This window comes from Mobula birostris, chromosome 5, assembly GCF_030028105.1.
Source record: "Mobula birostris isolate sMobBir1 chromosome 5, sMobBir1.hap1, whole genome shotgun sequence".
Lineage (NCBI taxonomy): Eukaryota > Metazoa > Chordata > Chondrichthyes > Myliobatiformes > Myliobatidae > Mobula > Mobula birostris.
In genome coordinates, this window is record NC_092374.1 from 73,740,079 (window position 1) to 73,812,167 (window position 72,089).

Here is a 72,089-nt window from a genome sequence, read left to right on the forward strand (position 1 = left end):
TCAGTGGTGAACTGGTTCTCCAAGGCAGCTCATTTCGTTGCTCTCCACAAACTTCTGTAAGCCACTGAGATGGCAGACCTGGTTCTCCAACATGAAATTCACTTTCATGGCTTCCCCCAGGACATTGTGTTGGAGCAGGGACCACAATTCATCTCTTGTTTCTGGTGAGCCTTCTGCTCCCTCCTCCACACTGTCATAGCAAATGCTGGATGCTAACGTTGGACCTATGATTGGTAGGTTTGCAGATAATATGAAAATTGGTGGTGTTGTGAATATTGAGAAGGATTATCTAAGGATATAGTAGGATCCATATTAGATTTTTAAAAAGTTGGGCAGATAGAATTTAAATCTGATAAAGATAAGGTGATGCAATTTGGGAAGTCAGAGTTAGGATAGGAACAGTAATTGGTAAATGTCGATGAATAGAGAGATCTAGGGATCCAAGTCTATAGTTCCCTATAAGTGGCTACACAGGTCAATTTGTAGTGAAGGAGGCATGTGGCATAGCTGCCTTCATAGATTAAGGCACATAGTATTAAGTTACAACAATATATCCCAACTCTTGAAAAACACTGGCTGCATGTGAAATATTGTGTGAAATTTTGGTTGCCACAGCATAGGAAGAATGTGATTGTGCTGGAGAAAGTGCAGAGGAGATTCACCAGGATGCTGCCTGGATTGGAGCAATTCAGTTCTGGGGAGTGATTGAATCAGCTGGGCTTGTACTTCATGGAGAGAATGAGCTTAAGGGATTCAATATTACAGGATTAATGGTTCTACAAACCATCTGCCTCAAGGCGGCAGAGAAAAAAACAAAGATACTTTCTGAGGTTCTGGGTAACTGTACTACTATACAAGAAAAGATTGTGTTTCCTACCACATCATGGTACTTTAGATCTCTGTGCCCCTTTCTAAACTCGCTAGTTATCATCAGCTGAGTGAATAAATTAGCATCAAAAATAGTACCTTTTACCATACTATGTATTTATTCATTTTCCAAGACCAGGGGTATGAGTACACAAGTCAACATAGCAGAGAAGGTTAAGAAAGCAGTTAATAAGGCAACACAATTCTGCACTTTATGGACGGAGACTTCTCAGCCTCTCAGGGAGTATGGTGATCTCATTGTGGAAAGAATGGGAGTCTCTACAGGAAATTCGTGAGAACTGTTTGTGGGATGTGGGTTTCTACAATTACAAGGGTACGTTTGGGGGCTGGGGCAGTATCCTTGGTAGAAGAGAAAGCAGAGGGAAGATCAGATGGGAATGTTCAGTTCAGACAGAGTGAACAGTGGAAGACTATTCCCACTGGTGGAATAGAGGTCATAGCTATAAACTAAAGGGTATCAGGAAATGTAGAGGAGAATTGATCCAAGAGCAGAGCAGTGGAGACGATTTAGCAGTAAATGGTATTTTAGTAATTATCTGCTAAATACAGAACAATAAAGGGCCACAAAACCAGAGAGAACAGATACTCAACACAAGACAACAAGGTAACTGATGGCTGGAAACAACTGGTCCAAGAGCTGGGTTTTAATGGGTGCAGATGATTCGGAAACTAGTGCCAGGTCACTCCTGTCAGCTGAGGGGATACGGAAAGGTGCCTGCCTATGCAGGCCTGTCAGGACCCCCCTCTCCTACAACCAGCACCGAATTACCCAGGGTGATCCTGATGGGTCCGGTGGAATTCCTTGATGAGTGATGAATCCAAGATGAAACTGAACGGCATCCAAGATCTCTACTCTGGGCTGTATCCAGTTGACGACATGAATCTATCAACCGGCAAACCATGTAGACTGGACCACCTTCCATTTTCCTTGGGTCTAGAGGTGGAGGTTCAGGAGGGCTGAGTGGTCCATGGATATTAAGCTTGAGGCAAGTCACGTGGAAGGTAGGTGTGATCCTGAGTGATCGTGGCAGTTGGAGATGGTAAGAGATGGGGTTATTATGATGGGTAATCTTAAAGGGACCAATGAACTGGAGCAAAAGCTCGTAGGAGTCAGTGGTGAGGGGTAGAACACAGGTAGACCGCTAGACACAGGTCTAAAGTTGAAGTAGTCTGGCTGGGCACACGTAATGGTTAGCCTGGTGGTAGTCGGCAAGGTTGGCAGCTAAGATGGCCCTCCGTGCCTTCAAAAAAAAAGGACAATGCTATATGTACCTTTCTGCTTGCTCGCTTCTTGAGTGTCGTCATCTCATGGACTTGGACAATCATAGAGTGAATTATTAATTTGTATAAATTTTCAATGGTTCACGTACAAGAATACCACTCACCCTTTAATTCAATACCTTGAAATCTCTCAGTATTTAAAGTATTATCACTTTTTAAAAATTCTCTAGCAATGTGGATAATCTCACATATTTCCACATTATATTCTAGTCAAATTCATCCATTCCCTGAGCCTGTCTGTATCTCTTGGTACTTCTCTACATTCTCTTGAAAACATACACTGCTATCAAAATTCAAGATTGTTTATTTTCATTCATCAGTACATGATTGTAAAGGAGAAGGAAATGATTGTTACTCCAGATCCAATGCAACATAAATAAAAACAGATCAAACATAAAAAATATATACAGCTATAAAAACAATCCTATAAAACACATTATACAAGTGTCTATTTGAGTGCGGCCATATGAGATTAGCTTAAATACTGTACATAGACTGATTGTATGTACATAAAGTAGCACTGGTGCAGGAGTATCAGCACATAAGGTGACTCTAACAGAAACCTGTCGTGGTCTGGTCCATGAAGTCTGTGTTCTGGTTCACAGTCCGGTCCATGGTTCTTTGTTCCAGGGTTTCTGGTTTTCCCCAGTTTCTGTTGTGGGTACATGATTCTCGTTTTGGGGCTGAGACATAAATGCCTCTGCAAACCAGGGATTCCCTGTTGGACTGTCCTGTTCCCCTCCCTGTCTTATCCCCCCTCGCCTGACTCTTTGCCTGGATACCTCACCTGACTCTGTGCCTGGATACCTCGCCTGCACCACTGTCGAGTTCAATCGCCAATGCAGCAATGGAACTGTCTGTCATTCTTCGGTGTTTGTCTCTTCTTGTCCTCGCCTCCGTGGGGTAAGTCAGGACGTTCTGCCATTGCCCTGTGGGGGGATCTATCTTGTCTTGTCCTCGCCTCCGTGGGGTAAGTCAGGCCGTTCTGCCATTGCCCTGCGGGGGGGATCTGTCTTGTCTTGTCCTCGCCTTCATGGGGTAAGTCAGGCCATTCTGCCATTGCTCTGCAGGGGACCTGTCTTGTCTTGTCTTGTCTTTGCCTCTGTTGGGTAAGTCCGGCGTTCTGCCATTACCCAATGGATGGTCCTGTCCCGCCTTGGTGTAGAGATGAAGTTGAGTCCCGGCTTGTCTAAGTATAAGTCCCGGCTCTATGTCTATGTACTGTCCTGTCTCATGTTGGTGTCGTGTTGAAGATGAGTCCTGGCTTTTTGAAGGATAAGTCCCAGCTCCAAGTTGATATACAGTTCTCAGTCTGTCTCCGAGCTCCAGCCTCCAAGTTATCAGCCTCTGCATTCCAAACCTCAAAACACCAGGCCTGTCTCCAAGCCTCAAGCCTCAAGACCCCAAGCCTGTCTCCAAGCCTCAAGCCTCAAGCCTCAAGACCCCAACCTCGAGTCCTGCAGTCATGTCATGTCCATGCCTGGTTCTGGGGCCCGAGGCAAGACCCAGGTTCTGGGTCCTTGTCCAGTCTCTGGCTCGGGGTCCAAGCCCAAGTCTGCGTTCTTGTCCCTGCTCCTTGTCTGTATCCTGTCACGTCCCTACTCAAGTCAAGTCCTGTTCCTTGTACTTCAGTGTCTGTGTCTTGGAATTCAGGTCCGCTGCCAGCGCCATTGTGACAAAATCTCAATCATCATGTTCTCTTCTGGGGACGGCGTGACCTATAGACAAAGAGCAGGTTACACCAGAATCCAAGAGGGACTAATATGCTTGCAGGCAGGATTGCTAAAGCTGCTGGGGAGGCTTTAATCTAAGTTGGCAGGGGGGTTGAGAACCAAAGTGATAGGGCTGAGAATGGGGCGTCCGGTATGCAAATCGATGCAGTATGTTGAGAGACTGTGAGGAAGGACTTGCAAATGATAGGGCAAAATTGCAGTCAGTGGGATGAATAGAAGTGTAATATGGGGGGAAAAGTTGAAAAAGGATTGAAGATGTTATATTTGAATGCACACAGTATACGGAATAAGGTAGATGATATTTTAGTGCAGTTAGAGAATGGCACATAATACATTGTGGGCATTACTGAGATGTGGCTGAAAGGAGATCATAGTTAGGGTCTTAACATCCAAGGATATACCTTGTATCAAAAGGACAGGCAGGTAGGCAGAGTAGGTGGGGTGGCTCTGTTGGTAAAAAATGAAACCAAGTCCTTAGGAAAAGGTCTAGATCTAGAATCCTTGTGGGTAGAGTTGAGAAACTTCAAGGGTAAAAAGAACCAAATAGGAGTTGATCACAGGCCTTCAAACAGTAGCTAAGATGTGGGATACAAATTTACAATGGGAGATAGAAAAGGCATTTAAAAAGGGCAATGTTACAATAGTTGTGGGGGATTTCAATATGCAGGTAGATTGGAAAAGTCACGTTGGTGCTGGGTCCCCAAGAGAGAATTTGTATGAGATGGCTTTTAAGAGCTGCTTGCTTTGAGCCCACTAGGGGAAAGGCAATACTGGATTGGCTGCAGTGTAATGAAATAGGTTTGATTAGGGAAGATTAAGGTAAGGAATCCTTGGAAGCAGTGATATGATAGAATTCACCCTGCAGATTGAGAAGGAGAAGACAAAGTCAAATGTATCAGCATTACAATAGAGTTAAGGGAATTGCAGAGGCATGAGAGAGGGGTTGGCCAAAGATGACTGGAAATTGACACTAGCGGGAATGATGGCAGAGCAACAATGGCTGGAGTTTCTGGGGCAATTTGGAAGGTGCAGGACAGATATATCCAAGGTGTATTCTTAGGGAAAGATGAGGCAACTGTGGCCAACAAAGGAAGTCAAAGACGGTATAAAAACCAAAGGGATGACAAAAAATAGAGAAAAAAAACTCAGTGGGAAGTTAGAGGATTGGGATGCTTTTTAAAAACAACTGAAGGCAACTAAAACAACATAAGGAGAGAAAAGATGGAAGATAAAGATAAGCTTGCCAAAAATATCAAAGAGCTTAGGAAAAGTTCTTTTTTCAGATATATAAAGAGTAAAAGATGTAAGAGTAGAAATTGTAAATTGATGCTGCAGAGGTAGTAATGGGGGATAAAGAATTGACAAACAAACTTAATAAGTATTATGCATCAATCTTCACTGTAGAAGACACCAGCAGTATGCCAGAAATTAAAGAGTGTCGGGCAAAAATGTGTGTAGCTGCTATTAGTTCTGAATGAGGTTACTGAAGAGATTGTGAAGGTATTAATAATGATCTTTCAAGAATACTAGATTCTGTAATAGTTCTGGAGGGCTGAAAAATTGCAAATGTCACTCCACTCTTTATAAATAAATGGAGGCAGAAGGAAGAAAATTATAGGCAGGTTAGCCTGACTTCAGTGGTTGGGAAGATGTTGGAGAACATTACTAAGGATGCGGTTTGAGGATACTTGGAGGCACATGATAAAGTAAGCCAAAGTCAACAGTTTCCTTAAGGGAAAATCTTGCCTGACAAATCTGTTGGAATTCTTCACAGAAGTAACAGGCAGGATAGACAAAGAAGAGTCAGTGAATGTAATTTACTTAGATTTTCAGAAAGTCTTTGACAAGGAGCTACACATAAGGCTGCTTAACATAATAGGAGCCCATGGTATACAGGAAAGATACTAACCCAGATAGAAGATTGGGTGTCTGGCAGGAATGACAAGTGGGAATAAAGGGAGCCTTTTTTGGTTGACTACTGCTGACTAGTGGTGTTCAGCATGGGTAGGGATTATGACCGCCTCTTTTCACATTTAATGTCAAGAATTTGGATGATGGAGTTGATTACTTTGTATCTACTTTTGCAGACAATACAATGATGGGTAGAAGAATAGATAATGTTGAGGAAGCAGAGATAAACTTGGATAGACTGGGAGAATGGGCAAATAAATGGTAGATAGAATACAATACTGGGAAGTGTGTGGTCATATATATATTGGTAGATGGAATAAAGGTGCAGACTATTTTTTAAAAAATGGGAATAAAATTCAAAAATCAGAGGTGCAAAGGGACTTGGAAGTCCTTATGCATGATTTACTAAAGGTTAACTTGCAGGTTGAATTGGTTGTAAGGAAGGCAAATACAATGTTAGCATTCATTTCAAGAGGACTGGAATATAACAGCAAGGATGTAATGCTGAGGCTTTATAAGGCATTGGTCACACTGCACTTAGAATATGTGAGCAGTTTGGGGCCCCTTCCTTATCTGAGAAATGATGTGCTGGAGTTGGAAATGGTCCAGAGGAGGTTCATGAGAATGATTCAGGGAATGAAAAGGTTAACGTGTGAGGAGTGTTTAATGGCTCTGGGCCTATACTCACTGGAATTTGGAAGAATGGGAAGGAATCTCAATAAAGCTATCCAATATTGAAAAGCCTAGGTAGAGTCAAAGTGGAGAGGATGTTTCCTATGGTGGGTGAGTTATGACCGGAGGGCACAGCCTCAGAAAGGAGGCATGTTCATTTCAAACAGAGATGAAAGGGAATTTTTTTTAGCCAGGGGCGGTAATTCAGTGGAATTCATTGCCACGGATGGCTGTGGAAGTCAAGTCATTTAAAGCAGATATTGATAGATTTTTGGCTAGTCAGGGCGTCAAAGATTATGAGGAGAAGGCAGGAGACTGGGTTGAAGGGAATAATAAATCAGTCATGATGGAATGGCAGAGCATGCTTGATGGGCCTAATGGTCTAATTATGTTCATGTATGTCTTACGGTCTAAATGAGAAAGTGATAAAGTGTCTCTTAGCAAGAGGAATTCTTCTAGGTAGCCACAGGGTATATGAAACACAATAGGACCGTGACCCTGTCAGTGTAAATTAGAGGCATGGAGTTCAAGTGTAAAGTGGTAGTGCTTGGAAGGTGGGGGTATGAAGGGTGCTGAGGGCTGTGGAGAGGAGTGGCTGGTTAAAAATTAGCTAATGCTAATTCATAGCTTAACTTGAAAAAGTTGTAAAGTTTGTCTCTTTAAGACATGCTTTGGAAGACATACAGTTGTTTCCCCTCAATTCAAGAGTACATTTGTATTTCACATCCTCATACAATAAAGGTCAATGAAGTTTTCTTTCCGAATTGCTTCTCCTACCTGCACATCAACTTAAAAATATTCTGCGTTTTTAGATTTTCGGCCAACATAAACGACTTCACAACCTTTCACTTTTTTTTTAGTTTGCAATGTCCTTCTGGCCTCTTTGAAGTCATTCTCAGAATCAGAATCAGGTTTATTATCTCTAACATGCGTCATAAAGTTTGTCGTTTTGTGGTAGCTCTACAGTGCAAGACATAAAATTAATTACAATAAAAAATAAACATAAATAAATGTGTAAAGGTGGAATAGTGGGGTAATATTCATGGACCGTTCAGAAATCTGACAGTGGAGTGGAAGAAGCTGTTCCTAAATCATCAAGGGTAAATCAGGCTCCTCAATGTTAGTAATGGGGCGAGGAGGTGTCCTGAATGGCGAGGGTTCTGAATAACAATTCACACTGTCATTCTGCTTTGTCTTATCAGCAAACTTCCCCTCCCCTCACCATCCAAATCATTGATTCACCGGGGCTGATCCTGGGGACAATGGGACTATCAGATGTCTGAGAGAATGTATCTATGGGAATCATGAGGAATTCACTCATGCTGTTGCTGAAGGCTTAAACTCGCTTCACAGTGGGATGGCATCCAGTGTGTAGAATCAGAAGAGCTGTAGGCAGGGAATATGGGTCTGCCTTCATATTTTCTCACAATGTGGAAGGTTCAGATAAAGGAGAATTTTCGGCAGACAAAAAGGAGAAGGCAATTGTACAAGGTTAGCAATAATAAGTGTGTGCTTGGGAGGATTGGACTGTAAAAGTAAGACATTGTTCAGAGTCCGAGGAAGGGAAGTGACAAGAAAAAATTCAATATTTTTTTCATTGAATGCACACTGTATTCATAGCAGGATAGATGAGTTAATGCCACAAATAGAAATAAGTGAGTATGATCAAACAGCTATTTCAGGGACCATGGCTGGGCAGTGTACATGCAGGGATATTACGCTTTTTGAAAGGACAGTCAGAAAGGACATGGAGGTGGAATAGTTCCATTAATTAAGGATGAGATCATTGCAGTGGTGAGTAACAACAGTGGCTCAGAATCACGAAATGCAGAATCAACTTGAGATGACAAACAGTAAGGCCAAGAAAGCTCAGAAGTCAATCAAGCAGAGCCGTATTTGACAAATTTGCAGGGTAATTCTGAAGGCATTTCAATACATGTCACATGAAAGAATACTGCACAAGATAAGCCTGCCTGAGGTTGGGGGTAATATATTGCTGTAGTGTAAACAGACACCAGATGAATGGGTCATTTTTGGCTTAGCATTCAGTAACTGGCACAATGCCACAGGGATGAGTACCAAGACCTCAACTAATACACCAATGGCTTGAATGAAGTGGTCATGTATACTGTGAATTGATTTGCTATTGATATAAACAGGGAAACTAACAAGTTGTGAAGACACAAGGAGTCTGCAAGACTTGCAGATAGGTTTACAGAGTGAATGGATGAGTATACATTAAAATTTGATAATATGGCATCCAATTGTTCAGAAATCCTAATGGTCAGTCATCTGGTCCACTAATTAGCCTGGAATCTGATTCAGGGGTCCAGATAAGAAACAGTGTGTATGGCCAGAATCAGGAAGCAATGGCTGTGGCTGGGATCTGGATTGTGAGACACGTCCATTCACTGGACACTTATTAGGTATCTCCTGTACCTAATAAAGTGGCCACTGTGTGTTTGTGGCCATCCGCTTCAAAGTTCGACGAGCTGTGCGTTCAGAGATGCTTCACTGCACAGCGCTGCTCTAATGTGTTGTCTTCATCGGTTTTAAGCAGTGATAGTTTGTTTATGCGCATTAAGACATCTTTGTTGACTGTACTGACCTTGGAAGCGGTTGTGCTTTTTAGCTGTAAGAGGCTGAAATGGGAATATTTAATCGTATCTATTGCGAGTACTGCTGCTACTCAAGTCGCGCCTAGGTGCCCCGGAAGTAGTAGGTAGTAGGAAGTTGTAGGCGCCCCGGCCTCTGTACCTCCCTCTGCAATTGGATCCTTGATTTCCTAACCAGAAGACCACAGTCTGTGTGGATTGGTTTTAGCATATCCTCCTCGTTGACAATCAGCACTGGCGTACCTCAGGGGTGTGTGCTTAGCCCACTGCTCTACCCTCTGTATACACATGACTGTGTGGCTAGGCATAGCTCAAATACCATCTACAAATTTGATGATGATACAACCATTGTTGGTAGAATCTCAGGTGGTGACGAGAGGGCGTACAGGAGTGAGATATGCCAACTAGTGGAATGGTACCAAAGCAACAACCTGGCACTCAACTTCAATAAGACGAAAGAGCTGATTGTGGACTTCAGGAAGGGTAAGACGAGACGAAGGAACACATACCAATCCTCATAGAGGGATCAGAAATGGAGAGAGTGAGCAGCTTCAAGTTCCTGGGTGTCAAGATCTCTGAGAATCTAACCTGGTTCCAACATATTGATGTAGTCATGAAGAAGGCAAGACAGCGACTATACTTTATTAGGAGTTTGAAGAGATTTGGCATGTCAACAAATACACTCAAAAACTTATATAGTTGTACCATGGAGAGCATTCTGACAGGCTGCATCACTGTCTGGTATGGAGGGGCTACTGCACAGGACCAAAAGAAGCTGCAGAAGGTTTCTAAATCTAGTCAGCTCCATGTTGGGTACTAGTCTACAAAGTACCCAGGATCTCTTTAGGGAGTGGTGTCTCAGAAAGGCAGCGTCCAATATTAAGGACCCCCAGCACCCAGAGCATGCCCTTTTCTCATTGTTACCATCAGGGTGAAGATACAGAAGCCTGAAGGCACACACTCAGCGATTCAGGAACAGCTTCTTCCCCTCTGCCATCCGATTCCTAAATGGACATTGAAGCTTTGGACACTACCTCACTTTTTTTAATATACAGTATTTCTGTTTTTGCACATTTAAAAAAATCTATTCAATATATGTAATTGATTTATTTGTCTATTTATTATTATGTTTTATTTTAGTTATTATTTTTTCTCTCTCTCAGCTAGATTATGTATTGCATTGAACTGCAAATTTCAACATCACATGCTGGTGATAATAAACCTGATTCTGATGTGCAGTTATTTGCGTTACTGTCAACTTGAACCACTCTTGTCATTCTCCGACCTCTCATTTAGCAAGGTGTTTTCCCCAACACAACTGCTGCTCACTGGATTTTTTTTTGTTTCTTGCACCATTCTTTGTAAAATCTAGAGACTGCTGTGTGTGAAAACCCCAGGAGAGCCTCAGGTGAACTGATGAAGCTGCATCAGGGGAGTTGGTCAGCGACCGACTACACTATTGAGTACTGAACTTTGGTGCAAGAGTGTGGCTGGAACGGAGAAGCCGTGGCCACTCTGTACCACCATGGACCCCAGGTCAAACTAAAGTATGCCCTCGCCTTGGGAGAGCAAACAGGGGGCTTAAAGGTCCTCAGCGACCAGTCCAGCTGCCTTGACAATCATCTGGCAGAGCATAAGAGAGACTACATCACGAGGCCAAAGTTCCATCCCCTGAACTTAGACCATGACCAGCCTGTCTCCTGCTTGGGACTCTATTGAGCCCATGCAAATTGGTTACATGAGGTTCTCCACCGATGAGAGGTCCTGGCATTGGAATCAAGATTGCTGCTATTACTGCAGGGATGTAGGTCACCTGAAGGAGGCCTGCCCGAAGCTGCAGCCACCTACAAAGCTGCTAAGATTATCCAGTATCGGGAGGACTTTGATGGTAGCAATGACTATTCCCAATTCCATGGATTCTGGTTTGGTACTGAAGGCAGAGTTCATCTGGGGTAAGAACTTGAGACAGGTGAAGGATACTGTGGACTCTGGGGCAGCGGGTAATTTTCTGGACTTAGGAACTGCCCGTCAGCTCGACATACCACAGCTTGACAGAGTTGAGCCGGTCCATGCTTGCAACTGTCTTGGATGGCCACCTGCTAAGTTCCTGGCAGGTCCAGCAACAGACTGTGGCTGTGTAGATAAGGATAGGGGATCATGTGGAAGACATTTCTTTCTATATCATTGACTTACTACTCATACCCCTTATCCTTGGTCACCCTTGGCTGTCCCAGCATAACCCATCCATGGATTGGAGAGAGGGGAGAATCATTGCTTGGTCCAGTCATTGTAAGAGTGTATGCGTGCAGCATGAAGCCCAGACTCTCCCAAGACTAATGACCAGCAAGGGGATGGAATTCAGCATGAGGTAACCCAAAGTGTAAGGGATCCAGCGACCCGGACCCAATTAACTCATAAACACAGACCTTTGGAGCCTGTTCTCAGGGACTCAAGGACCATCTCATTGCCATCCCCTGAGGATATGATGAAGTTTAGTGAACCTAAGGAGGAGACTTAGATGTTAGTCAAGTCACCACTGCCACATAAGAAGCCTCAGGAGTCATCCATGAAAGAGGGTTCAGAAGAACCTGCAACACCCAGGCCTTTCGAAGTTTCTCCGATATACAAGGACTTGGAAAAGATCTTCAGCAAGGGGAAAGGCCTCAACTCTTCCCTCACACCAACCACGCTACTGTGCTATAGATCTTCTGCCTGGTGCTTGTCCTCCGCATGGTCAATTGTACGTGCTCTCAGGTCCAGAGAGAAGCACAATGGAAGAATATATAAAGGAAGCTTTTGCCATGGGATTCATTCAGCCCTCCACCTCACAAGCTGGCTCAAGTTTCTTTTCCGTACAAGGATGGGAGCCCGTGGTCCTGTATTGATTATAAAGGATTAAACTGCATAACAGTCAAGAATTGTTACCTCCTTTATACATTATTTTCGCCAAACAATTGATACTAGAGCGTACAATCATCACAGTGATATTTGGTTATGCGCTTCGCGCTCCCTGGAGTACAAATTGATAGTAAATAGCAAAAATTAAAATTATAAATCATAAATAGAAAATAGAAAAGGGAAAGTAAGGTAGTGCAAAAAAACCGAGAGGCAGGTCTGGATATTTGGAGGGTACGGCCCAGATCCGGGCCAGGATCCATTCAGCAATCTTATCACAGTTGGAAAGAAGCTGTTCCCAAATCCGGCCATACGAGTCTTCAAGCTCCTGAGCCTTCTCCCAGAGGGAAGAGGGATGAAAAGTGTGTTGGCTGGGTGGGTCGTGTCCTTGATTATCCTGGCAGCACTGCTCCGACAGCGTGCGGTGTCAAGTGAGTCCGAGGACGGAAGATTGGTTTGTGTGATGTGCTGGGCTGTATTCATCATCTTCTACATTCTTCCGGTCTTGGACAGGACAACTTCCATACCAGGTTGTGATGCAACCGAGAAGAATGCTTTCTACGGTGCAACTATAAAAATTAGTGAGGGTTTTAGGGGACAGGCCAAATTTCTTTAGCTTTCTCAGGAAGTAAAGGCGCTGGTGGGCCTTCTTGGCAGTGGACTCTGCTTGGTTGGACCAAGTCAGGTCATTTGTGATTTTGACCCCGAGGAACTTAAAGCTTTTGACCTGTTCCACTTGCGCACCACCTATGTAAATGGGCAAACATGAGGAATTCTGCAGATGCTAAATCTCTTACTAGCTCTTTCTTCAGTTAGTCCTGACGAAGGGTCTCGGCCTGAAACGTTGACTGTACCTCTTCCTAGAGATGCTGCCTGACCTGCTACGTTCACCAGCAACTTTGATATGTAAATGGAGTCGTGCGGTCCGCTACTCCTTCTGAAGTCAACAACCAATTCCTTCGTCTTGCTGACGTTGAGGGATAAGTTACTGTCTTAATTTCCTCTCTGTACTCAAACTCATCATTACCCGAGATACGGCCTACAATTCTGGTGTCATCAGCAACCTTATATACTGAGTTCGATATATGAGCACTGCCTTTGAGATCCTCCAAGGGGCAAGAGTATTCACTAAGGTAGACCTGCGGAGTGAAAACAATCTGATCCATATCTGATCCAAAGGGAAGGCAATGAGTGGAAGACTGCCTTTAACACATCAACAGGACACCACAAGAACCTGGTTATGCCCATCGGCGTTGCAAATGCTCCAGCAGTTTTTCAGGCCATTTTAAATGACGTGCTCTGGGATACTCTCCATAAATATGCCTTCGGTCTGCTTGGATGATATCCTAATCTTCTTGAAGTCCATGCAGGAGCACATCACTAACATCAGGAACATTTTAAACAGGTTTCTAGACCATGAGCTTTATGTCAAGTTGGAGAAGTCTGAATTTCACTTGAAGACCGTTTCAGATTTGGGGTTCATCATCTCCAACGGCAATCTCAGATGGACCCTGCAAAGACCCAGGCAGTCAGAGATTGTCCACAATCATCCAGTGTCAAACAAGTGCAATGATTCCTGGGGTATGTAAACTTCTACCAGAAACACGCAAGGAACTTTAGCTTGGTGACAGCTCCACTGATGGTGCTAACTAAGAAGTCCATGGGTCTTTTTGTCTGGACTACCGAAGTGGAGGTCGCTTTTGCAGAGCTTAAACGGTGGTTCACTACCGCTCCCATTTTGGTTTCTCCTAACCCAGATCCTCCCTTCATCGTGGAAGTGGCCGCCTCAGGCATTGGAGTGGGGGCAGTGTTGTCTCAACAGTGAACGACACCCAAGTGCATTCTTCTCCAGGTGGCCATCCTTGGCTGAAAGCAACTATGACATCAGGAATCGGGAACTTCTTGTGGTTAAGTTAGCTTTGGAGGAATGGCGTCACCAACTAGAGGGGGCCAAGAACCCTTTTATCATTTGGATTGACCACAAGAACTTGGCTTATAATCAGGAGGCCAGGAGGCTGAATTCTAGACAGGCCAGGTGGTCTTTGTTTTTAACCCCTTTATTTCATCCTGACCTATCGACCAGAGTCAAAGAACCAGAAGCCAGATACCTTGTCCCATCAGTTTGACGAACCTGAACAAGAGGAGCAACCTACCTCCACTTTGCCCTGAGCCAAGGTGGTAGCACCATTTTGTTGGGGAATCGACACTCTTGTTCGCAAGGCCTAAGTGTAAGGGAGATTCCTAAGAATGGTCTTCCAGGTTGGCTATTCATCCCAAGTTCCTCCCAGCCAGGTACTCCAACGGGACATTTATTGAGAATGGCCACACACCCAGGGATTGGCAAGACCCTCGAGTTTATCAAGAGGAGGTATTTGTGGCCCGGAATGATGGAAGAGGTTTGGCAGTACATGCAGGCATGTGAGGGGCGCGCCCGGAACAAGGAGCTCTGTACCTGACCTCAAGGGCTCCTCCACCCCTTACCTGTTCCAGAAGGGTCATGGGCACATGTCTCCATGTACTTTTTCACAGGTTTTCTGCCATCCAAGAAGACTGTCATCTTGGTAATTATCAACGGTGTTTGAAAGCCTGCAATTCCATTCTCTTGGAGAAGATACCTTCTCCAGCAGAACCACAGCCAGGTTTGTCATGGACCAGGTCTTGAGGATCCATGGTGGACATTGATTCAGATTGTGGTCCACATTTTTGGAGGGCATTCTGCAAGCTAATTGGGGTAACAGAAAGTATTTCCTTTGAGTTTCACCTGCAGTCCAACAGCCAGATGGAGCAGACGAACCAAGATTTAGAACGTACCCTAATATGTCTGATCCCAGAAAGACCTGATGAATGGTGCAACCATTTGATATGGGCAGAGGTCACCCATAGTACCCTACAGCACTCGGCACATGGGATGTCACCGTTTGAGTGCCAGTTTTCTTATCCTCTGCTGCTCTATCTGTAACAGGAGGCCAAGGTTGGAGTCCCTGCAGCCAAAGATCTCATCTAAAGCTGCAAGCAAAAATGGAGTAAGACAAGAGAGATTTTGCTGGCCTCTACCTGAAAGAAAGGGACCAAGACAAGCCAAGGGAGAAGACGGGGATTCGCTTTGCACCCTGGGCAACAGATCTGGCTGTCCACTCATGATTTGCCTCTCTAGGTGGAATCTAGAAAGTTGGCACCCAAGTTCATTGGACCCTTCAAAGTCCTGAGGGAAGTAAACCTGGTGGCTTACACCTTGCAGCTCCTCAGGACCCTAAAGATTAATCCCATCTTCCACACCTCTAAATTAAAACCTGTCTCCACCAGCCCCTGAGACCAACCACCATTAGCCCTGCCGCCACCCAGGTTTATCAATGGGGAACAGGTCTTCACAGTGAGAAGATTTTTGGACTCACATGCTCTTTGGGGTGTTCGGCAAAACCTCGTGGACTGAGAAGGATTCAGACCTGAGGAAGGGTGCAGGGTCCCTGAAAGAGATATCTTGGATCCGGCTCTCATCCCGGACTACCATCACTGTCTCTCTGAGCACCCAAAGCCATCAGGAGTTGACTGAAGGAGAGGGGTTCCTGTTGCAAGATGCTACCAACTGTGTCAGCTTCCGGGATTCAGACGCTCTGTCTCTCTGGAGTATGGACAGCTGGCATGGAGTCTCCTCGACGAGGATTCTCATCTCAGTAGATGAATGGCTGCCAGTTTTACCACTGCTTGGCATCAGAGCTGGAAAGATAGTCAACGTATAAAAAGGCTATGGTCCAATTGGGCAGTGCAAATGAAGACTCCAAGAACATTTAGCAAAAAAGAAATTATTTTCTGAAGTCCATTCCCTCCTGTTTGCAGGTGATGATAGCATGCAATTTGTATAGTGCTGACACCACAAATTACACAAGAAATAAGTACTATATTTTTCACATCCTTCTTTGAAGAAATAGTAAGTAGGGCAATAGGTCGAACATTGCCAAGGCACTTGATTCACACCACTATAGTAGGTGGGCAGCAACCACAGAGACAAGTAATCAGTCGTCATTTCGGGCCAAGACCCTTCTTGAGTCCGAAGAAAGGTCTCAGCCTGAAACACTGACTGTTTACTTTTTTCCTTTAATGTTACCCGACCTGCTGAGTTCCTCCCGCGTTTTGTGTGTGTTGCACTGGAGTTCCAGCATCAGCAGATTTTTTCGTGTTCACTGGATCTTACTTGCACCCTGGGCTCCAATACATTGCCAGCCTAGAGAATGTGTGTATTCCAGCTCTTTAAGTAAGGTAGATTATTGTGGTCCACATCGTGGATCATCAGAGAATTATAAGTACATAATAGAAATTACATCTAACATTGGGTTTAATAGCTCTCACTGCACAGCATTGATCACCCTTCTCTTTGCTACTAATCTGTTGTGAGCCATAAAAAGGCAAGTCTCATTAAATGGATATTCTTCAGAATGACAGTATTGTTGGGCCTCAGGGGCCTCTTCTGTTTTCTATCGATATAAAATGATTTAGGCTGAAACACAGGAGAGATGGTGTAATGTTTGCTGATGAAATCAAATCGGAGGATTTCTCAAACAGTGAGGGGAATGCAGAGAGCTGCAGGATAATAGAGGCTGACTGGGTCGATGGATGGTACAAGCAGGCCAATGTATGAAAATGTATCAGTGATAAAACTATCTTCCAAGATTCTTACCTGTGGAGCAGAACGGAATAATCAAGGTTCGCAAATACTTGAAACTTAAAGGTAGAGGGTTATTAGCAAGGGTAATGAAACAATATGCTGCACCAGGCTGTCTGATACTCCTATTGTGACCATTATCCATCCTCCTTCATGCCCATCATAGAAACATAGAAAACCTATAGCACAATACTGGCCCTTCAGCGCATAAAGCTGTGCTGAACATGACCTTATCTTAGAAATTACCAAGGGTTACACATAGCTCTCTATTTTTCTGCGCTCTGTGAACCTATCCAGGGGTCTCTTAAAAGACCCTATTGTATCTGCCTCCATCACCATCACTGACAGTCCATTCCACACACTCACCACTCTCTGCATAAAAACTTACCCCTGACATCTCTACCTACATACCTACTTCCAAGCACCTTAAAACTGTGCCCACTTGGGCTAGCCATTTCAGCCCTGAGAAAAAGCCTCTGACTGTCCACACTAACAATGCCTCTCATCAACTTATATACCTCTATCAGTTCAGCTCTCATCCTCCGTCACTCCAAGGAAAAAAGGCCGAGTTCACTCAACCTATTCTCATAAAGCATGCTCCCCAATCCGGGCAACATCCTTGTAAATATTCCTCTGCACCCTTTCTATGGTTTCCACATCCTTCTTATAGTGAGGGGACCAGAAATGAGCACAGTACTCCAAGTGGCGTCTGACAAGGGTCCTATATAACTGCAACATTACTTCTCGGCTCCTAAACACAATCCCACGATTGATGAAAGCCAATGCACCGTTGCCTTCTTAACCACAGAGTTAACCTGTGCAGTGTCCTATTGACTCGAACCCCAAGACCCCTCTGATCCTCCACACTGCCAAGAGTCATACCATTAATACTATATTCTGTCATCATATTTGACCTACCAAAATGAACCACCTCACACTTATCTGAGTTGAACTCCATCTGCCACTTCTCAGCTCAGTTTTGCATCCTATCAATGTCCCACTGTAACCTCTGACAGTCCTCCACACTATCCACAACACCCCCAACCTTCATGTCATCAGCAAATTTACTAACCCATTCCTCCACTTCCTCATCCAGGTCATTTATAAAAATCACAAAGAGTAGGGGTCCCAGAACAGATCCCTGAGGCACACCACTGGTCACCGACCTCCATACAGAATATGACCCGTTTACAACTGTTTGCCTTCTGTGGGCAAGCCAATTCTGGATCCACAAAGCAATGTCCCCTTGGATCCCATGTCTCCTTATTTTCTCATAAGCCTTGCATGGGGTACCTTGTCAAATGCTTTGCTAAAATCCATATACACTACATCTATGGCTCTACCTTCATCAATGTGTTTAGTCACATCTTCAAAGAATTCAATCAGGCTCGTAAGGCACGATCTGCCTTTGACAAAGCCATGCTGACTATTCCTAATCATATTATGCCTTTCCAGATGTTCATAAATCCTGCCTCTCAGGATCTTCTCCATCAACTTACCAACCATTGAAGTAAGACTCACTGTTCTAAAATTTCCTGGGCTATCTCTACTCTCTTTCTTGAATTATGGAACAACATCTGCAACCCTCCAATCCTCCAGAACCTCTCCCAACCTCACTGATGATGCAAAGATCATCGCCAGAGCCTCAGCAATCTCTCCCCTCGCCTCCCACAGTAGCGTGGGGTACATCACGTCTGGTCCTGGTGATTTATCCAACTTGATGCTTTCTTAATATCTACATGCTCAAGCATTTCAGTCTGCTATAAATCATCCCTACAATCACCAAGATCCTTTTCCATAGTGAATACTGAGGTAAAGTACTCATTAGGTACCTCTGCCATCTCCTCCAGTTCCATACACATTTTTCCACTGTTACACTGATTGGTCCTATTCTCTCACGTCTTATCCTCTTACTCTTCACATACTTGTGGAATGCCTTGGGGTTTTCCTTAATCCTATCTGCCAAGGCCTTTTCATGCCCCCTTCTGACTCTCCTAATTTATTTCTTACGCTCCTTCCTGCTAGCCTTATAATCTTCTAGATCTCTATCATTACTAGTTTTTTTGAACATTTCATAAGCTCTTCTTTTCTTCTTGACTAGATTTACAACAGCCTTTGTACACCACAGTTCCTCTATCCTACCATCCTTTCCCTGTCTCATTGGAATATACCTGTGCAGAACTCCACACAAATATTCCCTGACCATTTGCCACATTTCTTCCGTACATTTCCCTGAGAACATCTGTTCCCAATTTATGCTTCTAAGTTCCTGCCTGATACCCTCATATTTCCCCTTACTCCAATGATGTGGAAGACTTACCTGGGTGTCCCTCCAGATATACTGCATACCAGACACTGGTTCATTGTTGGCCAGGCTTCAAGTAGGGCTGAGGTTCAAAGTCAACACAAGTTGCTTTTCAAAAATCTAAAGATGTTAAGAAAGTATTACAATTTTTCAATACGTGGAATCTCCCTGTTAGCAACAGCAGGAAAGATCCTCACCCGTATCATGAACAACTGGCTCAAGCCGTTAGTTGAGAAGATCCTTCCAGAGACACGAGTCGGTTTTAGACCATCACGTGGAGCAATCGACATGATCTTCATAATGCAACAACTACAAGAAAAATGTCGTGAACAACTTCAACCTCTGTACATGGCATTCATCGACCTCACCAAAGCCTTTGACTCGGTATCAAGGGAACTCCTATGGGATGTCCTACCCACCTATGGATGCCCTGAAAAGTACATTCGAGTCCTGAGACTCCTCCACAATGGCATACTTGCCACAGTCATGGTCAGCAACAGTCACTGTGAGCCTCTTCAAGTTAGATCAGGAGTAAAACAGGGATGCGTGATTGCCCCAACTTTGTTCACCATCTTCATTGCGACAATCATCCACATTACCAAGGATGACCTACCCGCAGGAATCAAAATTGTTTACAGAACAGATGGCAGACTTTTAAATCTTGCCCGTCTCAAGTCTAAAACGAAGACATCCATGAGTTCCCTCATCGAGTTCCAATACGCAGATGACAACAGTGTTGCAGCTCTTTCAGAAAACCACCTACAACAGATTCTGACTGCCTTCAACCATGCATACATGAAACTTGGCTTGCAATCAATTCCAAGAAGACTCAGATCATCTATCAACTGTCACCAACTGAGACAAATCGGATAGAACCATCAATTCAACTTGGTGAAACAACCCTAGAAAACGTGGGCCACTTTCCACATCTTGGAAGTCACCTCTTCTCCAATGTCAACCTTAATGACGAGATCCAACATTGTCTTAAATGCGCTGGAACAGCTTTTGGATGTCTCCGAACAAGAGTCTTTCATGATCGTGACATCCGAACAGACACCAAAATGTTAGTGTACAAAGCAGTGGTAATCCCAGTGTTCCTGTATGCATCAGAAACCTGGACAACATGCTGACGACACCTAAAGGCACTTGAAATGTTCCATCAATACTGTCTTCGAAACATCTTAAACATCAGCTGGGAAGATAGAAGAACCAACGTCAGTGTGCTAAATGAAGCAAAAACAATAAACATTGAAGCCTGCATCATCAAGAACCAACTAAGATGGAGCAGTCATGTTGTTCGGATGAAAGACAAACGTGTGCCGAAACAAATCTTCTACTCCCAGCTTAAAGTAGACAAACGTAAAAGAGGCAGACAACAGAAGAGATTCAAAGACATCTTAAAAACCAACATGAAGAAATGTAACATCGACACCAACAATTGGGAAACCAATGCCAAGGACAGGAAACTCTGGCAAGCCATCCTCCGAGAAGGAACAGCAACTTTCAAAGCCAACAGATGTGCAGAATTAGAAGAAAAAAGAAGAAAATGGAAAGAGAAGCAGCAACAACCAAAGCCCTATCTGCCATCTGGATCTACCTGTCCTGAATGCAGAAGAACTTTCAAAGCCAAGACTGGACTCATAAGCCACTTGAGAGTCCATAAGTAGATCAACAGAATGAAGACCATCATCCTCGACCTCGAGGGATAGCCACAACGACTATTTTTCATTCTTTCATGGACTATGAACATCGTTGTCAAAGCCAGTATATATTGTCCATTTGTAATTGCCCCAGAAATGAACTGAAGTGATGGTTAAGAGACAATCACAATGTTTCTAGAGTCACATCTGGGTCAGAAATAGTAAATTTGGCAGATGCTCAACCCTGATGGAGTTTGGTGTATGCAGTGAGGTTTCTTTCTGGTGATCTGCTATTTGTTTCTATTTCTGAGATTAGCTTTATTTTAATTTCAGCTTAATTTAATAACCCATGTTTCAAATCTCTGAATCAATGCTCCAGAGGTCTGTCTGCTAGTCTGGTAAATTAGCTAATACGCTATTGAAGAATTTAATTAAATATAAAAAAAACTAATATAACTTAAAGCTGAAACACTTTAAAACTTTCAAGTAATTAATAAGAGTAAAATGAAATAAAATAATTCAAAATAACCAATTTAGGTTTTGCAGTTTCCTTAAATCCTCACCCTGCATTGCTCACTGAAATCAGATGCATTTGAGATTCACTGTCTAGCTGAAATGCTGCTAGTTACAAGAGATGGTTTCTCACGAGCAAACCAATGGAGAAATCACAGTGAGGTCAGCGCGCTGTTGAGTATTGCTGCTTATTAAGGGATCCCAGGCAGAGAGGTTCAGTACCATTAAACTCCTTGGCATTATCACATCAGAAGACTTGACCTGGAACCAGTGTAAAAGTACCATCACAAAGAAGGCACAAGAGCGCCTCTACTTTCTCAGAAGTTTGTATAGATTTGGCATGCTATCTAAAACTTTGACGAACTTTTATACATGCAGCGTGGATAGTATCCTAACTGGTAACACCATGACCTGGTATGGAAATACCGGTGCTCAGGAACTGAAGTGTGCAGACCAGTCCATCACAAGCAAAGCCCTCTCCACCATTTAGCATATTTACAAGGATCACTGCTGCAAGAAAGCAGCATCCATTATCAAGGATTCCCTTCTTACTGCTTTCTTCTTACTACTATCATCAGGCAGGACACAGAGAAAGAACCTTAGGTTCCATGCTACCAGATTCAGGAATAGTTATTCCTTCACAAACATCAAGCTCCTGAACGAACATGAGTAACTTTACTCACTTCAACTCTGAACTGATTCCATAACCTATAGACTCATGTTCAAGGACCCTACAACTCATGTTCTCAGAATTATTTAAGCATGTATTTATTCAGTTAAGCTTTTATTATTTATTTTTGTGTAATTTATCTTTTGCACATTTGTCAGTCTGTGTTTATTTATAGTTTTACATAAATTCTATAGTTTTTAAAAAATTTTCCTGTGAATGCCTGCAAGAAAATGAATCTCAGGGTTGTATATGGTGACATATATGTACTTTGATTACAAATATACTTTGACTTTGCATTTGCATTGGGACATGGGAGCTCAGAGTTAGAGTGAACTGATGTAATTAGTTTAGCACAGCTTTACATGCACCTCTAAACGCAGACGGCCAGGACTGATCTGTAAATTTGGAAGACTGATTCTATCAGTTTACTCCATCCCTAGACTCCAGTTTCCTGGGCTAAATGCTAAAATTTGATTTGAGTCACCATCAGGATTCAGCCATTTCTGGTTTGGCATTTTACACTGTGCCACTTTATTAGGTATACCTCTAGACCTGCCCCTTACTGCAAACATCTAATTAGCCAATCGTGTTCAAAATTCAAGTTCAAAGTAAAATTGTTATCGAAGTAAATATATGTTACCATATACAACCATGAGATTCATTTTCTTGTGGGCATCCTCAGTAAATCCAAGATTCATAGTAGAATCAATGAAAGACAGCACCCAATGTGCAAAAGACAACAAACTGGGCAAATGAAAAATTTAAAAAAAGAAAGAAAGAATGGTAATAAATAAATTAGCAGTTAATATCAAGAACATGAGATGAAGAGTCCCTGAAAGTGAGTCCATTGGTTATGGGAACATTTCAATGACAGGACAAGTGAAGTTATCCCCTTTCATTCAAGAGCCTGAAGGTTGAGGTGTAATAAGTATTCTTGAACCTGGTGGTGTGAGTTTTGTATCTTCTTCCTGATTGCAGCAGTGAGAAGAGAATGTGTTCTGGGTGGTAGGGATCCCTGACGATGGATAGTGCTTTTCTATAACAGCACTCCACATAGATGTGGCAAAATCTCAATGCCTAAAAGCACGTAAACATGGTAAAGAGGTTCAGTTGTTGTTCAGACCAAACATCAGAATGGGGAAGAAATGTGATCTAAGTGACTTTGAATGATTGTTGGTGCCAGATGGGTTGGATGGAATATCTCATAAACTTCTGATCTCCTGGAATTTATTTTATTTTATTATTTTTTATTTATACACAACATTCTCTACTTTATGGAGAATGGTGCAAAAAAACAAAAAAAAAATCTAGTGAGTGGCAGTTCTGTGGGTAAAAACACCTTGTTAATGACAGAGGTCAGAGGAGAATGGTCAGACTGGTTCAAGATGACAGGAATGTGATTGCAACTCAAGCAGCCTGGTGTAATGACAGTGTTGTACAGAAGAGCATCTCTGAATGCACAACATGTCAAACCTTGAAGTGGATGGGCCACAGCAGCAGAAGATCACATCTATACACTCAGAGGCAACTTTATTAGGTACCTCCTGTAGAATGAAGATGTATTACAAACCAACTGATACGATGCCAGCAGTCTAATTTACAGAGAAACACATTTTTATCGCTGTAGATTGAAGTGATATGAAAATTAGGAGAGGTGCAAAGCCAAATGCTGAACTGGCAACTTCAGTACTCAGAATCACAGCTTACATAATTTAATAGCAAATCAAAGTAGTGATGCAGAAATCCTGTAAAATCAACCCAAAGCAAAACACGACTAAAGCTGGAAATCTGAAATAAGAACGCAATACGCTGATCATGCAGCATCTGTGGATGGAGAAACAGAATTCTCATTTCAGGCTGTGAGTCTTGTATCTTCTTCCTGATTGCAGCAGTAAGAAGAGAACGTGTTCTGGGTGGTAGGGATCCCTGACGATGGATGGTGCTTTTCTATAACAGCGCTCCACATAGATGTGGCAAAATCTCAATGCATAAAAGCACGTAAACATGGTAAAGAGGTTCAGTTGTTGTTCAGACCAAACATCAGAATGGGGAAGAAATGTGATCTAAGTGACTTTGAATGATGAACCAGAATGAGTGAGAGTTATGATTGCATCTTTGACATTTATTTCTTTTTCTCGGAAGTGCAATTTTGATGATGAATTGTGATGTCTTTATTTAGCCTTTGCAACTTAAAGTAAATTTCAGACTCTATTAAAGCTATTGCCTCTAAAGTAATATCCCTGTTGCTATTTGTTTTAAAATGTTACACGTTGCTGTGTTTATTGAGTACTTTCCATTAACATTGGATCCAGTTTCCATCACAATTTGAATGGAATTCGATGAACCAGATTGATGAATTTAAAACATGGGCATGTATCTCAGCCAACTCGTCCAGGATCTGCAGCTAATTTCAATTCCTAGTCTGTAAAAGTTTAGATCTTTCTTAAAACAGACCAGAAAAGCAGGTTAAAACTGAGATTCGACAATTTGTAGCTGCTAGAATCTGCAGCAACAATCTGTTGGAGGAAATCAGTCAGTCAGACAGAATCTGTTATGCATGATTCTTGATGCAGCATTTCAACCCGAAACATTGACATTTTCTTTCTCTTGACAAATGCTGCTCAACTAGCTAAATTCCTCCAGCAGATTGTTTCTTGCTTAGAATTGAGATTTTACTGATTATGCTGGCATAGGAAGGCTCATCAATCTTCAAAACAAGTACCGAGAAGCTTTATAAATAAACATTTTTCAAAACATATTCTGAACATGTGTATGTTTATTAAATGAGCTAGCATCTTGCTTGTGAGCAATTTTCATTTCTGTTACTGTATGGGTTATTTTATTACACACCAGAGTTTTAGAGTGTAGTTTTGAGCTCATGACTCCACAGGCTTGTGGCACAAAGCAAGAAGGCCAGCAATAAAGCCATGGTTTAAGAATTGATTTTCCAGCTCAAAGATCTATTTAAAGCAAGGGTTCCTAACAAGGGGTCCATGGACCCCTTTCTTAATGGTACCGGACATCCTACCCTACAAAAACTCATTTCAGGGAGGTAGCGCCATCAATTTGCGGGAGACTCCCGGAACTTCTGGGAGAGGTGGGATGTCCGCAATAGAGTAGCTCCTTAGCAGCTAGCCAGCTAGTTTAAATAGCGTTAGCTATGCTAATGAACGAATGACACCTGTTAAACTCACCTCAACATGTCTTTTACAGTCTTAACCCACCATGGGCAATAGAAAAGTCACTGTTGCAAACAGTGCAGCGAGCAACACGGTCATTATTTTGAACCCTATTAGGCAGGGGTACACTTTAGGTTAGTCTGAGGTGAACACTCTGCCATGGCTCGCGCTCGCTCTCTCTCTCTCTCTCTCTTGTGGTCTCTCTCACGCTTGCTCTCGCGCTTTCTCCGTCTCTCTCTTATGGTCACTCTCGCTCTCATGCTCTCTCTCTCTCTCTCCCGTGGTCGCTCTCGCTCTCGCTCTCTCTCACGCTCTCTCTCACTCGTTTTCTCTCTCAAAAAAATTGATTTCTGGGACATTTTATATAATTTGCGGGCATCAGGGAGCCACTATTAATATGTGGAAGACTCCCGGAACTTGTGGGAGACTCCCGGAACTTCTGGGAGAGGTGGGATGTCTGTGGTACTGGTCCATGGCACAAACACAAATAAAGCAAAACAAAACAGGTATATCAGCCATGATCAATGAATGACAAAGCAAGGTCAAGGACAGAAAGTCTACTCCTGCAGTGGGTACAGACATAGAGGCATTCAGATAGGTATCTAAGCAGGCAGGAAATAGAGGGATATGAACCATGTGCAGGCAGATTGGCACAAGCATAGTGGGCCAAAGTGCTTGCTCCTCTCTTTATACTGTCCTTTGGTCTCCAGTTGACTTGATTACATTTTTTCTTATGACTGGGAAATATGAACTGGGTCCTTCAATAGTTTAAGCAGGAAATTGTTACATCTTTTTATCTCTTAAACCTATTATTATGGAACTTGTACCCAGGAGTACAGAGTATGCAAATCTATACACATGGAGCCTAGCCAAGAGCAGGAAAATGGATTCAAATCATACAGGATAAGGTTAGATCAATGAGAAAAAAGTACCCCTTGACATCTATGGGACACTATTTGTACACCACAAAACAGATTATTTGGCCGTTGAATCAGCAGCTACTGCAATAAATAATATGGAGGTAAAAGAAGGAATATTGTGGAATCTGTTTGACTTGAATGGAAAATTGGTAGTTTTACAGGCAATTAGATTAGATTAGATAAGATTAGATTAGATTATGAGGACACGCAGTTCTCTTTTATTGTCATTTAGTAATGCATGCATTAAGAAATGATACAGTATTCTTCCGGTGTGATATCACAGAAACACAGGACAGACCAAGACTGAAAAACTGACAAAAACCACATAATTATAACATATAGTTACAACATTGCAACAAGACCATAATTACAGGCCGTAGCTGAGTTATAAGCATCCACAGTGTGATATACATACATATATACAAACACACATATTGATTTCCTTCTTGTTGTGTACCCAACTCAAGTCAAAACCATCTGTTTTAGCCAATGTTCAAAATCTCTTGCTACAGAAAATGAATTACTTCATAAAACTAGAGCAAATTGTATTGTGGAACAGGTTGGCAGAACATAAATATTCAAAGCAAATTCTTTTCATCCTTATGCTTGCTCTTGATATCTTTGTGCTGTTTTTAGATCAATTCCTCTACTGCACTAAGTTCATTTGTTTTCATTGTTCTGTATGAAGGAATTGAGGGAAGGATTTAAGCTTATTTCCAATTATATCCAAGAACTGACTTGCTTACTTCTTGTCTCTGAAGCCCAAAAGATTTAAATTCTTTGTTAAAGTCAACAAGATAACAAAACTTCCTAACTGTTTAAATATTCAGAGAGCAATTATTGCATAATGCTTGAGCTAATTATCTGCATCATTGAGTATAATTTCCTTTGTGATTTTGAACTTTGGATTGCATAATCACTGCAATTGCCAAGAAATATCTTGTGAATTATTTTTGATAAAGTCATTAACTTTTAACTTTTCAGCAGTTTGAGCAGATTTTTTAAAAGTGTTTGAAAGTTTATAAATACAAGAAACATTCAGTAGCATTAAAATCTTTAGAAGGTTTGAAAGTGGGCTAGGATTTGAGTGGAGCTCAGTCCCATGTTAATGCTTTTCTCAGCTGTTTTGTGTGCAAGAACTGTACGGCCATATGATGTGGCTGAAAACCCCATCGCAGTGTAGCCTGTCTTAACAAGACGACACAATTGGATTCTTCTGCAGGTTAGTGGTAGTAATGGGAGATTGGAGTTTCTGTGCAAGATTTCAGACCTCTTTTCTTGGCTTTGGTCACAGTTCCATGTCATTAAAGAACTAGGTAGCATTTTTATTCCTCTCAGTATTGCAAGAAGCCTAACTCATTTTTATATAGAAGATTGTTTTCTATTTATTCTTCTGCTCTGCAGGTCTGTTAACAATTCTAATGAAAGGCCGGTGACCTGAAGCATCTGCTGTCAATTTTTTTTGTTAATTTCATCTTTTACCAAACACTCAAATATATATTTCTAGCATAGCCTGTTTATTCTCATTCTACTTTTGTAGAGCTGAATTATTTCTGCTTTCCCCAGTCTTGTGCCATTCTTTCATGTTTCCTTGTGCTTGCACTCTTGATTTTTCCCTATCTGTCTGATATTAACTTTGACTGGTTCTGTGGTGGCAGCTGGAGCAAGGCAACTTCAATATCCCTGTCTGAATTGTACTAAACCTGAGAAACATGCTAAAGTGTCCTCAGTTACAGGCAGTTTGTGCTGGTGTTCCAATGTAAAGACTGACCAATATGTCCAATCCAAATGTGTCTGGTAAAATACGACTATGATAAGTTCCATTTCTTACAGTTGACAGGATATCCATGACCACAGTGTAACCCACGGCCATTCCAAGAAAGCTTAGCAGTGCCTCTGCCTCTTCAGGAGGCAAAAGAAATTTGGCATGCCTCTGTTGACCCTTAAGATTCTCCTTCACCTGGTCTGCTAAAGCAACTTCATGTTTTCTTTTAGCCATCCTGATTTCCTTCTTAAGTGTTCTCTTGCATTTCTTATAGTCCTTAACTAGCCCGTTTGTTCTGCCCACTTAAACTGCACCTGCCTTAGTTTTGCTCACCCAGCCAAATTGTCTAAATCACGATATAGCTTCTCTGTATCCTCTTCACAGTTCTCATTTCCCCATCCATGAGAACACGAGAATGCAAGAACATAGGAGTTGGAGTAGGCCCTTCAGCTCCTCGGGCCTGCCCCACCATTCAATATGATCATGGCGAATAGCTCCCCATTACCCTCAATTCCTTGATCTTTCAAATGTTATGTTTTTTCACCTTATCTGTCTTTCACCACCCTCAGGAGGAGAGAATTCAGAGATTCACCACCCTCTAAGAGAAAAAATTTCCAGGCACCTTAGTTCAAAATAACTGGCCCCTTGTAGCTTGCAATCTCCTCTTCAGACTCCTTCACAGATTTTAAGCATAGACCATACATGTTACAATCAAGTGTCAAAGTGAGAGAGAAGCCAGTGAGTCCATATATGTGGAGGTTCTTTGGACCTCATTTCCGTAAATGACTCACTTTGATCTCAACCACATTCACTCTCTGTTCAACAGGTAACAATCGAGATTTAGTTGCAGAGTACTTCCTTTAGGGACTTAGATAGACAGCAGTAGTGATAGGAACAGAATGTGACCAAAGTGAGGGAACCCTGAGTCTTCCTTGGGATTGCCAGAGGAATTCCTCCTGTCCCTTGAGAACATCCAACCTAAACAAAGAGTTGGGTGAGAGGGGTATCTGCAGTAGGCCAACTCACTATTGTGAGAGCTGGTTGTGTGAATTTCTCTGAGGATTACAAAGCATTTTGTTGATGGTATTTCTGCCAAAGTTGCTTGATAAATCACAAACTTCCACCAAAGTCCTACCAACAATTACTTTTATGGAAACTAAACTCAAAATGCAAGATTTCTTTTTGGATTGAATTGATTATCTCTTATTAATTAACAAAACGTTTGTTAGATTTATTATACATTATATTATTTCTTAATATCGTTATGCCTGCATGACTGCAATAAATAATTAAAGCTGGTCAGCACTTGACATTTTTCTATATTTTAGTAGCCAGGTTCTGATGAGCAAAGCTCTTCTAGTGTACTTGTTTGAGCAGGCAGAAGTTCCTAAGATATCTTGGCCAATGACTCTGCATGTACTGACACATTATTCGTTACAGTGTTGTGTTCAGACATGAATGAAAATTGACAGTTCTCTTTTTTATGTTGAGGTTCACAGCAGAGTGAATACCAAAGGAAACTCTACAGGGATTTAATGAAAGGCTACAATCGTTTGGAGCGTCCTGTACTGAACGACTCACAGTCTTTGGTTGTTGAGCTTGGAATGACATTTATACAGATAATTGATGTGGTGAGTCATAATTTAACAAGGTTTTTGTTTGTGTTAGGACTTCAACTTGTGCCATTATATTTTGACTAGACAACTACTACTGGTCAACACTATAAGTAATTATGGCTGTCACCTGTCTTACATTGTGCAGTTTTCAATTCAGAAGATTATGAGTTCAAGCACTTTGTGAGCATTTGAATAGAGATTTAGCTACTTCAACCCAGTATTGCCAAGTTGTTGATTGCTTATAGACTATTCCTTTCCCCAGTACATAGATCACTCTTTGTACCAGCAAATTATAACCATTATGCTTGTCCAAACGAAGCAGTTTTATTGAACCTTAGTGTTCTGTTACTGTACAACTGAAGCAATATGTTCATATATTTACATGAGTTGTGTTTCCTGATTGCTTTGATTAATCCAAGAAATAGATGGAATAGAACAGTCAGCCCTTCTCGTTTCAGCCTCCAAGTAGTTTATCAGATTACTTCATTCCTGAACTAACTAGCTGTGAATTCAGGGATACATTTCTCTGCACCCTAACCTGGCATTTAGCTTAGGGGATGAGTCCTTGATAATCAATCCTATTGTCCAGCTCCCAGTGATTGGGTCAGCAGAGCAATGACAGGTTTCATAAGTGTGGCGCATCTACCACAGCTCTGCTGGCATTTCACCGTCTTCTTGTTATTGAGGATCATGTCTCTCAGTTTTCCCCACATGTGGCAGTTAGTTCACTTGTCCTTTCTTAAGGAAAGCAAGTAGACAGTAATTGATCATGTGTCCCTTCTAGTCTCCAAGCAACCAATCCACAATATCATTGTTACATTGTTATTATCATTACATCACATATGCTCAATGGTTTATGGCTGTTTTGAACTGATTATGTCTCTCTGCATTCTTTCTTAATTTGGTTATACATCTTGACTGGCCAGTATATACCACTCCTTTCCTCTTATACCTAATGTACTCTAAATTTGTCTGCCACATGCCATGTATAGTTCACGTGTTCCAGATAGCTGTCTATGGCAGTGATGTCTCCTTTTATCATCGGCCAAGTTCTTCCTTCGGGCAACCACAACTGAAGCGGGTCAGGGATATTATTTTCGAATTGCTTTTAGATATGATGGTACAATTCACCTCTGTTTAGGCCAGAAATTCATTCAGATTTGATAAATGTGGCAGCATAGAACTTGTCACATATATTAGCTATCGTATGAATTCACTGAGCCACAAAGTACAGAAATAGTTACATCATCATTCTAATAGTGTAATTTTGTTTTTTTTCTTGTTTATCTGAGAGCAGGGGAAATAAAGGCAGAAATTCCACATCTGTAACATAATAGAATTTAACATGGCTTTGAAAGTTACTAATGTTTCAAATTTTAACAAAGGAAATTATTAATGTACTGTATATGGAAAGAGTTGCCCATGCTTGACTGGGAATATGTACTGAAAAAACATTAAATACATAACATTGAAATATGGCCAGGTTAATGCTGAGCATTTAAATAAATAAGACATAATGCATAAAGATAATACTTTAAGGCACAAAATGCAAAAAGAAAAAGCATCTGATTCTGCAAGAGAAATTAAAAATCAAATTAAACCAAAGGACGTGGCTTATAAATTGCTAGAAGTACAAATGCATAAGGATTGGGAATTTAAGAGGAGATTAAGGTACCAGATTTCATATTCACTGTCTGCTGATGTCACTGGGATTGCAAGTGGAGAACAATGTAAAGAGGGTTCTGGGGGATATAGAAAAAATGAGTAGGGCAGATGAAATATCATGTCAAAATGTGTAAGGTTACCTACTGTGTGCACAAACCACGAAGTGTTAGAGTGAGGGTAACATGGATGTTCAAAGGAATCTGTAAACAAGCTAGTGGAAAGCAAAAATCTAGGTCAAAAAAGCTAATAGGAGATAAAATGGGTTTGAAGGAAATCAGAATGCAAGAGCAAGGAAGTATCACTGTAATTATGCAACAATTGTTGAATGTTGCACTTTTTTGTGAATGCCACACCTTGATCAACATACCACAGCAAATTCTTAATACTTGTAAATGTATATGGTGAATAAAGTTGACCCTTGAAACCACGCATGTGTAGGTTTGATCTTGTAATTTGTGGAAGGTTAGAAGTTTCATAAAGGGAATGCAATGCAGGTTCACTTGATCAATTCCAATCCTGGTAGGTTTCCCACACAAACTAAGTAGGCTAGACCTGTATTCTCCAGCATTAAGAATCAGTGGATAACTCATTGAAATTCACAAAATTCTTAGAGGGCTTACAGACTATTTATAGAGAGAATGTTTGTGTCAGCTGAGGAGTCTAGCAAGGGGTCACGGTCTCAGAATATGGAACAGACTGTTGATGAACCTTTGGAATTCTCTACCCAAAGAAAGCTGTGGAGTTTCAATCACTGAGTTCATTCCAAATGGAGGCTGATAAATTGGAGACAAAATTCTACGATCTGGACAAAAACATGCTGCTGGAAGAACTCAGTAGGTCAGGCAGCATCTGTGGAGGCAAGGAGACATTTTGGTTCGACACCCTGGTTCAGTAAAGATTTACAGGGAATTGGTCAGTATAAAGAGAGGAGGAAGGATGAGGCAAGTGTTAGGTAGATCCAGGTAAGGAGGAGGTGATGGGCAGATGGAGCCAGATGGAGGAGGGATGGATAATGATAGCATCTGAGGCTGGGGTAATAGTAGAGACAAAGGGGTGCAGGTTGTTGTGTTGGTTTCAAGGTTCACAGATTTCTGAGCATTAAGGGAATCCATTGAGATCGATAATGCAGGTAAACGGTGCTGAGGGAGAAGATCAGAGTCTTGGATGGTAGGGCTAAATGTCTTACGGCTCTTGCATTCAACACAATATGATTGAGCACTAATCCTTCATTACAGGGCATATTTTCTGTACCACTAATTTTGTGAAAAATAAAAGTTATGAATAACCATTGCTAAATTACTAATGGTAATTTAATACCTTGTTTTAAACTATTGAGCACATAGAACATATATACAACACAGGAACAGGCCTTTCAACCAATGATGTTGTGCCCACTAATTAAATTAATAATTACATGTCTAAGTGAACTAATCCCTTCTGCCTATGTTCATACCTCTGCATTATCTGCATATTTATGTTCCTACCTACAAGCCTCTTAAACACTTCTGTCGTATTTGACTCTGCCACATCCCTGGCAGCTACCCAACAATTTCTGTGTGAAAAATTTGCTCTGCACATCTCCTGTGAGCTTCTTCCTTCTCACCTCAAATGTATGCCCTCTAATCTTAGACAACCTGAGGAAAAGGGAGAATATTTCAATGTGTTCCTGATTTGTGCATCGTAGATGATAGAAAGACCTGGAGGAGTCAGCAGGTGAGCCATTCCCTGCAGGATACCCAGTGTCTTGTGGCCATGTGTTGCCCATCATACAGCACACTCTGGTTGATAGTGGGGGACCAAGCAATAATAATATAAAGGGTGGATAATTAGACTCTTGTTGGAAATGCCGAACACTTGTGTGGCACAAATGTTATTTGTCACTTATCTTCCCATGCTTGAATATTGTCATCTGGGCTTTGCTGCAGGCAGGCATTGCTTCATTAATCATGGAGTCCATGTTGAAAGTGTAATCAACTGCAAATTTCCTTCCTTCTAACCATAAATGAGAAAAGGTTATTGCTGAAGTAGCTGAAGATGGTTGGGTTAATGCACTACCTTGAGGAACTCTTGTAAACATGTCCTCAGGTTGAAAATACCAAGTTCCTACAATAATATTCGACCACGGTGGAGAAGTTTATCTTTCTGTCTTATTGATTTCAGTTTTACAAGGGTTCTTTGATAACATAGTGGGTAAAAAGCTCCTTTGAAAACAAGGACTGACTGGGAATGGAATAATAGTTACAAGGACACTCCTAAAAGCAAATGTCTGAGTAAAATCTGTGGAAGATTTAAAATGAATGTTTGATTCTTTCACTTTCTTTCAACAGATTAGTTTGTTTTTCATCATCGGGATTTCTTTTTCCATAACTGAACCAAGTCTCCATTGAGGTTCTGAGCCAAACTGAGTATTGGTAAAGAAGATATTGCTAACTCAGTGCCAGCTCAGAATTTGATGAGACATTTATTTCATAATTTTTCCCCAATGACTGAGGTGATAATGAAGAAGCAGTCATTGGTCTGATTGGATTCTTTCTGGATAGTTTAAAACTGGGCAACTTTTCACTTTAATAAGTTGTTATCTAGAAATAATAGTCAAAGGTATCAGTCAGCATGGACCAAATATTCAGTCATTAATATGAATTTCAAAACAATCCAAGCCAATTATTCAGGAATGATTTCAAACAAAAGCCTGTCTACTAGAATTCTCTTTTTTTCCTTCCAATTACAATACATATACGTTTGAAGAATAACTGACCATAACACCAGAGGACATAGGAGCCGAATTATTTAATCTCAGCTGATTTACCTGTCCTCTCAACTCCATTCTCCTGCATTTGACACTTTTACTCATCAGGAATCAATCAACCTCCACTTTAAATACACTCAGTGAATGGCCTCCATAGCCTCTTGTGGCAATGAATCCCACGGATTCAGCACCCTGTGCCAAAAGAAATTCTTCCTCAACTCTGTTCTTAAGTGATGTCCTTAGTCTCTGAGGCTGTGCCCTTTGGTCCTAGACTGTCCATTATTGCAAACATCCTCTGCATGCCCATGCTATCTAGGTATTCTAATTGTCATTGGGTATCAAGGAGATCCACCACCCATTCTTCTAAACTCCAGCAAGACCAAAACCATCGAACACTCCTCATGCAATAACACTTCCATTACTGGGATCATTCTCAATCTTCATCTGGACCCTCTCAAATGCCAGCACATCCTTTCTTAGATATGGGGCCAAAGCTGCTCACAGTACTTCAAGTGCAGTTTGACTAATGCGTTATAAAGCCTCAGAATTGCATCCTTGCTTCTATAATTTAGTCTTTTTAAATGAACGCCAACGTTGTGTTTGCTTTCCTGACGACCGACTGAACTTGCACTTTAACCTTTAGGAAATCCTGCACTAGGACTCAAGTCTCTTTGCACCTCCAATTTCTGACTTACTCCGCATTTAGAAAATAGTCTACACATTTATTCCCTCTATCCGAAGTGCATGACCATACACTTCCCTACACTATATTTCATCTTCCTCTTACTTGCCCATTCTCCTCTTGTGGCCAAGTCCATCTGCAGACTTCATGTTTCTTCAACACTACCTCTTCCTTAATCTATATCTGTATCATCTGCAAACTTGGCCACAAATCCAACTGTTCTATCATCCAAATTATTAACAGATGAAAAGTAGTTGACCCAAAAATCGATCCCTGCGGAACCACCGCTAGTCACCAGCAGCCAACAAGAAAAGGGCCCCTTCATTCCCACCCTTTGCCTTCTGGCAGTTGGCCAATCTTCTGTCCCTGCTAGTGTCTTTTCTGTAATACCATGGGCTTTTATTTTATTTAGTAGTCCCAGATGTAGCATCTTGTCAAAGGCCTTCTGAAAATCTAAGAAAACAGTAATGATTGATTCTGGTTTGTCTATCCTGTGTTATTGTTTCATAGAATTGAAACAAATTTGTCAGGCAAATTTCCCCTTAAGGAATCCATGCTGTCTCCAGACTATTTTATCATGTGGCCCAAGTACCTCAAGAAGTCATTCTTAATAATGGAATCTAATATCTTGCTAAGGACTGAAGTCATGCTAATGGGCCTATAATTTTGCCTCCCTCCTTTCTTAAAGAGTGGAGTGAAATTTGTATATTTCCAGTACTTTGGAGCCATTCTAGAATCTAGTGATTCTTGAAAGATCACCACAATTTCTCCACAATCTCTTCAGCTACCCCTTTCAGAACGTTGGAGTATGGTGTATGTGGTGCAGTTGACTTATCTACTTTCAGATCCTTTAGCTCTCCAAGCACTTACTTCTTAGTAATAAGACGATATCAGAGCAGAATTAAACCATTTGGCCCAATGGGTCTGCTCTGCCCATGTATGCACACAATACTGCAAGTGAGATCTCAGCAGTGCTTTATAAATCCTTAACATTACATCCTTGATTTTATTCCTAGCCCTCTTGAAATTAATGCTAGCATTCCATCTGCCTTCCTCACCACTGATTCAACCTGCAAATGAAACTCTAGGGAATATTGCACAAGGACTCTCGAGTCCCTATCTGACACTTCTTTGCCCATTCTCCCGATCTGTCCAAGTCCTTCAGACTCCAAGCATCCTCAACACTACCTGTCCCTCCATCTATTTTCATATCGTCTACAAAGTTGGCCACAAAGCCGTCAATTCCTTCATCAAAATCATTGACATTCAATGTAAAAAGAAGTGGTCCCAACACAGGCCCCTGTGGAACTCCATTAGTCACTGGCAGCTAAGCATGAAAAGCTCTCTTTATTCCCCCTCTTTTCCTCCTGCCAATCAGCCAATGTTCTATCCATGCTAAAATCTTTCGTGTAATACCATGGGAACTTAACTTGTTAAGCAACCTCAAGTATGGCACCTTGTCAAAGGTTTTCTGAAAATTCAAATACACAACATCCACTAATTCTCCTTTGTCTATCCTGCCTCTTGTTTCTTCAAAGCATTCCAGGCTAGATTTTACCTTAAGGAAGCCATGTGAATTTAGTTCATTTTATCACATGCCTCCAAGTACCCTGAAACCACATCCTTAAAAATCGACTCCAACATTTTTCAAAGCACTGAGATCAGACTAACTGGTCTATAATTTCCTTTTCTTCTGCCTCTCTCTCTTCTTGAATGATTGAAAGATCATTACTAATGCCTCCACAATCCCTTCAGCCACCTCTTTCAGAACCCTGAGATCACACTCTCCTAAGGGATTCTTTACCTTCTGCTCCCTAATCAAGTCTGGTTTACTATGTAGTGTTCAATCCACAATTGTCTTTTGTCTAATGTTCTCACTATAAGCTGCTATAAAAACCCATCACATAGGTATTTTACAAATTCCTTCTCTTAGGATCCAGCACCAACCTGAATTTTCCCACTTCCTGCATATTGAAATTCCCCATAACATCGTAACATTGTCCTTTTTATATGCCTTTTCTATCTCCCATTGTAATTTGTACCCAAAGTCCTAGCTACTGTTCAGAGGCCTGTATATAACTCCTATCAAGGTCTTTTTAAACTTGCAATTTCTCAATTCTATCTACTCACAAGGATTTTCATCTTCCAATCCTATGTCATTTTTTCGAACAATTTAGACAATAAGACATAAAAGCAGAATTTGGCCATTCAGCCAGTTGAGTCTTCTCCACCATTCCAACATGGCTAATCCGGGATCCCACTCAACCCCATACACCTGCCTCCAGCCGTAACCTTTGACGCCATGAGCAATCAGGGAACTATCAACTTCTGCTTTAAATATACCCATGGTTGCCTCCACAGCTGTCTGTGGCAGAGCATTCCATAGATTCACCACACTCTGGCTAAAAAAAAAATCTCCCTAACTCTGTTCTAAAGGTTCGCCCCTCAATTTTGAGGCTATGCCCTCTAGTTCTGGATTCCCCACTATAGGAAACATCCTCCTCACATCCACCTTATCTAGTCCTTTCAACATTTAGTAGGTTTCAATGAGATCCCCACACATTCTTTTAACTTCCAGTGAGTACAGACCCAAAGCTGCCAAACACTCATATGTTAACCCCTTCATTCCCAGAATCATCCTCGTTAATCTTCTCTGAACTCTGTCCAAAAACACATCCTTTCTGAGATATGGGACCCAAAACTGTTGACAATACTCCAAGTGCGGCTTGACCAGTGCCTTATGAAGTTTCAGCATTATCTCTTTGCTTTTATATTCTATTCCCATTGAAATGAATGCCAACATTGCAATTGTCTTCTTTACCACAGACTCTTCCTGTAAATTAATCCTCTGGGAGTGTTGCACAAGGACTCTCAAGTCCCTTTGCACATCTGATATTTGAACTTTCTCCCCATTTAGATAATAGTCTGCGCTTCTGTTCCTTTTACCAAAATGCATCATCATACATTTCCCAACCCTGTATTCCATCTGCCACAATTTTGCCCATTCTTCCAATTTGCCTAAGTCCTTCTCCAATCGCATTGCTTCCTTAGCACTACCTACCCTTCACCTATCTTCATATGATCCACAAACTTTGACATCAATTCCATTGTCTAAATCATTGACAAACAGTGTGAAAAGTATGAGTCCCAATGGGCCAGGCTGTATCCTGCTGAAGGATTTCAGCCTGAAACATTAACTGTACTCTTTTCCATAGATGCTGCCTGGTCAGTTGAGTTCCTCCAACATTTTGTGTGTTTTGCTTGGATTTCCAGTATTTGCAGATTTTCTCTTCTTTGTGAGAAGCAGTCCCAATACTGACCCCTGAGGAAAACCACTAATCACTGTCAGCCAACCAGAAAAGGCTCCCTTTATTCCCACTCATTTTGTCCTGCCTGTCAGCCATTCCTCTATCCATGCCAATATCGTTCCAGTAATGCCATGAGATTTTACCTTGTTAAGCAGCCTAATGCATGGCACCTTATCAAATGCTTTCTGAAAACCCAAGTAAATGACATTCCCAGCCTCTCCTTTGTCCACCCTGCTTGTTACTTCCTTGACGAATTCTAACAGATTTGTCAAGCAAGATTTTCCTTCACAGAAACCACGTGACTTTGACTTACTTTATCATTAGTCTCCAAGTACCCTGAAAGCTCATCCTTATTAATAGACTCCAACACTTTCTCTACTTGTGAGATTAGGCAAACTGGCCTGCAATTTCCTCTCTTTTGCCTTTTTCCCTTCTTAAAGAGTAGAGTGGCATTTGAAATTTTCCAGTCCTTTGGAACCATGCTAGGATCAAGTGACTCTTGAAAGATCATAACCAATGCACCTGTTATCTCTTCAACAGCCTCTTTCAGAACTCTGGGATGTAGTCCATCTGGTCCAGGTGATTTTAAGACCTTTGAGTTTGTCTAGCACTTTTTCCTTTTTAATAGCAATGGTACTCACTCCTGCTCCCTGACACTCACGGACCTCTGGCACACTGCTAGTGTCTTCCACAGTGAAGACTGATGCAAAGTATTCATTAAGTTCATCCGCCGGTTCTTTGTCCCCTATTACCATCTCACCAGCATCATTTTTCAGTAGTCCAATATCAAATTTCATCTCCCTTTTTCTCTTTATACAACTGAAAAGACTTTTAGTATCCTGCTTTACATTATGGGTAGTTTGCCCTCATATTCCATCTCTTCCCCTTTTATGGCTTTTTAGTCACCTTTTGTTGGATTTTGACAACTTCTCAATCCTCCAACTTCCCACTCACTTTTGTGACATTATATACCCTTTCCATGGCTTCTATGCAGTCCTTAACTTACCTTGTCAGCCACCATTGCCTAACTCTGCCATTTGAGAACTTTTGTGGAACAAATCTATCCTGCGCCTTGTGAACTATTCCCAAAAACTTCAGCCACCTCTTCTCTGCCATCATTCCTGCTAGTATCCCCCTCCAATCCACCTGGGAAACTGGGAATGCTCCTCTCTCATGCCTCTGTAATTCCCTTTATTCCATTGCAATACAAATATATCTGACTTATGCTTCTCTCAAATTGCAGTGTGGATTCAATCATATTATGACCACTACCTCCTAAGGTTTCCTTTACATTAAGATCCCTGATAAAATCTGGGTTATGACACAACACCCAATCTAAGATAACCTTTCCCCAAGTAGACTCAAGCATGAACTGCTCTAAAAAGCCGTCTTGTAGGCATTCAACAAATTCCCTCTCTTGCGATCTACAACAATCCCCTTGCATATTGATGTCCCCCATCACAACAGTGATATTACCCTTATTACATGCCCTTCCCAGCTCCCTTTGTAATCTTAATCCCACACCTTTGATACTATTTAGAGACCTATATACAATTCCCATAATGGTTTTTTACCCTTGCAGTTTCTTAACTCCACCCACAAAGATTCAACATTCTCTAGCCCTATGTCACCTCTTTCTAAACTTGTAATTCCATCTCTTACCAACAAAGGCACACCACTGCCTGATCTTTTGATACATAGTATATCCTTGGATAGCAGGCTTCCAAATATAACCTTCTTTCAGCCACGACTCAGTGATGCCCATAATGTCATACCGACAAATCTTTAATTGCGCTATGATTTCATCCATCTTATTCCGAATACCATGTGCATATAAATATAGCACCTTCAGTTCTACATTCTTTGTCCTTTTGAATTTTGCTTCTGTGGTATAATGTAACATTTTGCACTGTCTGCATTTGTACCCAATCATTGGCTTGTTCTTCCTTATATTTGTATTACACCCATCATCTACTTGCAAGCCTGCTGGCTCATCCTCAGCTCTGTCATACTGGTCCCAACCCCCCCCCCTTGCCATATTATTTTAAACCTGTCCCAACAGCTTTAGCAAACCTGCCCTCAAGGATATTACCACCCGTTGGATTCAAGTGCAACCACAAATCAAAGTGCAATTTCATTTCATTTCTTACCAATAAAGCCACCTCTGCCCACCTGCCTGTAGTTTTGATATGATGTGTATCCTTCTTTCAATCCTGACTTGGTGATGCCCACAATGTCATTCAGCCAATTTCTAACCGTGCTACCAGATAATCTACCTTGTTACCTATGCTGTTTGAATTCAAATACAACACTTTCAGTCCTGCATTCACCAACTTTTCAATTTTGGCTTCTTCCTGCCTGAAGTTAAATTTTTATCCCTTTCAGTCTTTTTTGTCTTATTCTTTATTCTGGAGACTTTAGTAACCTTTCCTGCACTCCTCGTCCCTTTTACTTGATCATATGTTTCCATGCTGTTGAACACACACCCCTACCACTTAGGGTAAATCCCTATCCACAGCCCTAATTATGTGTTTCACCAGGACCCTGGTCCCAACATGACTCAGGTGGAGCCCATCCTATCAGAATAGCTCCCTCCTTCCCTATTACTGGTGCCAATGTCTCATGAATTCAAATGCACATCTCCTTCATCAATCTTGGAGGCACTCATACAGCCCTTTGATCTTATTAAACCTGTGCCAATTTGCACATGGCTCTGGTAACAGTCCAAAGATCATTAATATTTTTGGTTCTGCAATTTAACTTAATCCCTAGCTGCCGGAATTGCCACAGCAGACCACTTTCTTTGTTCTTCCTATGTCATTGGTACCCACATGGACCACCCTCCTACCTACACCACCTGCATATTCCCCCATCTTCCTGACATCCAAGTGCTTATCCAAACATCTCTTAAAAACCTCTAATGTATCTGCCTCTACCACCATAACAGGCAGTGCATGCCAAGCATCCATGACTCGGATATTTAAAAAAAATACCCCTCTCATCCCCCTTGAACCTACTCTCTCTCACCTTTAATACACGCCCTCTTGTAATAGATATTTCAAACCTGGGAAACAGATACTCTCTGTCCATTCTATCTATACTTCTCATAATCTTACAAACCTCTATCAGATTGCCTCTCAGCCTCTGGCACTCCAGAGAAAACAACCCAAGTTTATCCAGCCTCTTGTGATAGCACATGCCCTCTAAACCAGGCAGCAGCCTGGTAAACTTCTTCTGCATCCTTTCCAAAGCCTCAACATCCTTCCTAGAGTGGGGTGGCTAGAACTGTATACAATACTTTAGATGTGGCCTAATCAAAGTTTTATAAAGTTACAACATAACCTCTTGACTTTTGAACTCAATGTCTCGACTAATAAAAGAAAGCATTCCATAAGCCTTCTTAACCACCTTATAGCTCTGTGCAGCCACTTCAAGAGGCAATGAACTCTCTGTTCAGATCTGCTCAATGAACTCTATCCCAAGATCTCTCTGCTCAGCCCTACCAAGGTGCAACACCTCACATTTATCTGGGTTAAACTCCATCTGTTATTTCTTTACTCACATCTGCAACTGGTCTATATCATACTATATTCCTTGCCAGTCTTCCACACTATCCACAGCTTCACCAATGTTGGTATCATCCACAAACTTACAAACCCACCCATCCACATTTTCATCCAGATCATTTATTTACATCACAAATTGCAGAGGTCCCGGCGGAACACCATTAATTCTTTCAACCACTACCCCATCTTCTTTGTGCAAGCCAGTTCTGAATGCAAACAGCCAATTTGTCACAGACCCTGAACATCTTAATCTTCTGATTAGTCTCCCATAAGAGACTTTGTCAAATGTCTTACTAAGATCCATGTAGACAACATCCACTGCCCTATCCTAATTAATCTCTCTTGTCACCTTGTCAAAAAACTCAGTTAATTTGGTAAGGCACAACCTGTCATGGACAAAGTCATGCTGGCTCTCCATAATTAGTCCATAGGTTTCTAAATGCTCTTATGTCCTATCCCTAAGAATTTTCTCTGGAAATTGCCCCACAACTGACGTGAGAATCACCGGTCTACAGTTCCCATGATTTTCCCTTATTTCCTTCTTAAAAAGAGGTACAACATTAGCCACTCGCCAGTCCTCGAGTGTCTCACCTGTGGCTAGAGAGGACACCAAAATACTGGTCAAGGGCCAAGCAGCCTCCTTCAATAACCTGGAGTAAATCCCATCAGGCCATTGGGATTTATCCACCCAAATACTCTTTAGGAGGCCCAGCACTTCCTCCTCCTGGACCTCCAAACACCTTAACATATTTATGCACTCAGTATTGATCTCCTGGTCCTCCATATCCTTTTCCTTGGTAAATACTGAAGCAAAGTACTCATTACGTCTCTCTCCCATTCTCCACATCCAAGCAAATGTTCCCCTCTTTATCCTTGAGCGGTTCCATCCTCTCCCAAATTATCCTCCTTCATTCTATGTATGTATAGAACCATTGGGATTCACCTTAATTCTACTTGCCAAGGACTTTTCATATCCCTTCCTGACTTTCTTAATTTCCTTCAGTTCTGTTCTGACTTCTTTATAATTTTTTTTTGTGCTTCATTTGACCCTAACTTCTGAAGCTCTATGTACTTTTCCTTTTTCTTCTTCACTAAATTCATCACCTCTGTGGACATGCAAGAAACTCTTATCTTTCCATCCACATCTTACTTTCTAACAGGAACATATCTTTCCTATACCCTGTGCAATTGATATTTAAGCACCTTCCACATGTCTGATGTGGACTTGCCAGATACACCATGATCTCTGGCTGTTCCCGCTCCCCCTTGAGACCATCCGGTAGTTGCTCCAATACATCATGGACCCTAGCATTTGGGAGGCAAAACACCATCCTCTTGCTCTTGATGTATGTATAGGATGGCTTGGGATTCACCTTAATCCTACTTGCCAAGGACTTGTCATGGTCCCTCCTGGCTTTCCTAATTCCCTTCTTGAGTTCTCTTCTGGCTTCTTTGTATTCCTCATGTGTTCTGTTTGATCCTAACTTCAGAAGCTTTACATACCTTTCCTTTTCCTTCTTGACTAAATTAATCACCTCTCTGGACATCCAAGCTCCTATTATCTTTCCATCCCTTCATTCCTTCTAATCCGAACATACCTTTCTTGTACTTCCTGAAAGGAAATCTGGTGTTCTTATGTGCTCTATGTCATGAACACCTGTAGACCCACCCCAATGTGATAATGGTCAACTACCCCGTGAATTGGTCAGAAGGACAGATATTTCGTGGGTAATTAGGGAAGGGCAGTGAATGCTGGTCTTGAAAATGACACTTGGACTGCATGAAGAGGTAATAAAGATAATAATTACTATAATCATCTTGGTAATTTAACTGAAAAATGCTTACCACCAATGACATAATGCTTTATTAAAAATCAATTTCTTCATTTATCCATTCTAACTGATGATTCCTCTTGTCATGGGTTAAACAAATCATTCAGCTCAAATCATCAGAATTTCTCCTTGTGGCTACTTCAGTGAAGGAGTTAAATTGCAGTTCAAGTAAAGGCCTTGTATGGTCAAACATTTTGATAGAAGGAATAAAGGCATAGACTGCTTTTTCATGGAGAATGAATTCAAAAATCAGGGATGCAAAGGAACTTGGAAGTCTTCGTGCAGGATCCCCTCAGGATTAACTTGCTGTATGAGTCAGTAGTAAGGAAGATAAATGTAAGAATATAAGAGCAGAATGTAATGCTGAGACTTTATAAGGCGTAGTCAGACCACAATTAGAGTACTGTGAGGAGATTTTGTCGATGTATTAATGAAGGCATGTGTTTGCATTGAGATGGCATATGCTGATCCTGAGGAGGTTTATGAAAATGAATCCAGGAACGAAAGGGTTAACATATGAGAAGTGTTTGATGGTTCTCGGCCTGTAATAGCTGGAGCTTAAAACAATAATGGGATTCTAATGGAAACCTCCTGGATATTGAAAGGCCTAGATAAAGTGGACATGATGAAGTTTCCAATAGCCTGGAACCTGAGATGACAGAGTCAGAATAGGGAGCATCACTTTAGAACAGAGATGAGGAGGAACTTATTTAGCTAGAATGAAGCGAATCATTGGAATTCATTGCCACAGATTGCTGTGGAGGCCAAGTTATTGAGCATACGTAATGCGGAGGTTGATATGTTCTTAATTTGCAAGCATGGCAAATATTACCTGGAGAAGGCGGGAGAATGGGAGGACAAGAATATTTTCCGTGGGCTTTAGGCATCGCGAGCAGTCACTTGTATTGGTGAGCCAGCACATGATTTAAAAGTGAGTCAGGCCTTTTGTAACTTTTCTTGATCAATTGGTAAAGGCCAATAAAAAGAAATTAGATTTAAGTGGAGTGACCCTTGTGTGAGTGGACTAGTGTTAAAGTGGAGGGTTTGGGTCTTAAGCTCAAAGAGGCAAAGGTTAAGGTAAGTTTCTGGCAAGTTCCTTTCCTTCTTTGTCTATTAGTGCATAGGTAGTGCAGTGTAAATGGATCCAGGGTCAGTGGTGTGTTCTTTATATCAGATGTGGGAATTCTGCGAGATCTCTAATATCCCTGTCAACTACATCTGCATTAAGTTGATCCAGCTGCAGCTTGATGCCCTTCAGCTCATACGGAAGAACTAGGAGGTGATAGATAGGAGCTACTGGGAGATAATCATCCTTAAACTGCAGGAGATCAATAGCTGGGTGACTGCCAGGAGAGGACAAGGGAATAGACAGACAGCGCAGACTATCCCAGAGGCTATTTCCCCTCAATGATACGTAGACCACTTTGGGCACTTTTGGAGGGGATGACCTACATGGGGAGAGCCACAGCGACCAGGTCTCTGACACTGAGCCTAGCTCGGTAGCTCAGAAGGGAAGTGGGGAAAAGAGAGCAGTAGTGATTGGGGAATTTAATAGTTAGGGAACAGGCAGGGGATTCTGAGGACATGAAAGGGACATCCAGATGGTATACTTCCTCCCACATGCCAGGGTCATGGACTTATTGAATCAGGTCCATGGAATTATAAAAGGTGAGGGGAGGGGGTGAGCAGCCAGGGTGATGGTGATATTGTTACCAATATCATAGTTAGGAAAAGGGATGAGGTCCTGAAGAGAGAATATAGGGAGCTAGGTAGAAACCTGAAAAGCAGGAATTTAAGTTGAGTAATCTTTGGATTGTTGCCTGTGTGCCATACACCAGTGAGGGTAAGAATGGGATGATTTGTCAGATGAGGAATTGGTGCAGCAGGCAGAGTTTCAGATTTGTGGATCATTGAGATGCATTATGGGGTAGGTATGACCTGGACAAAAAGCATGAATTACACCAGAACTTGATGGGGGTTAATATCCTTACAGGCAGATTTGCCAGAGCTGTTGGGGAGGGTTTGAACTAGTTTGCAGGGGCATGGGAACCAAAGTGATAGGTCAGAGGATGGGGAAGTTGGTGTCGAGGTAGATGCAGTGTGTAGAGTGTCTGTGAGGAAGGATAGGCAACTGATGGGAAAAAATTGCAGTCAGTGAGATGGGGCTGTAGTGGAAGCACCAGGAACAATGGTGATGAGCTTAAATCTTGGGTCAGTACATGGAACTATGATGCTACAGCCACTTGGCTTTCACAAGGGCAGGGATGGATGCCAGATGTTCCTGGGATTTAGATGCTCCAAAGCAACAGTGAAGGGAGTGGCATTGCCAATCGGGGATAGTATCACAGTTGGAGAAAGGCAGGATGTTATGGAGGATTGTCCACTGAGTCAGTGTGGCTGGAAGTCAGAAACAGGAAGGGAGCAATCATTCTATGAGGAGTACTCTATAGAATGCCCAATAGCAACAGAATCACAGATCAGGAAGTAGATTTTGGAAAAGTATAAAAATAAAAGGGTTGTTATCATGGGGGACTTCAGTTTTTCCCTAATATTGTTTGCCACATCATCAGTGCAAGAGAATCAGATGGAGTGGAATTTGTTAGAAGTGTTCAGAAAGGATTTATAACACAATACTATATATAGACAGACCAAATAGAGGAAAAGCCATATTGAATTTGATACTGGGCAATAATCCAGATCAGGTGTCAGATATCTCAGTGGGATAGCATTTCAGAGACAATGACCACAAATCCCTGATCCTTACTATATCCTTTGAGAGAGATAGGAGCAGCCAGTATGGGGAAGTATTTCAATGGGGTGATGCTATTGGGCAGGAACTGGGGGAGCATAAATTGGGAACAGATGCACTCAGGGAAATGTACAATGGAAATGCAGAGATTGTTCAGAGATCATTTACTGGGGGTTTTCAGATAGATTTGTCCCATTGAAGCAGGGAAAGGATGGTGGGATGAAGTAACCATGGTTGACAAGAGGTGTGGAACATCTAGTCCTAGAGGAATAAAGAAGCTTACTTAAGTTTAAGAGGAAGCAACGCTCAGACAGGGTTCTGAAGTGTTACAGAGTCACCAGGAAGAAGCTGTAGAATGGACAGGAGAGCTAGAAAGGGCATGAGAAAGCCTAGGTGAGTAGGATTAAGGAAAAAAAAATCCAAGGCGTTCTTCACGTATGTAAAGAACAGGAAGACGGCTAGAGTGAGGGTAAGGCCGATCAGGGATAGTAAAGGTGTTGAAGGAGGTAGAGAAGATGTGAAATGAATACTTTGCTTCAGTATTCATCTGTGAGAAGGACCTTGACAATTGTGATGACAGCATAAACCAGGCTGATATGCTGCAACGTGTTGATCTTAAGAAGGAGCATGTGCTAGAACTTTTGCAAAATATTAGGACAGATACTGTCCTGTGGCCAGATGAGATGAGATATGAGCGGATTATCGGCACCCAATTGCCCACCTTTGGGAACATCTACCATAAACACTGCCTGGGCAGGGCGAAAAGCATTATCAAGGGTGCATCTCACCCTAACCATGGACTTTTACTCTCCTCCCATCCAGTAGGCACCACAGGAGCCTCCGCTCCTGCACCAGCAGACACAGGAAGAGCTTCTTCCCTGAGGCTGTGACCCTGCTGAACCTCACATCACAACACTAAGCAGTATTGCACTCATATTGTACTGTCTCAGTACTTTTATATTTGTGTGCTGTAGCGCTTACTTATTATTCACTGTTATTTTGTAAGGAACACTGTTCTTTGCATTTCTGGTCAGATGCTAACTGCATTTCATTGGCTTTGTATTTGTATTCGGCACAGTGACAATAAAGTTTAATCTGATGTAATATAAACCAGGTGCCTACGGGAAGCAAGTAAAGAGATTTCTTTACCTCGGTGATGATCTTTGTATCCTCACTGACCACATGAGTTGTACTAGATGATTGGATGGTGGGAAATGTTATTCCTTTATTCAAGAAGGGGAAGAGGGATAACCCTGGGAATTACAGGCCAGTGAGTCTTACTTTAGTAGTGGTCAAATTATTGAAGAGGCTTCTTAGAGACAAGATTTACAAGCATTTGAAGAAACATAGCCTGATTAGGAATGGCTAGCATGGCTTTGTGACGAGCAGATCATATCTCTTGTGCCTGATTGAATTCTTTGAAGATGTGACAAAGCACATTGATGAAACCAGAGCACTGGATGTGGTGTATATGGATTTTAATAAGGCACTTGATTAGGTTTCCCATGGTAGGCTTAATTAAAACGTCAGGAGGCATAGGATCCAGGGAAACTTGGCTATGTTGGTACAGAATGGACTTGCCTTTGGAAGGCAAAGTGTAGAAGTATGGCAGTAGATAGAGTGTATTCTGCCTGGAGGTCAGTGACCAGCGGTGTACTGTAGTATTTTCTTCTGGGACCCTGCTCTTTGTGATTTTTATAACTGACTTGAAAGAAGAAGCAGAAGGGTGTGTAAGTGTGTTTGCAGATGACATGAAGGCTGGGGTTGCAGAAGGTGTGGGGTATTGCTCTAGTTTGCAACAGGACATTGATGGGATGTAGAGCAGGGCTGCGGAGTGGTAGATGGAGTTCAACCTAGAAATGGGTGAAGTGATTCATTTTGGAAGGTTGAATTTGAAGTAGGAATACAGAGTCAATGGCAGGATTCTTGACAGAGTGGTGGAACAAAGGGTTCTTGGGGTCCAAGTCCATAAATCCCTAAAAGTTGCCATGCAAATTGGTATGGTTGTTAAGATGTGTTGTGTGTTGGCTTTCATTACTCAGGGAATTGCGTTCAGGAGCCATGAGGTAATGTTGCTGCTCTATAAAAGCCTGGTTAGACCACGCTTAGAATACTGTGTCGAGTTCTGAATGTCTCATTCTAGGAAGGATGTGAAAGCTTTGGGGAGGGTGTAGGGGAGATTTGCCAGGATGCTCTTTGGATTAGAGGACATAATTCATGAAGATAAGTTGAATAAGCTATTGTTTTTCTCTTTGGAACAAAGGATAATTGGTGACTTGACAGAGGCGTACAGGATGATAAGAGGTCTTGATAGAGCGAGTAGCCAGAGACATTTTTGCATGTCAGAAATGGTTAATAGAAAGGGGCATAATTTTAAGTTGATTGGAGGAAAGTGCAGAGGTGATGTTAAGGCTAAATACTTTACAGAGAGAGTGCAGGGCGTGATGATAGAGGCAGATACATAAGGAGCATTTAAGAAACTCTTAGATAGGCACATGGATGATAGAGAAATTAAGGGTTATGTAGGAGGGAAAGGTTAAATTGATCTCAGAGTATCTTAAAAGGTCAACACAGCAACATGGTCCTAGAGCCTGTACTGTGCTGTATGTTGTAAGTTCTCTGTTCTATATAATATGGTTGAGAGGCAAAATACATTAGACATGATCGAATGCCAGAGTCGATTCAATAAGTCAAAAGACCTGATTCTGCTCCTGTGTCTTGTGATTTTATAATCTAATACTTTGCTGCAATATCATCATTTGATTTCATGAGGTTCCCAGTGAAATTTCATAGGATGTAAATCTTCTGTAGGTACTTCACCAAAGCATCAAACAAATTTTCTAAGAATAGTTTTCTAAATTCAAGTAATTTACATTGCATTGAGTAAAAAGAAATGCCACAAAATTGCCTATTTGGTGTAAAGCTCTCTCTTGTCCAAATATGGTACAGTATTTGTGTGTTATTGGCACAGAGTATGTATGTTTATATAACAAACACTATACTGGACATTGGTTGGGATTGAGTTTCCATTTTGAGATAACCTGTAAAATTAGGTTAAATTGCAGACAAATTTGCAATTGCTTTGAGTTTTTTTTTGACCTAAACAAACAATTTGTTTACAACAATTATATTTTTTTAGGAATCAGCATAATTGGACACTATTTTTTTAAAAAATCGTAACACTACTATAAAGCTACCCTTTGACCTGTTGAAGTTTGATTACATCAAAAGTGTTTATCATGGCATCAATACAATACAAAAATATCTCTTTAAATGTACCAAATTTTAAGGGCTCTTTGGCGGGAGGAGAAGATGGTGGCGCGACGCAGCTCGCAGCGGCCACTCCGGTGGTGATATCTGTTATTTGTCAAGTAGGGTGCTGTGCACAATCCTGATTTGATGGAGACGGACGTGACAGAACGGAGGAACATCTGGTGAAACTTCTGAAATGCCTGCTTCGCTGCTGCTGTTACTGTGTAGTCCAGAATCTACGGAGGAGAAGGCCCTGAATCCTCGGCTTTGCTTGTTGCTCGGCCGCCGGGGCAGGATCGAAGCACTCGGAGGGGCTGGTCGGGGGCTCAAAGTTTTCGGACAAACTCAGAGTCCACTGCTGTTGGGTGTTTCCAATGGTGCTGCATCGGCAAGTTGGTGGCGTTTGGAGATTCATGACAGGGAGAGTTTCTCCCTTCTGTCGCCTGCATGAGATGATGAGTCGATCGGGACTTTGAGATGTTTTTTTACCGTGCCCATGGTCTGCTCTTATCAAATTATAGTATTAGGTTTCACTGTTGTAACTATATGTTATAATTATGTGGCTTTGTCAGTTTTAGTCTTGGTTTGTCCTGTGTTTTCTTGTGATATTATTCTGGAGGAACATTGTATCATTTTTTAATGCATGTATTTCTAAATGACAATAAACGAGGACTGAGTGTCCGCATAATCTAAATTACTTTTTGCTCTCTGGATGAGGTTTTTCATTCCAGAACAAATGAGTCATCCTCTTTCTTCAAAGAAGGGTGCTGTTCCTGCACCATCAATGCTGCAACTCTGCATCTCTTCCATTTTGTACATGTCAGCCCTCACCCCGTCCTCCTACCACCCCACCAGGGATAGGGTTCACCTTCTCCTCACCTACCCCCTCATTAGCCTCCACGTTCAGCACATAATTCTCCATGACTTCCATCATCTTCTATGGGATCCCACCACCAAGCACATTTTTCCCTTCCCACTCTCCACTTTATGCTTTCTGCAGAGATCACTCCCTATGCGACTCTCTTGTCCATTCATCCCTCCCCACTGATCTCCTTCCTTGTGAGTGGAACAAGTACCATACCTGCCTCGATACCACCTCCGTCATTATCATTCAGGGCTCCAAACAGTCTTACAAGGTGAGGCAACACTTCACCTGTGAACTTGTTGGGGTTATTTACTGTATCCGGAGCTCTTGGTTTGGCCTCCTGTACATCGGTGAAACCCGGTGTAATACGAGAGACAGCTTTGCTGAGCACCTATGCTCTGTCCAGCAGAAAAAGCAATATCTCCCGCTGGACACCCATTTCAATTCTACTTCCCATTTTACCATTCTTCCTTGTCAGTCCATGGCCTCCTCTACTGCCGCGGTGAGGCCACACTCAGGTTGGAGGAGCAACACTTTGTATTCTGCCTAGGTAGCCACAACTTGTTGGCATGAACATCGATTTCTCAAACATCTGGTAATTGCCCCCTCCCCATCCCTCCCTATTTCCCGTTCCCAGTCCCATACTCAACCTCTCTGCTCACCTGCTCATCACCTCCCTCTGGTGCTCCTGCCTCATCCCTTTCTTTCATTGCTCTCTGTCCTCTCCTTTCATATTCCCCCTCCTCCAGCCATTTATCTCTTTCACCAATGGAATTCCCACCTCTTTACATCACCCCAACCCCTCTCCCAGTTTCACCTATCATCTGCCATCTTGTACACCTACCTCCCTTCCCTCCACCTTCTCACTCTGACTTCTTGCCTTCCTTTCCAATCCTGATGAAGAGTCACGATGTGAAACGTCGACTGTTTACTCCTTTTCTTAGATGCTATTTGACCTGTTGAGTTCCTCCAGCATTTTGTGTGTATTGCTTTGGATTTCCACCATTTACAGATTTTCTCCTGTTTGGAATACAGGTTTCCCCCGCCATCGGAAGGTAGAGCGTTCTTATGAAACGGTTCATAAGCCGGAATGTTGTAAAGCGAAGAAGCAATTACCATTTATTTATATGGGAAAATTTTGTGAGCGTTCGCAGACCCAAAAATAACCTACCAAATCATGCCAAATAACACATAAAACCTAAAATAACAGTAACATATAGTAAAAGCAGGAATGATATGATAAATACACAGCCTATATAAAGTAGAAATACTTTTCCACAATCATTGCCTGAACTGTTCTTCGTAGCGAAAATCTCGCGCAAGCGCTCTCGGCAGAAACACGCGCAAGCACGCTCCAGTAACCTTTAAGCTATGAAGCTGCCAAATCATACCAAATAACACGTAGATAGACACAGCCTATATAAAGTAGAAATAATGTATTTACAGTGTAGTATCACTTACGGGAATCGGGAAGACAGCGAGCACAATGATGATGGTGTGTTAGACTGAGTCGTCGGAGGTTGGGGTGGTGCAGTGGCCCCCACCCTCCAGGCAGCAAACCAATGCCAATTCGCGGAGAATGCAGCGGTAGCCAGGAGACACACAGCACATCTTTAAGAAAAAAGCTGAAACAAGCATGCTAATGAATTAGGTGCCGCCCGGCACGGAATTGTTGGCCCAGATCAGAGGGGATTGCTGATTGCATCGCCTCTGATCTGGGCCGACAATTACACGCCGTGCAGCACCCAATTAATTAGCATGTTTATTTTGGCCTCTTTCTTAAAGATGTGCTGTGTGCCTCCCGGCTGTCGCTGCATTCTCCGCGAATCGGTATATGTCCGCGGCCTGGGGTTGGGATGGTGGGACACTGGGGTGTCATCTCATCGTCATCTGTTTCCATTAGGGCAGGCAGGTCATCTTCTTCTTTCTCTGCCTGCCTCGATGTCGAAGGTCGAGGTTCGTCATCTGCTCTGGCTGATGTGGAAAGCTTGAAAAATTACAGTAGCTTGACTGCTTAGCCTCACGCATTTTTCTATCATACAGTTCTTTGTAAGGACTCAAACCGTCTTGCAAATATGCCCTAAACCGAAGAACTCTTTCAAAATTAAAGTCGTACTTTATCATTACTCATTCGGTTTCGATTGTTATCCTCTCCTCTTCCAATTGCATCAGCTCTTCAACTATCAGTTCTTGGTCATGGGATGCCAAAACCTCTTCAAAATCATCTTCATCAGCTTCCAGAAGCCAAACTCACTTTGTCCTTACTTTGTTCACCTCGATTAAAATGCTTAATTATGTCTAGTTTTACGCTAAGTGTAACACCCTTACGAGCTCTTTCAGGCTTTTCCGATACCATAGAACTCAACTTGCAAATGGCTGCTCACAGGCACGTGTTTAAACAATGCCGGCGAGAATGCCATTCCGAATCTGGGGTAGAGCGGCTGCTCGGGGCGCGCGCTGCTTTTTTTTCATAACAGTGAAAACACCTTCTGTTAGCGAAAACAGGGAACTAATGTAGATCTTTCGTAACAGTGAGGTTTCGTAAAGCGAACATTCGAAAAGCGGGGGACGCCTGTACTCGTGTTTTTTCTTTTTTAGCTGCAGACTCTGTATTAAAGGTTACAAAACACTATGAATAGAAGTGTGAAACCTGGCTGAATTTCCATAACTGAGAACAGCTATGCAAGGTTGGGGTAAAGTTTTCTGAGGACTGAAGTTTGTCTGTGTAATTAGCTAACTTAATGCAGCTGCAGTTTATACCTGAGGGTTTTCAAGTTTTTATGATTTGACTTTTTTCTGTATGGAGCAATGGATGAATAATACACATTCAATTCGTAAATACTTCATGTAAGCAGTCTTTACTTTGTCATTCTTTGTTAAAGAAGATGTGAAGGTTGATGTGCAAGTCATGAACAGTTCACAGTTTTGCCATTAATCTGTGCTGGTTCAGAGTTGGGGGTCAACGAATACTGCTATAACAAAGTAGAAACAAAACTTTACTCCATATCTAACCAGCATTTTCTGTAACCTTGATCCTGACATTGGTATCAAAAGTTGACGTGCTTCCCACTTCCACTTATCTTAATGATTATAGTTGCAGATGTACACCTGCAGTCTTGTCTTCAGTGTAGTAGAATTCTCAGAACGAGCAAATACCAGGCCCCAAGCTTGTTTTTGCATTTTTACAAAATACTTTCTCACTGGAACAATATTGTGTTTCCAGATATTGACTGTTCCAACAGCACATGCATTGTCAACCTGAATAAGGTGAGCTATAATGATACTGGCAAATGATACTTGAAAGGTTGACGGTGGATATGCAATGGCAAGCATTTAATGATCGTGTGGATGAACTACAACAATTGTTCTTCCCAATTTGGCAAAAGAATAAACCAGGGAAGGTAGTGCACCCGTGGCCGACAAGGGAAATTAGGGATAGTATCAATTCCAAAGAAGAAACATACAAATTAGCCAGAAAAAGCGGCACACCTGAGGACTGGGAGAAATTCAGAGTCCAGCAGAGGAGGACAAAGGGCTTAATTAGGAAGGGGAAAAAAGATTATGAGAGAAATCTGGCAGGGAACATAAAAATTGACTGCAAAAGGTTTTATAGATATGTGAAAAGAAAAAAGATTGGTTAAGACAAATGTAGGTCCCTTACAGTCAGAAACAGGTGAATTGATCATGGGGAACAAGGACATGGCAGACCAATTGAATAACTACTTTGGTTCTGTCTTCACTAAGGAGGACATAAATAATCTTCTGGAAATAGTAGGGGACCGAGGGTCTAGTGAGATGGAGGAACTGAGGGAAATACATGTTAGTAGGGAAGTGGTGTTAGGTAAATTGAAGGGATTGAAGGCAGATAAATCCCCAGGGCCAGACGGTCTGCATCCCAGAATGCTTAAGGAAGTAGCCCAAGAAATAGTGGATGCATTAGTGATAATTTTTCAAAACTCTTTAGATTCTGGATTAGTTCCTGAGGATTGGAGGGTGGCGAATATAACCCCGCTTTTCAAAAAAGGAGGGAGAGAGAAACCGGGGAATTATAGACCGGTAAGCCTGACATCGGTGGTGGGGAAAATGCTAGAGTCAGTCATCAAAGATGTGATAACAGCACATTTGGAAAGCGGTGAAGTCATCGGACATAGTCAGCATGGATTTGTGAAAGGAAAATCATGTCTGACAAATCTCATAGAATTTTTTGAGGATGTAACTAGTAGAGTGGATAGGGGAGAACCAGTGGATGTGGTATATTTGGATTTTCAAAAGGCTTTTGGCAAGGTCCCACACAGGAGATTAATGTGTAAACTTAAAGCACAGGGTATTGGGGGTATGGTATTGATGTAGATAGAGAATTGGTGGGCAGACAGGAAGCAAAGAGTGGGAATAAACGGGATCTCTTCAGAATGGCAGGCAGTGACTAGTGGGGTACCGCAAGGCTCATTGCTGGGACCCCAGTTGTTTACAATATATATTAATGACTTAGATGAGGGAATTAAATGCAGCATCTCCAAGTTTGCGGATGACACGAAGCTGGGCGGCAGTGTTAGCTGTGAGGAGGATGCTAAGAGGATGCAGGCTGACTTGGATAGGTTAGGTGAGTGGGTAAATTCATGACAGATGTAATTTAATGTGGATAAATGTAAGGTTATCCACTTTGGTGGCAAGACCAGGAAAACAGATTATTATCTGAATGGTGGCCGATTAGGAAAAGGGGAGGTGCAACGAGACCTGGGTGTCATTATACACCAGTCATTGAAAGTGGGCATGCAGGTACAGCAGGCGGTGAAAAAGGCGAATGGTATGCTGGCATTCATAGCAAGAGGATTCAAGTACAGGAGCGGAGAGTACAAGGCCTTGGTGAGACCACACCTGGAGTATTGTGTGCAGTTTTGGTCCCCTAATCTGAGGAAAGACATTCTTGCCATAGCGGGGTACAAAGAAGGTTCACCAGATTGATTCATGGGTTGGCAGGACTTTCATATGATGAAAGACTGAATCGACTAGGCTTATACTCGTTGGAATTTAGAAGATTGAGGGGAGATCTTATTGAAATGTATAAAATCCTAAAGGGATTGGGCAGGCTAGATGCAGGAAGATTGTTCCCGATGTTGGGGAAGTCCAGAACGAGGGGTCACAGTTTGAGGATAAAGGAGAAACCTTTTAGGACCGAGATTAGGAAAAACTTCTTGATACAGAGAGTGGTGAATCTGTGGAATTCTCTGCCACAGGAAACAGTTGAGGCCAGTTCATTGGCTACATTTAAGAGGGAGTTAGATATGGCCCTTGTGGCTAAAGGGATCAGGGGGTATGGAGAGGAGGCAGGTACAGGGTAATGAGTTGGATGATCAGCCATGATCATACTGAATGGCGGTGCAGGCTCAAAGGGCCGAATGACCTACTCCTGCACCTATTTTCTATGTTTCTATGTTTCTATAATTAATAGAGCTAAATAAAAATAAAGACCTGAACACTTCAACTGGAAACTAAGCTGAAAAACACTCTCTGACTTGTATCAGTAACAAGGCATGATTTAATACTTGTTCGCATTTTGATCAAAAATTCTGTGGACAGCATTTGAAGTATTGGTTATATCTTATTTGTCTAATAAATAAATTCCTTTGTGGGAGAACTGCTTTCCTCATGCAGTTTCATGATCAGTTATAACATGGTTAACATTAGGATATTATCCATGGATCTCTGTAGAAATTAAATCCAATTACTGAGTGAATATTACTGCTAATGCAATAAGTGTCACAGTAGTATGGGGCAAGCTGAGAGCACCAGAGGGTCTCCTGTCCATCACAGTTCATATAAGAAGGAGAAATATTGATTTTGGTGCTCTAATTGTCCCATGTGATTCTGGGATGAAATTGTTACCAACGACATTCCTAGTCCTCTTTACAATGAATATTTTTTTAAAAAATTGGAAAATTGATCTGAAGACCAGCCTAAGCAATACTACACAGACAAGTTGCTGTCCCAGAGTGATATGAAATGGAGAAGGGTTACCAGTACCCTTGAATACCAAAGGTGGCCAAGAGAGTTAGCATTGAAAGAACCAAAGCAGCAATCAGCTGATGATGAGGGAAACAACTGCCAGCTTTTATGATTCCGCAGTTTTTATATACTATTCAGATACAATGCATGGTGGAAGAGGTCACAGTTTTAATGATTACTGACGTTTTTATGGTTCTTTTTCTCACCATTTACTAGTTTCGTCATCCCTGGGCCCAAAAAAAATAATGCAGGCTGAATTCATGAGCTTCAGTAGACCAGTGAAAACCTGAGTAGTAGTGCTTAGAAATGAATCAATCTGCATAATCTGCAATTATCCCTAAATTATATAAAACTCACTCGGTTTGAGCATTAGTGCACTCCCGTGTTTACAACCCAGCCTCTACTGACATATAAGATGGAAGAGAAGATGAAAGCACGCTCTGACTTATTTTACATAAACATTCTCGCCACTCAGTATCAGGCAGATCTGGATGTGTGGGAATGTGAGCCAAGATGTATGCTTGGCCAATATAATCTGAATGGATTATATGGTTCCAGTGATCATAACTCCATTAGTTTCAATTTGATCATGGACAAGGATAGATCTGGTCCTAGGGTTGAGGTTCTGAACTGGAAGAAGGCCAAATTTGAAGAAATGAGAAAGGATCTAAAAAGCGTGGATTGGGACAGGTTGTTCTCTGGTAAAGATGTGATTAGTAGGTGGGAAGCCTTCAAAGGGGAAATTTTGAGAGTGCAGAGTTCGTATGTTCCTGTCAGGATTAAAGGCAAATTGAATAGGAATAAGGAACCTTGGTTCTCAAGGGATATTGCAACTCTGATAAAGAAGAAGAGGGAGTTGTACGAAATGTATAGGAAACAGGGGGTAAATCAGGTGCTTGAGGAGTATAAGAAGTGCAAGAAAATACTTAAGAAAGAAATCAGGAGGGCAAAAAGAAGATATGAGGTTGTCTTGGCAGTCAAAGTGAAGGATAATCCAAAGAGCTTTTACAAGTATATTAAGAGCAAAAGGATTGTAAGGGATAAAATTGGTCCTCTTGAAGATCAGAGTGGTCGGCTTTGTGCGGAACCAAAGGAAATGGGGGAGATCTTAAATAGGTTTTTTGTGTCTGTATTTACGAAGGAAGCTGGCATGAAATCTATGGAATTGAGGGAATCAAGTAGTGAGACCATGGAAACTGTACAGATTGAAAAGGAGGAGGTGCTTGCTGTCTTGAGGAAAATTAAAGTGGATAAATCCCCAGGACCTGACAGAGTGTTCCCTCGGACCTTGAAGGACACTAGTGTTGAAATTGCGGGGGCCCTGGCAGAAATATTTAAAATGTCGTTGTCTACGGGTGAAGTGCCGGAGGATTGGAGAGTGGCTCATGTTGTTCCGTTGTTTAAAAAAGGATTGAAAAGTAATCCGGGAAATTATAGGCCGGTGAGGTTAACGTCAGTAGTAGGTAAGTTATTGGAGGGAGTACTAAGAGACAGAATCTACAAGCATTTGGATAGACAGGGGCTTATTAGGGAGAGTCAACATGGCTTTGTGCGTGGTAGGTCATGTTTGACCAATCTGTTGGAGTTTTTCGAAGAGGTTACCAGGAAAGTGGATGATGGGAAGGCAGTGGATATCGTCTACATGGACTTCGGTAAGGCCTTTGACAAGGTCCCACATGGGAGGTTAGTTAGGAAAATTCAGTCGCTAGGTATGCATGGAGAGGTGGTAAATTGGATTAGACATTGGCTTGATGGAAGAAGCCAGAGAGTGGTGGTAGAGAATTGCTTCTCTGAGTGGAGGCCTGTGACTAGTGGTGTGCCACAGGGATCAGTGCTGGGTTCATTGTTATTTATCATCTATATCAATGATCTGGATGATAATGTGGTAAATTGGATCAGCAAGTTTGCTGATGGTACAAAGATTGGAGGTGTAGTAGACGGTGAGGAAGGTTTTCAGAGCCTGCAGAGGGACTTGGACCAGCTGGAAAAATGGGCTGAAAAATGGCAGATGGAGTTTAATACTGACAAGTGTGGAGTATTGCACGTTGGAAGGACAAACCAAGGTAGAACATACAGGGTTAATGGTAAGGCACTGAGGAGTGCAGTGGAACAGAGGGATCTGGGAATACAGATATAAAATTCCCTAAAGGTGTCGTCACAGGTAGATAGGGTCGTAAAGAGAACTTTTGGTACAATGGCCTTTATCAATCAAAGTATTGAGTATAAGAGCTGGAATGTTATGATGAGGTTGTATAAGGCATTGATGAGGCCAAATCTGGAGTATTGTGTTCAGTTTTGGTCACCAAATTACAGGAAAGATGTAAATAAGGTTGAAAGAGTGCAGAGAAGGTTTACAAGGATGTTGCCGGGACTTGAGAAACTCAGTTACAGAGAAAGGTTGAATAGGTTAGGACTTTATTCCCTGGAGCGTAGAAGAATGAGGGGAGATTTGATAGAGGTATATAAAATTATGATGGGTATAGATAGAGTAAGTGCAAGCAGGCTTTTTCCACTGAAGCAAGGGGAGAAAAAAAACAGAGGACATGGGTTAAGGGTGAGGGGGGAAAAGTTTAAAGGGAACATTAGGGGGGGCTTCTTCACACAGAGAGTGGTGGGAGTATGGAATGAGCTGCCAGACGCGGTGGTAAATGCGGGTTCTTTTTTAACATTTAAGAATAAATTGGACAGATACATGGATGGGAGGTGTATGGAGGGATATGGTCCGTGTGCAGGTCAGTTGGACTAGGCAGAAAATAGTTCGGCACAGCCAAGAAGGGCCAAAGGGCCTGTTTCTGTGCTGTAGTTTCTATGGTTTCTATGGTTTCATACACGACATGTTGGAGGAGCTCAGCAGGCCAGGCAGCATCTATGGAAAAGATGAAGGGTCCTGATGAAGAGTCTCGGCCTGAAATGCAGACAGGGTACACTTTTCCATTGATGCTGCCTGGCCTGTTAAATTCTTCCAGCATTTTGTGCGTGTTGCTTGGACATCTGGCATGTGCAGATTTTCTCTTGTTTTTAAATCCAATTGTGCAATGTTTCAGTTTTATTCTTGAAACCTCAAGCATGTCCTACAAACATTTAGCCAAGCACTATGTTTCTTAGTCGTCAAATATTGCAGTCCCACCTAGGAGAGAAGTGCTCACAGAAACATCATCAATACCCAACTCCATATTTCTATGAGTGTATTCTCAGGAGCCCTAAATTCCATACCTGTCCAATAGCTCCCAACAATGAGCAGTATAGCTCATGCGAAGATCCAGAGAAGAGCAGTTTTAGCAAAACACTACGTATATCCAAAAAATACTCCTCTAACTTCCCAACTCAAGTCCCAAAAACCTTTCTACAACTTGAAAAACCTTGACTCCTACTGAATAGCGTCAATACCGACACACCAACACCTCCCCCCACCCCCTAGCAGAGATCTGATCGTCGCTCCTCCCGGGCTTTACTACAGCTAGTAGAAAAAAAACTGGACAGCCGCAAGTAGACTCAGAGCCTGACATGCTAAAATAGCACAAGCACTACACCAAAGAGTGCCCAACAAACCCCAGCTTGCCCCTGTGGCACCCCAACCCAGGACATCCTCCACCTGGTCTAAACGTGCCCTCTCACCAAGATCCGAGATTGCTTCACCGATGGAGTGGCTTGACAAAAACGCAGTTAGAAGTGTGAAGAGAAATACACCTGTCATACAAAACAACAAAAAGAAAACTTAAACATACTTAATGAAAGTTCATGAAATTAATCTGGTGATGCTAATTAACTTTCAATGGTGTTGATATACCTATCAACAAATAATAACTTTTTCACTTTTCTGCAAAATCCTTTTGATGTATTGTTCTCATAAATTCAAAACAAAGGAAAATAATCTACAGAAATAAGGGAAAATCCGAATAATGCAAAGTGACAATGGATATCTGTGCAATTTTTCTGAATCTTGTCATCCAGTGAAGGCGATATCTTTTCAATTTTAATGCTAGGCACATGTTGCTAAAACATCTCACTGTGGAGTGGGGGAATGCAGAATGAGTTGGAGACAGTCCATTGTGGACAGTTTAAAAAATCAAACAGGGCCTGTCGGATCTTGTCTGTGGTGTGGGAGATTGCTTGGCTTAATGGTAACTAGGGTTAATTAGCAATGGTCATTATAAAGAAGCAGTGTTTGAGCAGAGTGACCATTGTTGGAGTGGATAACAGTAGAGTGGTTAGGGTTTGGTTCAACAGGCTTAGGCAAGAGCAGGGATAGGCTAGAACTTAAATTTGATAAGTCAGAGGCATAAAAGTGTAGGCAGGATGGTAGTTCAGGCAGTGGAATGCTCTTCCTGTGAGATGTAGGATGTCAGGGTACCTAATGATCTCCCTGATGATTACATCTGCAGCAAGAGCACCCACTTCAGCTCCTGACTGTTAAGGTCAAGAAACTGGAGCTGGAGCTGGATGCACTCAGGGCCATCCATTAAACTGGAAACTTCATAGATGAGTCATTTAATGAGGTAGTCACACCCAGAGTGCAGGGTTCAGATAGTATATGGGTGACCACCAGGAGAAAGATGGAAAGTAAGTAGTCAGTGCAGGTCCCCTTATGAGCATTCCCCTCAGCAATAAGTGTTCCCCTTTGGATACTGCTAGGAGGTGTGATGACCTATCAGGGAACACAGAAGCAGCCAGGCCAGTGGCACTGTAGTTTGCTCGGAGGCTCAGCAGAGAAGGGTAAAGTCAAGCAGAGTAGTAGTGATAGGAGACTTGATAGGGAAATAGAGAGGAGATTCTGTGGCTATGGTGTATTACCTCCCAGGTGCTAGGGTCCAGGAAGTCTCAGAGAGGCTGAAGAAGATTCTCAAGAGGGAGGGTGAGCAGCCAGAGGTCATGGTGCACATTGGCATGAATGACACAGGTAGAAAGGGGGAAGAGGTACTGTGCAGTGAGTATATGGAGGTAGGGAAGAGGCTGAAGAGCAGGACCTCCAAGGTAGTAACCTCTGGATTTCTCCCAGTTGCATGTGCTAGTCAGGGCAGGAATAGGATGGCTGTACAGATAAATGAGTGGCAGAGGAAGTGGTGCAGGGGGCAGAGTTTCAGATTTCTGGATCATGGGAAAGGTATAATCTGTAAAAAAGAATGGGTTACACCTGAACCCAAAGGGGACCAATGTCTTTGTGGGCAGGTTTGCTAGAGCTGTTGGGGCAGGTTTAAACTAAGTTGTCATGGGATGGGAAACAGAGTCATCGGGCTGAGGATGAGGAACATGGTGTACATACCAGTCGATGTATTGCATAGTGAGACTCTAAGGATAGACAGGCAGGTGATAGGGCAAAATTGCAGTCAGTGGATTGAGGTGAAATATAACATGGGGGCAAAATCAAAAAGGGTGTTATACTTGAAGGCATACAGTACAGAATAAGGTAAATGATCTCAATACGTTTCAATAGCTACATTTAATGTCAGAGAAATGTATACAATATACATCCTGAAATTCTTTTTCTTTGCAAACATCCATGAAAACAGAGAAGTGTCCCAAAGAATGAATGACAGTTAAAATATTAGAACCCCAAAGACCCCCAGCTCCTCCCTCCTACGCACAAGCAGCCACAAGATAGCAACCCCACCAGCAAAAAGCATCAACACCCTCCGCTGAGCACTCAAGCGTGCAGCAAGCATCAATAAAGACACAGGTTTGCAGTAGCCCATAAACTACTCATTCACGTAGTAATTCGACATACCACAGGCTCTCTCTCTTTCTAATAAGGGAAAAAGAGGTTTCACAGCAACAGGGCAGACATAGCAAACAACTCACTGATTTATGATGTTAAAAGTCTGTTGTGTCACTTTTTCCGAGCTCTGCATCCAGAGAGGCACAGCTGTCTGGGCACATGACCCCCGGCAGCTAACCTGCAGCCCCCGATGTTCCGTGTTCGCCCATGACGCTTCAGTTAGGGGCACCAGCCTAGAATCAGCACACTCCCAGAGCAAAAAACATTTAGAACCCTGAAGGTGCACTCGCCTTCCAGGCCGTGTCCTTGGGATATCAAAAAGTGACTGGTCGTGAGGCCCTGACAGCGGGTCCCATTCCCGCAAAGAACTACAGTCAGAGTGTAACTCCACGTCAGGCTCTTCAAAAGAAACTTGCAAAGGAAAAATATAAATATAAAAGATAGAAATAGAGCTGTTTCTGAAGATGCAAGCAAAGGAGTTGCCATTTTGCGCTATCTTGACTTCACTCCACCTTGTAGTGCAGTTAGAGATTAGCAGGTACGATGTTGTTTTATCACTGGGACATGGCTGAAAGAAGATTATAGTTGTCAGTGTCACGTGACCAGCAACAATGAATATAGAATTGAGTCAGGTTTTATGAAAACAAACAAACATTTATTAAACTCTGATCAACAATAGTGAAAAAATATTCAAATGACTAATTTAACCAGAAGTCAACCGCTAAGCTAATGGCATGCTGGCCTTCATAACAAAGGGAATTGAGTATAAGAGCAAAGAGGTCCTTCTGCAGCTGTACAGGGCCCTGGTGAGACCACACCTGGAGTACTGTGTGCAGTCTTGGTCTCCAAATTTGAGGAAAGACATTCTTGCTATTGAGGGAGTGCAGCGTAGGTTCACAAGCTTAATTCCCGGGATGGCGGGACTGTCATATGTCGAAAGATTGGAGCGACTGGGCTGTATATTCTGGAATTTAGAAAGCTGAGAGGGGATCTTATTGAAACATATAAGATTATTAAGGTATTAGACACGCTGGAGGCGGGAAGCATGTTCCCGCTGATGACTGAGTCCAGAACCAGAGGCCACAGTTTAAGGGGTAGGCCATTTAGAATGGAGTTGAGGAAAAACTTTTTCACCCAGAGAGTGGTGGATATATGGAATGCTCTGCCCCAGAAGGCTGTGGGGGCCAAGTCTCTGGATGCTTTCAAGAAAGAGATGGATAGAGCTCTTAAAGATAGCGGAATCAAAGGTTATGGGGATAAAGCAGGAACTGGATACTGATTGTGGATGATCAGCCATGATCACAGTGAATGGCGGTGCTGGCTTGAAGGGCCGGATAGCCTACTCCTGCACCTGTTGTCTATTATCTATACGGCAACTCTGGAACAGTTCTTAAAAGGGTAAATGCGAAAACAGTTCTTAAAGTGGTACATTCGAACACAGTTTTAAGAATGGTGAATTTGAAAGTCCAAGAGATTTATACTGTCAATTAGGAGATACTCTCCTGAAGTAAAGAATTCCTTGAAGACGTGTCATTACTGCTGATCCCAACTGGAACCTGCCTTGTCCGCAGGCTTCACCATGGCGGAAATTAAATCGTTTAAAGGAACTGACCTTTTCCTTGGTGAATAGACACTGCACTATCCTTCCTACTTTAGCAGGGGACATCTAAGTTGCAGGTCACTTTTTCTTGAATGAAGATTCAATAAAGGTTGATCCTCTCCAAAACCACCAAACGATAGCAGCTTTACTTGACTCGGCGAATTCCTGTATTTTGGTAAGGTTTTCACTCTCCAATACTACTTACAATAGAAAGTAGAACTCCACTTCAAAACAAAACTGCATTATAAGCTGAATATGCAGCAAAACGGAGTATCTAACACAAAACCAAACTGAAAACTAAACTGTGTCACCAGGGGTCTCCCTTTTATATACCTGTTTTGAGAACAGGTCATCATGTGACCTCACTGGTGGGAAAATTACATAATGTGACCTCTGCAAGACCATTACATCATCCTCATAAGACAGTCGCAAGATATCCATGAAGTATATAACACCTCCCTCCAAAAAAAAAATTTGGTCTTTTTAAGAGCAAAATTGTAACAACTAACTATATAATAAAATACGAATGTATAAAATTTACAACATACACAGTATTATCATACAGCATCTTGCAAACTAATATACAATAGGAATGTTACAAGTGTTAAAATACAACTCCATAAAAAAATTTACATTGTACATTTAACATCTAGATAGACAATCAGCGATCACATTATCTTTACCTTTAATATGAGTTATCAAAATATTATACTTCTGCAACATCAAACTTTGTTGCTAAATTGGAGTTTGATTTATTTCCTTAACCATTTTCTTTAACCGAGCCCAGACCTACAGCATAACCAAGGTGAGTCACAGTGGCATGACCAAATTCACTTTTAGCTAAGTTAATAGTTAAGTTAGCTTTTGAAAGTCTTTCAAATAGTTTCTTCACCACATTAATATGTGTTTTCCAAGTATTATTTCCTGTAACTAAATCATCAATATAGACATCTGTATCTTTTAACTCATGAATCAGACTATTAATCATCCTCTGGAAAGTACCTGGTGCATTCTTCATCCCAAATGGAAGAACATTATATTCATATAACTCAGATGGGGTTACAAATGCAGAAATCTCTCTACCTCTATCTGTCAATGGAACACACCAATAACCTTTTAACAAATCAATCTTTGTAAGGAACTTTGCTTGTCCAACTTTATCCACACAATCATCTACCCTAGGGAATGGACATGCATCAGTTTTTGTCACAGCATTCACCTTCCTGTAATCTGTACAAAACCGAATACTATTGTCTGGCTTAGGCATCATAACACACGGTGAACTCCAATTTGAATTAGAAGGTCTAATAATATTATTCTCAAATATATACTTAATTTCTTGTTCAGCAAGTTCACATTTTTCCCTGTTCATCCGACATGGATGTTGTTTTATGGATTTTGCATCTCTAATATCTACATCAGTGAAGCTATGGTGGTTCTTCTAGGAATGTCTGGAAATAAATTCCTATATTTAAAAATTAACTATTTCATCTGCTCTCTCTACTCTGGCTGTAAATGAACTAATTTCTCATCAATATTTTCCAGAATTGTTGAATTGGGTAACCTGGCAGAAATAATGTTGGGTTTAAAATGAGTTTCAGATGAATCATCCATTAAGTTGTTAGAAAGATCAGACTCATTATTGACCACAACAGTCATAGTAGCAGCCTTTTTCTCATAATATGGTTTTATCATGTTTATATGACGCAGCTGTGTTGGGTTTCTTCGATCTGGGGTTTTTAATCACGTAATCCATACCATTTACTTTAGATTTAATTTCATAAGGACCATGAAATTTAGCTTGTAATGGGTTCATTTGCACCAGGAAAAGAACCAACACCTTATCTCCAGGCTTAAATGACCTCACTCTAACTTCCTTAGCCTACCAAGTTTTCATCTTCTCCTGAGACAGTTTTAAATTTTCCTTGGCCAAGCTACAAGCTTTATGTAATCTTTCCTTGAATTTTAAAACATAATCCAGAAAATTAGTGTGTACCTCTTTATTAATCCACTGTTCTTTCAACAAGGCCAAAGGTCCTCGAACTCTATGCCCAAACACACGCTCAAAAGGACTAAAACCTAATGATTCCTGTACTGCCTTCAATACTGCAAAAAGTAGTAAATGTACGCCTTCTTCCCAGTCCTTTTCATTTTCCACACAATACGTCCTAATCATAGTTTTAAGGGTAGAATGGAATCTCTCCAAGGCTCCTTGCAATTCTGGATGATATGCAGATGAGGTAATCTGTTTTGCTCCCAGTTTATAAACTATCTGCTGAAACAATCCAGAGATGAAACTACTACCTTGATCCGATTGTATTTCCTTAGGCAACCCAAAATAAGTAAAGAATTTTATAAGAGCCTTTGTCACAGATTTGTCTGTTATATTCCTAAGAGGTATTACCTCTGGAAACCTAGACGCTGTGCACATAATGGTCAACAAATATTGATGTCCAGTTTTAGCTTTTGGCAATGGGCCTACACAATCTATAATAATTTTGGAAAACGTCTCACTAAATGCTGGAATCGGTTGCAGTGGGGCCACTGGAGTAACTTGATTAGATTTACCCACAATTTGACACAAATGACAAGTCCTGCAAAACGTCACCAAATCTTTTCTTAAACTAGGCCAGTAAAAATATTTAAAAACCTTGCTCATAGTTTTCTTTACACCTAGATGGCCACCCAAAGGCATACTATGAGCCATAGTTAAAATCTAATTTCGTACCTGTTACGGTAGAGGAAATAAAAAACGCTATTCTTTCGATGAACTCAGGTAAAGCACTTGGCCCAGATGGATATACAGTAGATTTTTTAAATTTTTCTCTATTACACTGACTCCTTGTCTATGTAGAGTTTTTAGGGATGCAGTATCTATAGGTAAATTACCACGATCTCTTTATCGAGCTTCTATTCCCCCAATTCTCAAAAAAGATAAGGATCCTACTGAATGTGCATCTTACAGGCCTATATCTTTGCTGAATGTGGATTCTAAGATTTTCTCTAAAATGTTAGCAATGAGATTGGAGAATGTATTACCTCAAATTATTTCTGCTGATCAGACTGGATTTATTAAAAATCGTTACTCTTTTTTAATATTAGAAGATTAATGAATATTGTTTATACTCCTTCACCCAGAATTCCAGAATGTGTTATTTCATTGGACGCTGAGAAAACCTTTGACAGAGTTGAATGGACATATTTATTTAACACCCTTGAGAAATTTAATTTTAGTCCGATATTTATATCTTGAATTAAACTGATTTATTAAACTGATATATCTTACTCCTTTGGCTTTGGTACTTACTAATAATCAAAGATCTCCCCTTTTTCTTCTATTCCGTGGTACTAGGCAGGGCTGCCCTCTTAGTCCACTACTATTCGTGACTCTCCTAATATATTTGGCATTACCCATGGAAATGAGACTCATAAATTATCACTATATGCAGATAACTTACTATTATATATTTCTAACCCGGGAAAATCTATTACAGCAGTATTAACGTTGTTTGCTCAATTTAGTAGTTTTTCTGGTTATAAACTGAATCTAGGTAAGAACAAACTTTTTCCATTAAATATGCAGGTTCCCATTTATAGATGTTCTCCATTCAGAGTGACTACTGACTATTTTACTTATTTGGGAGTTAAAATTACTAAGAGATGTAAGTTACTCGAAGAATTACTCAACTCGGCGAATTCCTGTATTTTGTTAAGGTTTTCACTCTCCAATACTACATACAATAGAAAGTAGAACTCCTCTTTAAAACAAAACTGCATCATAAGCCGAATACGCAGCAAAATAGAGTATTTAACACAAAACTAAACTGAAAACTAACCACATCATCAGGGGTCTCCCTTTTATATACCTGTTGAGAACAGGTCATCATGTGACCTCACTGGCGGGAAAATTAGAGCGTGTGATCTCCAGAAGACCATTACATCATCCTCAAAAGACAGTCACAAGATATCTATGAAGTATGTAGCATGAGCTTAACATCCATTGATACACATTGTATCAAAAGGAGAGGGGGGTTGGCAAAGGGGGTGTGGTGGCTCAGTTGTTAAAAAATCAAATCAAATAATTAGAAAGTGGTGACATAGGATCAAATGATGTAGAATCCTTGTCAGTAGAGTTACAAAACTGTAAAGGTAAAAAGATCCTGAGAAGGGAGTTATATACAAACCCTCAAACAGTAAGCAGGATGTGGGATATAAATTTCAAATGGATATAGAAAAGGCATGTAATAAGAGCAATATTATGATAGTTATGGGGGATTTCAATATGCAGATAGATTTGGAAAATAAGATTGGCGCTGAATCCCAAGAGAGGGTATTTGTAGATTGGCTATGAAATGGCTTTTTAGAACAACCTGTGGTTGAGCCCACTAGGGGAAAGGAAGTTCTGGATCGGGTGTTGTGTATTGAACCAGATTTGATTAGTGAGCTTAAGGTAAAGGAACCCTTGGGAGGTTGTGATCATAATATGATAGAATTCACCATGCAGCTTGAGAGGGAAAAAATAAAGTCACATGTATCAATATTACAGTGGAATAAAGGAAATTGCAGAGACATGAGAGAGGAGCTGGCCAAAGTTAATTGGAAGGAGACACTAGAGAGATGACAGCTGAATAGCAATGGCAGAAGTTTCTGGCAGAAATTCAGAAGACATAGCATAGATACATTCCAAAAATGAAGAAGTATTCTAAAGGGAGGATGAGGCAATCATGACATGGAGAGTCAAAAACAGCATAAAAGCAAAATAGGGTGCGCATAATATAGCAAAAATTAATGGGAAGTTGGGAGGCTTTTAAAAACCAATATAAAGCAAATAAAAACCATAAGGAAAGAAAAGATGCAATATGAGGATAAACAACAGGAATTCTGCAGATGCTGGAAATTCAAGCAACACACATAAAAGTTGATGGTGAACGCAGCAGGCCAGGCAGCATCTCTAGGAAGAGGTACAGTCGATGTTTCAGGCCGAGATCCTTCGTCAGGACTAACTGAAGGAAGAGTGAGTAAGGGGTTTGAAAGTTGGAGGGGGTGGGGGAGATCCAAAATGATAGGAGAAGACAGGAGGGGGAGGGATAGAGCCAAGAGCTGGACAGGTGATAGGCAAAAGGGATACGAGAGGATCATGGGACAGGAGGTCCGGGAAGAAGGACAAGTCGGGGGGGGGGACCCAGAGGATGGGCAAGGGGTATATTCAGAGGGACAGAGGGAGAAAAAAGAGAGTGAGGGAAAGAATGTGTGTATAAAAATAAGTATCAGATGGGGTACGAGGGGGAGGTGGGGCATTAGCGGAAGTTAGAGAAGTCGATGTTCATGCCATCAGGTTGGAGGCTACCCAAACGGAATATAAGGTGTTGTTCCTCCAACCTGAGTGTGGCTTCATCTTTACAGTAGAGGAGGCCGTGGATAGACATGTCAGAATGGGAATGGGATGTGGAATTAAAATGTGTGGCCACTGGGAGATCCTGCTTTCTCTGGCGGACAGAGCGTAGGCTTCCCTTCCTCCACTATCAACTCTGCCCTTAAACGCATCTCCCCCATTTCACATACATCTGCTCTCACTCCATCCTCCCGCCACACCACTAGGAATAGGGTTCCCCTGGTCCTCACCTACCACCCCACCAGCCTCCGGGTCCAACATATTATTCTCCGTAACTTCCGCCACCTCCAACGGGATCCCACCACTGAGCACATCTTTGCCACCCCCCCCCTTCTGCATTCTGCAGGGATCGCTCCCTACGCAACTCCCTTGTCCATTCGTCCCCCCCATCCCTCCCCACTGATCTCCCTCCTGGCATTTGTCAGTGTAAGCGGAACAAGTGCTACACATGCCCTTACACTTCCTCCCTTACTACCATTCAGGGCCCCAAACAGTCCTTCCAGGTGAGGCAACACTTCACCTGTGAGTCGGCTGGGGTGATATACTGCGTCCGGTGCTCCCGATGTGGCCTTTTATATATTGGCGAGACCCGACGCAGACTGGGAGACCGCTTTGCTGAACACCTACGCTCTGTCCGCCTGAGAAAGCAGGATCTCCCAGTGGCCACACATTTTAATTCCACATCCCATTCCCATTCTGACATGTCTATCCACGGCCTCCTCTACTGTAAAGATGAAGCCACACTCAGGTTGGAGGAACAACACCTTATATTCCGTTTGGGTAGCCTCCAACCTGATGGCATGAACATCGACTTCTCTAACTTCCGCTAATTCCCCACCTCCCCCTCGTACCCCATCTGTTACTTATTTTTATATACACATTCTTTCTCTCACTCTCCTTTTTCTCCCTCTGTCCCTCTGAATATACCCCTTGCCCATCCTCTGGGACCCCCCCCCCCCGTCTTTCTTCCCGGACCTCCTGTCCCATGATCCTCTCATATCCCTTTTGCCTATCACCTGTCCAGCTCTTGGCTCCATCCCTCCCCCTCCTGTCTTCGCCTATCATTTTGGATCTCCCCCTCCCCCTCCAACTTTCAAATCCCTTACTCACTCTTCCTTCAGTTAATGCTGACGAAGGGTCTCGGCCTGAAACGTCAACTGTACCTCTTCCTAGAGATGCTGCCTGGCCTGCTGCGTTCACCAGCAACTTTTATGTGTGTTATTTAAATATGAGGATAAGCTAGCCACAGATATCAAAAGGGATACCAAAAGATTTTTTCAGATATACAATATAAAGAGTAAAAGAGATGCAGAGTTAATATTGGACAGATGAAGCTCTTGCACTCTTTGTGGGTGAGAGTAAAGACTGCAGGGTTGATGTGGAAACTGACCACAGTCATGTAATTAAAGGGTCTACTTAGGTTAGGGGAGTGATGAGGATTGTAGTGCTAATTGGCAGTGTTTATTTAGAGAGGCAGATACTGCTTCTTGCAGGTGTCTGCATAAGTCCTAAAGGTTGTGCTTCCTGCCTGGTGCCAAGATTAACGACATGCAGAGGCAGGGAAAAAGTCCAATGACTTTGATCCATATGGGAAACAACCACATGGACAGGGTGGCGATTCAACTGAATCTCAGGTCCAAATTTAAAAGCAGAATCACAAGATAATATTCTATGGATTGCTACCTAAGATATATGTAAATTCTTGTAGGAAAAGTAGAAATGCAGAACTTGTTTAAATGGATAAAAGTGTTGTTGAAACAAAGCTGTGTATCTTTTATGTGAAAAACACTGGGTTGATTTGCATTTATTTCAAGAAGATTTGAGTACAAGGATAGCGACGTCATGTTTCAAATTCTTGATGAAGACTTATCTGGAGTACCTTATACAAATCCTGTCTCTGTCTTAGAAAGGATATATTTATGATAAAGAAGATGCAACAAAGTTTCATTGGATTGATTCTTGAGATTTGTGCATTTGGGGTGTGCAATGTGGGGAAATGTGGGTGCTGCTTGCTCTTCTAAAAGGGCTCAATTGGGTAGATGAGGAGCTTATGTTTCCCTTTGCTTAGTTTCTAAAACCAGTAGTCAGAGTCTCAAAATATGAAATTAGCTATTCAGGGAAGAGATAGGAGAAATTTCTTCACCAGAGGGTGGTGAATCTTTTGAACTTTTATCCACGAGGGCCAGGGAGGCTCAGCTACTGGACAGATTCAAGAAGAGACTGATGGTTTTTTAGATTTTAAGAGAATGAGTCGATACTGAGCTAAACCATGATCTTATTAAATAACAGAACAGGCACAGAGTGCTAAATGGCCAAATTCTATTTCCATCGATCATATGTTTATCCTGTGTTTTTAGATATTCAAGGCCTGCTTTACATCAGTGTGATTTTTCCCTTCTCAGTGTAAATATATATTTCAGGTGAACAATTAAAGCAAGACTTCAGTTGCTCTCTTGACAGGACTTTAAAAACTTCTGTGCTACTATATTAAGGAAGAGCAGAAGAGCTATTTTCTGGTTATCTGTTCAATGAGCAGAGAATTAAAATAAAACAGCAATGAGATCTTGTTGAAACTGTGTGATTTTTTGCTTTGACCTTACCCACAGTATTTGGGCAATTCTGGGAAAAGCTAATGGCTTAGGGAAGGTTTGAAGAAGGTTTATCAAATCATCATCCAGTCTATTTATAAGGATAAATTGAAAAAACCAAACTCTTCATCCTTTAAGCAAAAATATTCCAATGTATTAAGGTTAACTGGAAAGCTTATAGAAAAAGTGCAATCTATCAGGTAAATGATCATTAAAGAGAGCTTTTTCTAAGGACATAACAGTCTCCTGTACAACTTGTTTCTGTGTTTCCATGGGCCTTTGTGAAATAATGATAAACGTCTGCCTTAAAATTGGGCATCTCAATTGAAATTGTTCGGTTATGCTGCATTAAGTAATTTTAAAGCTGTGCTGTCATAAATCTAAATACAATCAGTAAACATTATTATAAATATATTCCTATTAAATTAGTCATTTTGTTATTCTTCCAGGTTTGTGCTTTTGTATGAGAGATTCATGATGGTTTTTCCTCAAAAATTAAAACTGATTAGACTAAAATTAGTTGTAGTCTGTAGTTCATTACTTCAGCATCCATGTCAGTGTAGGCATGAGCCTCCTATGCTATAATTCTGTCAGTTCTGTAATAACCACAGCAAGAAACACTCTGCCCCAAAGATATTATAGTTGTAGTAGCAGCTGCCTTATTTTACATGTTCTGTTCATTAGCCATTTAACCAGTGGCTCATTGGCATTTTTCCAGCTGCACTCTGATGGGCTATTTATCCAATAGTAATACATTCAAGCTCAGAGTCCAAAGAACAAATGTTACAAGACCACTAAAACTGAACTCCCGATCTTAGTACACAAAGATTTTTTTGCGGTATTATATAACATCTACAGAATTCTGAGT